A 72,089-nucleotide genomic window follows, 5' to 3' on the forward strand; every position below is an offset into this window, starting at 1 on the left:
AGCAGCTACGGATGAATGCTAGTGCCTCCCTTTTCCGTGGGTAAGAGACGCTAGCCCGAGGATGTACTGTGCTGATGACCGCTGTCATAAGTGATACCAATAGAGTCACTCATGAGGCAACTAAGTCAGATAATGAGGAAGGGTGGCTACTTCCTTTACTCTCCCATGGCTAGCATACATCGCTAACTAGTAACATATTTCACTAATCAGACTTCAGATGTATACAACCAATATTGTTCTTACTCTGACACATATCGTCAAGCGAGATGTACTGCCTGGTAATATATGTACACCCTTTGACACGGAAAATGGTAACTTTCTTGTAGTGTGAATTTGTCTAAATGTCGTTTCGTGTTAACGCGAAATTCACACGGGGTTATATTAAGCATCGAGATCCGAGGATTAAATTAAGCCGTAGCAGTAACGTATCTGTATTACACGAAACGACATATTCCCTACTAAGCTTTATGGCTTACCGATAGAGCTCTTTCTTCTCTTTACAAAGACCGGGCTTCGAATCTCTCTATGTAAAAGGCACGCGTGTAAACACAGAGCACACGATAATTCCCGAGCTATTCCGAAGTGGAACTTAGTCTCTGAACAGCGACCAATTTCCGTGTCAAAGGGTGTATAGATAGCTAAGGAATTACAATTTGGAGCGAGTCTTGACGGGAGTTTACCTTTATGTAGGCAAAAACTTCGCACGACCGTCCACAAGTAGCATATATACAGGACCTCTTGTTTACTGCACATGCGCAGTTTGTTGTAAGTGAAATTTATACAATAAGGGAGCTCGAAATTTTATTTTCGTAGCCTATCTGTATATATCATCCAGAGTCTGAATCAGAGATACCCCTCATTATAATGTAATTAAAATATGTTGTTTATGTATTTTTCAACGTAGATTCTATATAAAGTAACATTGCTTCAAATATAAGCGCTTTATATTGCTTATAACTAGACATAATTAATTTACTTGTATTTGAAATAACCGAAGAAATGAAATAATACGTGTGTTATACGTTAGGCCCTACGTTAGAAAATACGTAAATAACTTAATTTATATTACATTGAGAGGGATGTCCGCTAAGAAGATGCTTATATATCCAATGGTACTTTCTAAATTCCTGAAGCTATATAGTCAAATAATCAAAGAACTATGCATACAGAAATTTGAATATAAGAAATGAGTCAATTTTATTGTATTATTTACTAGTCAAATAACCAAAGATAAAATATAAAAAAATGTAACATAAGAAAGAAGTATATGAATGAGTTAATAATAAAATTAACTAACGCTTGAATGCATGATTTATGAAATTAGTAACTGTTACAGTGAAGAGATGAATGAATAAAGGAGGAAATGAGTGAATGAACGAATTAACAAGTTAGTGAATGTATGGAAAAATGACGTGAGCGATTGCGGTAAACTTAAGATTAACTCTCTAAAGAATAAATGAACACAGGAGTGACGAGTAAATGAATTAATAAATTAATGAATGGTCTAATGAATGATTAAATGAACGAACGAATGAATTAACTGAGAAACGAATTAATTAAGAAGAAAGCAAGTAAATTAGTACAAACAAACGAGTGATTGAATGAGTGAACGAAGAAATGGAGAACAAACGTATGAATAATTGGTGAATGATAGAAGAAACGAATTAATAAATGAATGAATCAATGAACAAAGGGATGGAAAAAAAATAAATACATCATAAAACAAATGAATGAATGAACAAACTAACAAAAGAATAAATACTTTAATGAAAAAATGAATAAATAAGCAATACATGGTTAAACACATTTTAAAGTTGAAAGTTCTTACGCAATTCCATGTTTTGGGTTGGGTCTTTAATGTCTACACCGCGTAGGATTCCTTTTCTAACAAACGATTGTGATATGTTTTGTCTCTTCTTCCCTTTTTCTCATTAACATTAGAGAAATAACGTGATGTCGTTTACGTAAGTTCGGGCTGCAGGACAGAAACAAGGTTCTCTGAGTGTTTTCCTTTGATCAGATCTCTCGGAAGTCAGTCCGGGATAGTCGTGAATGGGTTTCATATTCATGGCTTTTAACTATTAAATCGCACTGATGACATTGATTGCCTGACTCTAATTCCGCGCTCCTTATGAAAGGAATATTCACGACCTTCCTCTGTTATTCATCAACGAATTTCACATGGAATCACGATCCTGCAGCCCTTTGATATTCTCACGAATAATTTCCAAGCTAGCAGTAGTTTATTCCTATCTATGAAATGCTCTTTCTTCAAACATCACCCTATATTTAATACTGTACACCTGTGCTTTGTTTTTAAGTGGTTCTTCTGTATCTCTTTTATTGAAGCACTCTCCAACTCAAACCTAAGAGCTACAATTGTCTTAGAAGACACTGTTACTATAGTAATGATTCGATTTAATTTGAAATATTTCTGATGAGCTTCTGTTAACGATTCTACGTGACCTATTTAAAACCGGTCAGAGTTGAACAAAGAATAAGATCTTTTAACTCGTCTGTGAGATAAGATGAAAGTTGTCAGCTTTTATTTCATTTAAGAATAAATGTCTGATACGTTTCTTTCTCTAATAGAATCTCATTAAACTTAATATAAACTTTCTGCTAATTTATTACTTTCCAGAAGCTGCTGAAATACATGAATCACAACTTGTTCAAATGCTAGATTGCTAAAATGACGGCTATACAGTGGAATAAGAAACTGACTTCAGTGAAAAGTAAATTTCAAAGTAGACTTGTTTTCATACTTAATGTAGCACATCTACTTATATAAATACAAGCTGAATGTCACGCAAAACACCGACAGACGACGTTTCAACACCGACAACAAACCTGGGTAGCCTATGTACCTTTTGACCAATACTTGACAAGCACGCATCACGAGGCTTTCTGGTTGTGCGGCCAGCACGACAACACAATACAGAACATGTCAAGAGAAAAACATCCAATCCCGTGGACGGAAGGTAAATCTATTCCATTACCCAAGTCGGGAATCGAACCATGGACTCCTTGAATGGGAAGCGCGTACGCTACATGCTATACGCCTGGCTAAGGCGGCGGATTTTAAATCAGGCATCGCAAAACGTCACAGATTCATGACGCAATATAAATACTACCCGCTACACACGAAGTGAAGACGGGGGTAGAGAGCATAAGTCGCAGTAAGTTAGACAGCAGAGTTGGTTTGCATCGTCACTACTTTCCACGTTCATAAAAAAAATTAACAAGAGAAAGAAGGAATTAATGTATTTTTAGGATTATATTATTTTCATCTACATCCTTTTAGTTTTTGATTACAATATTTCCATTTGATAAGATCTCAAAATTAGGGTTGCATCATAAGTAGCCACTGCCAAATGTGCATGAAGATTGTTAAAAGTGTCCTTTTTTAACGTAGTGTGTTAAATTTTGACAAAAAAAAAATGTTTCACAAATACACGTAGAACCGAACACAGCTGCGATTGAGGCAGCAAATGAACTAAGACATAGATATTTAGAGGAGTCAATATTTTTAAATACATCTCAACCAACACAATCCTTATGGTTGGTTTTCACAAAGGTGTCATTTTGGAGATCAGCAACCTCAAATTGGACGAAGTTACGCAACAATAGACCAACCGGCAATTTGAAAAAAGTTGAGATATTTGCACAAATCTTTGTTGGCTGGATTATTTAATTCAGAGAAAATCAAGAATGCGAGATATGAATTTTGCTGCTATGTATAAGCAAAAGAGTCCACATCTGTGGAGTAACGGTTAGCATGCCTAGCCGCGAAACCAGGTGGCCCGGGTTCGATTCCCGGTTGGGGCAAGTTACCTGGTTGAGGTTTTTTCTGGGGTTTTCCCTTAACCCAATATGAGCAAATGCTGGGTAACTTTCGGTGTTGGACCCCGGACTCATTTCACCGGCATTATCACCTTCATCTCATTCAGACGCTAAATAACCTGAGCTGTTAATAAAGCGTCGTAAAATAACCTACTAAAATAAAAAAAAAATATAAGCAAAAGTCGTTTATTTAATAAAATTTATTAATTTATTTATTTTGTTTTGCAATATTAAATCAACTGCTGATTTGTTATTAAAAATCCGTTAGCCCTTTTTTAGTATCATGACCTAAATTGAAGATCAATTTAGTGAATACGAATATATTGATATAGGTGTACCGCAAGGAACAATTTTGAGACCTATTTTATTTCTAATATATGTTAATGATCTGCTAAATATAAATTTAGAAAAAAATTAATGGATCTATATATTCATATGCGGACGACACAGTAGTTATTTTCAGTGATTTTTCTTGGCAAGAAACATATAGAAATGCTAATATATGTGCTAATATTGTTAAAAAATGGCTTAATTCCAACTTCCTTTCTTTAAATATATCTAAATCAACTTTAGTTCCTTTTTCGTTAACAGCTGCCAATGTTCAAAATTTAAAATTTAGCGATGAATATAGACTAATAATACACAGTGAAAATTGTTTAGATCCCAAAAGTTGTAATGTCCACCATTGAAAGAAGCCACGTATGTCAAATATCTGGGTATCATTATTGATCAGAATTTAAAATGGCCTCATCACATTACTTATCTTTGTAAGAGGCTTCGTAAAACAATTTATAAATTCGTTAATCTTCGATGCTACTTACCCATTAGAGTTCTACGAAATGTTTGTTTGGCCATTATTCAGTCTATCATTCAATATGGTATAATTGTTTGGGGTGGAAGTACAAAAATTAATCTTAGTCCGTTAAATTTACTACAAAAACGAATGATTAAAATTTGTTTGAAGAAACGTTTCCATTATCCAATAAATTAATTTATTCTGAATTTAATGTATTTAATATTGAACAAATTTATAAGTATACGCTGTTAAAATTTTATCATAAAAATCGTAATAAGTTTGTATTACAGACACATAATTATGACACAAGACGAAATATTAATTTAACATTAGTAGAACCTAAATGTCTCACATCTGCTGGTCTAAAACATAGCATTAATTTTGAACCTCGGTTGTACAATGCTTTAACTAAATTACACCCAGAACTTCTAACATGTAACCCACTAACATATAACAAGAAAATTAAAAACGTGTTAATATCTTCGATTTGATTAAATAAATTTATAGCCTATATGTATGAATTAATCAACCTATATTATGTTTGTATTCTATAATTTTGAATATATATATATATATATATATATATATATATATATATATATATATATATATATATATATAGTCCTACTTTTTACGTGCGATATTATTCTTCTCTAGTGTTAATATTATATTATATAATTCCATTGCCGCTGTAATTTAAATTTTAGTTCCTATTTTATTTTACTTATTTATTTTTATTATTATTATTATTTTCTATATTTCTCTTATATTAATATTGTATTATATAATTTCTGTAACTGTAATTTTAATTCTATTTCCTATTTTATTTTATTTTATATTCTCTCACAGGCCTATTAATATTATATCTGAACTGCGACCGAACACAAGCGCTGCTCATTCCATCTCAAATTTTGTTAATACTACTGTATCTCCTGTTTTATATTGTTTGTATTATTTTATTTCTATTTCTCTTGTTTGTAATATAATTCTGTATATTTAAATTTAAATAAATAAAAAAAATAAAATAAATTTGTACTATTTTTGTAATAGTATGAAAGTATGAATGTTGCAATACTTCTTGCACAAAATATTTAATAAAAACCAAATTTATTTCAATGGTCAGTATCTCAAAAACATTTTTGGCGGTTGGTCTCTTATTGCGTAACTGCGTCCAATTGTAAATTTGGTCGTATCTTGAGAATGGGTGTGTTAAAGTGATTTTCAAATAGAGAGAAATCATTTCCATTTGTTTAAAATCACAAAACATTCTATCTTTAAATTCTGAAAGTAAATGTTTCCAGGATGTCGCAGTATTTGTTTATTTTTGAATCAGAAACATTTCAAAGTGACTTTAGACAAGAAAAATGATGGAATTCATTTTTTAGCAATTGCACTTTCCAAATATTTATCATCACGGAAAAAGATTTCATCGCGTCATACATGTCAACTATGTTTTGATCACGTCCTTGAAGTCGGCAATTTAGTTTGTTGAGCTGTTGAGAAATATCTGTTATGAACGCCAAATCACTATTCAGATAGTACTGAATAACAGAATGACCACTGCTGACAGTAAGGACAACGCTAGAGGAAGGGGTTCAGCGCGAAGAAGGATGTTGTGACGTAGTACTTATGTCACAGTTCAGGCGATGTTTCACGAAACACAATTTCGCGATGTTTGGATTAAAAAATAATAGTGTCATAATAAAGTAGGTCTACTGGCAAAATTATATTCATAACATTTGGAAGTAGGAGGAATTTACAGTGACTCCAAACGTTTTATTACATGTCATAATATCGATGGTGTTCGGGTAAAAGGGTATGTCATTTTTATGAAAATGGCGTTTTGTTCCCCAGGTGCTTACACAAGTTAAATTCTACAAGTGGATGTGCAGAAAACAAAAGCGTACCGTAAAACTGAGCAACTTTGCACCATAAGTGTAACTTTACAGCACCAACACTTTTTGAATTGTACATGTGATTTTATAGCTCTCCTAGAGAGTATTCCGTTTGTCAGGAGCTCTTTTCCAAGTCTGTGATTTGAGCTACCATTTGGTGCAAGTTAAGTTACCAATCGTTTATTTGTCTCTCATCTATGGAATGAGGTGTTGAAATGGTGATGAACGTTTTGTGTTGTGTTACTGAAACTTTCGAATCATATATTAGAAAGGTAAGTTTCTAACAAAAAATTATATTAATTTATGTACCTGTAAGTTTGGTTTGCATATTGCAAAACATTAAAATAATTATTCACAAGTGTGGGGTAAATAACCTTCTGTCAGACGGTTCACCATCTCTATTTCAACTCGAGTCAAGAAGGAATACAAAGAGGATATAATACAAAGATAACAGAGAAAAGATAATAGTGCAAAGAGAATGAAGTCAAAGAGAAGTAGGTATTTAATTTAGCCTTCTGGTGTCAATCCTCCACAACATGGATTAAATGAGTGAAATGCAGAAATGTTCAGTCACATTACTCTGAAGTACAACTTTGCACCGCGATCTTTTTAGTGACATTTAACAACAACTTACATTGTGTACCAGTGAACCACATTAATAATCAACTGCAGTATGCATTAGAATAAAATAGCTTTAGAATACGAATTTTTCAGTAGTTACTAATACTGCATAAGAAAGGAGCAAGAGACGAGATAAACAACTACAGGCCAATTAGCCTCCTGTCAAACCTGTACAAAACATTCATGAAAATCCTAACCATGAGGCTGTCGAAGACCCTGGCCGAGCAACAACCAGACGAACAGGACGGTTTCAGAGCAGGATATAGCACGAGTGATCATCTACAGTACAAGTGGTAAACTAAGTAATAGAAAAATCACAGGAATACCATATAACGTTATACCTAGCGTTCGTGGATTACACCAACGCATTCGATTCTGTGGACCCCTAAAGAAACAAGGGGTACATCAAAAATATATTAGTCTACTTGCGAAGCTCTACAACGACAGCAAGGCAAAAATAAGAACAGAGCGGGAATGAGAAAGTTTTCAATTGGGGACGGGAGTTAAACTGGAGGACCCCCCCTGTCACTAAAGCTCTTCATAAGCCTACTAGAAAACCAATTCCGGAAACTAATGTGGAGAAAAGAATGTGACATCAACATAAATGGAACAAACTTAATGCATCTGCGGTTTGCGGATGGCATCGTCGTCATTGGAAGATCAGCGAGGGAACTAGAAAAGATGCTAGAGGAATTGGAAAGAGTAAGTGCGGAAGCATGTTTGAAAATGAACCCAAAGAAGACACAATTAATGACCAACGACAGAAAAGAACCAATAAACGTAAACGGCACTCAGCTTGAATATGTCTCAGAATACATCTACCTAGGGCAAAATATATCTTCCCACATGCACAGCGACAAAGAAATTAAAAGGAGAATAGAACAAGCATGGAGAAAATTCTGGAGCTTGAAGTACATACTGACTGATACATTCCTAAAGACAAGCCTGAAAGTGGAGGTGTTCGAGAAATGTGTTCTTCCCATGCTGCTTTATGGCTGTCAAACATAGTCTTTGAACGAGAAACTGAGACAGATGGTAAAAGTATGCCAGAGGAAAATGGAGCGAAAAATAATGCAAGTGACGCCAAAAGACCGAATCGGCAATGTGGACCTCTGGAAGAACACGGGCATGAAAGACGCAGTACAGGTAGCAAACGAACTTAAATGGATGGGGGAGGCCACGTTGCTAGGATGCGTGACACCCAGTGGACATACAGAGTGACCATGTGGGACCCCAGGATAGGGAAGTGGAGTGCAGGAAGACAGAGAACCAGATGGGCGGATACATTCGCACAGAGAGCGGGGAAGCAGTGGACGAGGCGCGCAAGAAGCAGATCAACATGGAAAAAATTGTCGAAGGAAACATCAATCGGTGGAAAGTGAAATGTGTTCTGAAGTTCCAGCAGCAACACGAATGAATATGTGAATAGTGAAATGATGCAAAGTGCGTGGCAGAATCAGTGAATAGTGAAAGTGCTTCACACCCAACACGAGAGACGATGAACAAGAGAACAAGGTCGAACACTCTCCAGGCTAGCTCACCTAAAGAGTGAATCAGAGCTACCCTGCCTGTGTGCAGGAGACCTTAGCCCTCAAGGGATGTCATAGGCTAAATTCTAAATTCTATATTATTCCATTCCAGTAAACATGGCTCCATGTCTCATTTGAGGACTACAGGAGAGACATTAAGAAAAACAGAAGCAGAAGAAGAAGGCACTCTAAAAAGTCAGCAAAGAGGAAGAATATTGTAGCAATCAGTTCTCTGATAGTGAATCTGATATAGATGGGTGAAGAAACTGATGTTAGCATTGTGCCTTGTAAGTGTAAAAGCCGACTAAGTTCTGCAAAGAAAAGAGTGACAAGCTCTGAACCCAGAGAGTCAAACCGGGGATATTTAATGTTCTAGAGATTTCAAAATATTTAAAGTGATTAAAAACAGGAACTATATATGGTGATGAATAATTTCAAGGGAAAAATTGTTCCGGGGCCGGGTATCGATCCCGGGACCTCTGGTTGAACGTACCAGTGCCCTGCCAATTGAGCTACCCGGGAACTCCACCCGACACCGTCTCAACCTTTCCCTTTATATCCACACAACTCGCGTGGGCTGATGCAACGCCTGAGACCCACATCGAGTACACACAAACTCTGTGTGACTTGGAATTGTGGTTTTCTGTTAACGTACACAGTGACGTATATATTATGCAAATCCAGTCTTTCAGGTGAAGCTTCCTGTAAAGCAGATTTGAATAATTTCAAGGGAAAAATTGTTCCGGAGCCGGGTAGCTGGTACTTAGGAGTTCCCGGGTAGCTCAGTTGGGAGAGTGCTGGTACGTTCAACCAGAGGTCCCGGGATCGATACCCGGCCCCGGAACAATTTTTCCCTTGAAATTATTCAAATCTGCTTTACAGGAAGCTTCACCTGAAAGACTAGATTTGCATTATATATGGTGATGTAACAATGATCTAGTTGTATCATTATTGTTAGGATTCATTATTGTAAAATACTATTGTACTAATAAAACATGGTGTCTATAATGTGAAAGTTGAACTACAGTGTTGTAATTTTGCACCAGTTGAGTGTAGTAGGAAAAGATAGCAAAAAGAATCGTTTGGTGCAAAGATGTCATACATTGCTGTACATCAATTTTGAAAATATTTTCTTAATGTATTTATTGTTACAAAAATCTGAATTTAGAATAAATATTTAGGTCGTAATCATAGTATTGACACATTTTTTAAGAAACACAGAAATAATTTTTTGTCGAGTTATTCTAAGAAAACCTTAAAATGTGGTGCAAAGTTGTCCACTTTTACGGTAATTTAATATTGAAAACAAGTTCTTGTTTGCAAGGGTAGTGCGCTGGGTTACATCCAACTGCTGTCCCCAAAGTCAATAAAATAAACTCAGTGAAAACCTAAGTACTATAGGGATTATAACAATCCAAGCAGGTTTCAGTCGCCTAGTGACCATACCGGTTCCCTCACTGTTCCTTTTCCAGCAATAATTGACTATACATTATGTAGATATAAATAATTGAGAAAGAATTGTAAGCTGATTCACATGCAATTTGCAAGAAAGACACTTGCATGAAGTCGTTTGCAGGCTGTTTCGTTCTGGACTTTGATAACAGTGATGGCATTTATAGATTATTTTGTGTAATGAATTCATTCGTTTTACTTATGTGCAATTCTTATTGCCTAATGGGACTGTAACTGAATACATAATGATTCTTAAAAGTAGCTAGCGACCAGGATTATTTTATTGCTTGTTATGTGCGTATATTTAAATATCGAACATCTTTATAGTACTCTTACTGGACACGTAAAGAGACGTCAACACTTTTATGGCAGGGCAAGCTGGCTTGTAATCGGGAGCTATGTCACTCAAGACTTGACCACATCACGACTTGTTCAATTTAGCCTACAGTTATTTCGAAGGAAGTAACGTTATATTTCTTATTATACTAGAATTAATTTGTTACATAAGTAATGTGGAATTACCAACATTTGTTGTATGGCATCGAAATTCGGAATGTTTTTGGCACATTTTGACGCCGGAGACGTGGGTTCAAATCTCAGTGAGCACAAGTAAAATACGTTGTCGACAAAAAAAGGTTTTTCGTCTCGTACTTCCGTTTCTCCTGCCGAACATGAATGATTCCTTGATTATAACCCTCATTATCCTGTGTAATATAAGTCCACCTGTTAACTTTCCGGTGATTTAAATAAGTAACGGACGTTAATTGTAGGGGTAAGAAAAGTTCATGGGAATGAGAAGAATATGTATCTTTGTAATTCTTTATAATGCTTGTCTTCTGATAAGTATAATGTAACACTTTAATTAATTGAATATATATATATATATATATATATATATATATATATATATATATCAGTCTAATGACATCTAATTATTACAAAAACAAATATTGTAAGCAGTAGCGGCTCGCCGTTAAAAATAGGTGAAGTGCTGTTCACATATACAAATCCATGAACAGTTTTACCAATATAATGAGTAGGTCTACTATTCGTAAACTACGTACAATTTTAATAGTTCTAGAACACATGCAAACAGAAAAATTAATTTATTTCAGGACTCACCCAATTTCTTCCATATCAAGTCAATCCTCCTATCTTTTAAAGCAGCAAATCTGTCGATGATGTCTTCATAAAATGTTTGAGTTTAACTGAGGGTGGACAGCACTATCTCTATGCAAAGCTATGGGACTAATGAAGAAAGTCTCTCTTGTGATGTAGCATTACAAGTGAAATTTTCAAACTTTTCAAACAGAAAAGCTTCTTTCATCGGAAGAATTTTTTGAAGTTATTTTATACAACTTCTCTATTTTCTTAGCACTTTTTGAAACAAAGAATAAATGGAACTGTAGGTCGTCCAGAATTTAAAACCTCATTTTCATCCTCATATTTAAGATTACAAAACGGCATTTATAATAAATTGCAAACCGTGTCATTTTCGAGATACATATTTCGCACTCATTTATGAACATTTTCCAAGTACTGGTACCTAAGTATTTGTATAATAGCACTATAGTGATTACACATATAATATACGAGTACACTATGATGTAAGATTAACACACTATATACACTTACCACTAATATACTCCAAATATATGAATAATAAATGTGCACATTTACGCTCGCGTTAAACTTTTAATACAAGAGCTGGAACAAAACTGACAAGCTCATGAGAAGAAATAATATACGACGCGGAAAACAACTTTTAAATTTGCGAATATATGTTGAGTGTATTCCTGATAAAATAACATACAGCCAGCTAATTTACCGCTGTAGGAGTGGCTACTTGGAAACAAGGAATGAGGATACTATTCTCGAGTCAGGTTGTACTTACGTAAAATTCCACAGCCCTTAAACAATAGCCCTCGGCCTTGGAGACCAGCTTCAACCCTTCTCTATTGTTAGTACCATATCTGCAATCTGGTTACTCCACCTACAACAAGTCTGACAGTTATCCGTAACTGAAAGACTCAGAAACGCACTTCACTCATACAATCTTTCTTTAGTGTGTGACGTCACGTTACCATGGAAACTAAGTGCTGTATAAGAATGGGAGCCCAAATACATTTCACCTCTATAGTATTGTAAGTTCCAATAGATACCGCTCGGCGCTCGTAACAGTTGACATCATTCTATTCCACGGACGGTTACAGGTACTATTTAAACAACTAAACATTGTTCATAACGACTGAAAAGAAAACATTTTCTTTATTTTAAAAATCGGTAGTAACTGGAATTAATTATTAACACGAGATAAAATTGTGTTTTACACGTAAATAGGTGAAGTGACACTTCACCTACTTCACCTGAATAACCGCCCCTGATTATAAGATGTAATAACTTACTTTTATTCTAAATATATTACGCAAACGGTTTCGACTATTGGCATCATCAGGCTATAAATTAAATATCTAAATGTTTATGCATATCAATGTTTGATTACAATAATGATTGACAATAAAATATTACATGCGAAAGATTGATAATAAGATAAAAACTACTGAAACAATAGTTACATCGGCTATTATAATAATATACTTGGATACAGTACTAATATAAGTTGGACTCATGGTTATAAGTTAAAATTGATGAATATTTATAATATAATTTACAATTGTACATGATGTGAACAATATGATAACTATGATGTAACTATTCCTATGCAATTTTTATCTTATTGTCAATCTCTTGCATGTAATATTTTATTGTCAATCATTATTGTAACCAAACATTGACATACATAAACATTTAGATATTGTAACTTATAGCCTGATGATGCCAACAGCCGAAAATGTTTGCTTAAGATGATTAGAATAAAAGCAAGTTATTATATGTTATAATTTCGTTTTTGTAATAATTAGATAAGTCATTAGACTGATATACATATTTAATTAATTAAACAATATATGAGTTAACTTCAAGAACGAGTGTTGCACAACTGCGGAGTAAAGGTTAACACGTCTGATTGTGAAACGAGTGGGCCCGGGTTTAAATCCTGGTTGGGACAAGTTACCAAGTTGATGTTTTTTCGTTTTTTTTTGTCGGATTTTTTCCTCAACCCATTAAAATAAAACTTTGAAAACGTCAAATTTTAAAAGTGTTAAAATTGTATTTAAATTTAATGAAGGTAATGTACCATGAGTATTCATACGGTGCTGTTCCAGAGTGATATTCGCCTTCATCAGAGGCTAGCAATCTACTCTGTCAACTGTGGCGTTCATATTTTGCTTTGCTGCTCTCTGTCTTCTGTGCAAGGGGTTGTGAAGTGGTAGTGGGAATAATTGCGTGCTTCGTAGTTTTATGACGGAAAGTGTACTATGTGTGCATATATAGGACAAACTGGCAGATCGTTCCAAATAAGACATAACGAACATATTAATGCAATAATCAAACTACACAACACATCAAATTAAGCTACCACAATCACAATCTGATTGAAGTTGTGGCTGATACGTGCATCTATGATCAGGCAGTACATCTCACATGACGATATGTGCCAGAAGAAGAACAATAAATTGTTGCATACATCTTAAAGTCTGATTAAATAAAATATTATGTTACCCGTAGACAGCGGAGGGGGAAAGATGTGGCCAACCTATTCATTATCTCCTGGCTTAGTTTCCTCATGAATGGTGCCTCATTGGTGTCACTTGTGGGGTTCCAACCAGTTTTCAGTCTGTTGAGTAAACAACAGTCACAATAATATAGAAATGTAGGCTCTAGGAAGAGTTTCCTATATTGTACCGTTCCTATATTGTACCACTAGCGATTTGCAGGAAATTATTAGTGCTACTTGTCCCCTGGTGGCGTTTTTAGTTACTACTTCCTAGTTGAGCATGGTAGGAGAAAGAATCGGTATATTTGCAAGAATCCATTCAAAACTGTACCCATCGAAGTAATATTTTTGCATTTTCGTAAGGATTTCATGGCTAAAAGCTAATGATGTGAGTATAGCTACAGTATGCATTTTATCGATTTTAGTAGTAATTAGATAAAGGAATGCTGCCTCATGATTTTTGCATGCTTGTGTAGATGATGTGAAAAGTTTGGTTATATGGAAAATGGCGTAGTTGCCTATGTTCTACCACCAATAGGTGCCTAACTTGTACAGGTACAATATAGGAATCGGTCGCTAATATTTTTATTTAATTCATTATTATAGATGGCTGAAAAGAAGATTTACGGAAGTGAAATCAAGGTGACCTGGAGAGAATATAGCAGCTTTTATAAGTGGGATTGGGGACTTAACAGTGCTGCAGTTTGTATAACATACCAAAACCAACATTAAAGCGATAGTCCTTTCAAAAAATACTTATGCAAACGAGAATCTGAAAGTGATGGGCGGAGGTCTAGTTTTTACAAATTACATGGAAAATGATTTAGAAAACTATTTATTGCATTTAGAACAAATGTTCCTTGGCCTAACCATCGATGTTAGACGGTTCGCCTTTGATTTCGCTGAGAAGAACCAGTCGAATCAACTTAATACGATCAGTAAAATGGCAGGAATAAAATGGTTTTATAGCTTGTATGAAAACCGGAAGCTACATCACTAGCTGGATCAAAAAGTTTCTGTAAGGAAAATATATTCAAATTTTTCATTTTATACAAAAGTATTGTAGATGACAACCAACTAGAGGGGACAAAAATCTATAATGTGAACGAGTCGGGTTTCATGACAGTACAAAAAGATATGAAGAAAATTGTTGGACAGAAAGGTAAAAAGCAGATTGGTGACTTAAAAAGTGCGGAAAGAGGAGTGACCAGATTGCTTCATTCATCACAACTCAAAAAATTTCTTCCATTACTGCTATGAAAACCTAAAAATGGCCTCAACAGACAGTTGAATTGACTTCCTAGCCTTACAAAAATTAACTTGCAGCTAAAAAAGTTAAACATGACACGGAAATACAAAGAGCCACTGTTTTCATCAGAGTCCTCAACATCGACGACAAGCAAATCAAAGAAAATGAAGAAATCTGCAGAAGGCAGTCACAATCAGCTGAGGCCAATAAAATTATAATTTTCGGAAACAAGGACAATGATGGTTCTGTTACTTGTGTGAAACTTGCAAAATATATTATACCACACGAACACACCCTCACAGGAAACAAAACAAGAGGCGCCAAGACCAACAACGACCAGTTCTGAGGATGACCCATAAATAGGTCGAAACATGTAAACAAGGTACATTAGAATTTAACACAAGAAAGTCTTATCATACATATTCCGAAGTGATACATTGTTAAAAGTTGTGTAATCAAGATGTAAAATAGAAAACATGACACAGTGCACAAATTGCAGCTCCTGGGTTTATGATTCTTGTGCTGGTATCAAGAGAATTGCTAAAATATTACATTTGTTATTCGTGTTCCATGTCTTGTGAATAGGGCTAAGTGAAAGTGAAGGAAAATAACTAACTTCAACTTCATTCATGTGTTACATTTTCTAACATTAAACATAATTTCCATTCATTTTCGTGTTCCAACTGATAACACTTTACAATTATTTTTACGCTTGTATATATCTAAAGTAGAATAGTGATTAGTGAATAGAGATATATAAATCAGTTTTCATCATATTAATGCATTATCCTGCAACTATATATAGAAAATCTTTACTTAAGCAACGGTATAAATTAGGAACCCGGTGGTACAAATTAGGAAACTGGTTGTCCATATTGTACCAGTGACAAAGATTTACAAAGTTAAGTTTTTTAGTACATTAGAGTATAATAATATGGCTATTAGCCGATGGTTTTAAGAGAAAAGATATTTATTGTTGTTTAACTGCAGTCAGACTGAACCCGGGACTACTAACTTCTTCTCAAAAATGGATTTGGTGAAAAATGGTACAATATAGGAAACCCTTATGAAGATACTACACATCACACCGAAAATTCAACAATTGAACATATTAGAACGAAATAGACCTACATAAACAAACAATAGCGTAACCACAACACATACTGAAGACCCAATTATAATTTAATACATATATACTCGGACATATCTTCTCCTATTCTGCCTTTGATTCGTTCTTTAATATAAACCACTTCTCTTTCCAATCCACATCAATTTTCTTCAGGATCCCCATACGTTTATTCCAATCCACTCTGTAAAATACATTTTCCAGGTTCACAAATACTAAATACACTTCTCTATTCTTCCTGCAGGTTTTGTTGGGAAAGATAAGAGACAGCAATAAGATACGGAATGTTTGCGTGACTAAAACGAAGGCGGAAAAGAGGGAAGATTGGAGAATGCCAGGTTTGCAGTGAAAGATCTGCCCTTGCACAGAAAACTATGAATGAACACATACACTATTCGTTACAATACTACGTAACACGCAGTCATCTCCACTACCATCTAAACATCCCCCTTCCATAAAAGACAGAGAACAAAGGAGTCGGCCTGGTTGGCGTAGTTGGTACAGCGCTGGTATTCTATGCCCGAGGTTTCGAATTCGATCCCGGGCCAGGTCGATGGCATTTAGGCCCTAAGTGTGCTTAAATGCGACAGGCTTATGTCAGTAGATTTATTGGCATGTAAAAGAACTCCTGCGGGACAAAAATCCGGCACACCGGCGACGCTGATATAATCTCGGCTGTTGCGAGCGTCGTTAAAATAAGACATAACATTTAACAACAAAGGAAGAGATGAACTCCACAGCTGATGCAGTTAAGCCGTAAGTCGCTATTCGCTGACGAAGACGAACATCATCCTGAAACGTCACCGTATGGTTACCCAAAGACATTACCTTTTTAAAATTTAAATACAATTCTAATACTTAAAAAAATAAATTTTAAAGGTTTTATATTTTATAAATAAAATGCCAGAAGTCTTGTTATTATGTTATAATAATGACTAGGTAGAGTAATGAAAAATGTTATAGATTTAGCAAGGATCGAGTGGTATCAAGAGTATGAAGTAGGACGTATACGGTATACTTACTTATTTACTCACTTATCACTTTTAAGGAACCCGGAGGTTCATTGCCGCCCTCATATAAGCCCGGTCCCTATCCTGAGCAAGGTTAATCCAGTGTATACAATCAAATCCCACCTCCATCAAATCCATTTTTATATTATCCTTCTGTCTACGTCTTGGCCTTCCCAAAGGTTTTTTCCCTCCGGCCTCCCAACTAACAGTCTATATGTATTTCTGGATTCGCCCATACGAACTACATGCCCTGCTCATCTGAAACGTCTCGATTTAATGTTCCTAATTATGTCCGGTGAAGAATATAATGGTGCAGTTCTGCTTATACGGTATGCAATTGATAAATGTATTTTTATTTTCAGAGTTAAGAGGCGGTGCCAAAGGAACTGAAAATGAATAGGACCGCCATTAATTACGTAATTTCATACATCACAATGCAGTTTGTTGACAATTGAGTCGGTTTTTTTCTAGAAATTCCTTAAGTCAAGAAATACAAGTTTAGGGGAAACACAAAAATCTGTTTAAAAGATAAAGAGTTAAGAATTGGAGTATTTGAAAAGGGAAATGTTGGTAAAAACATAGCGAATATTCTGTATGGAAATGAATATTTTTAAATAGAATATGAATCAATATTCATGTTTGAAAATGTTAGACTTATGGGGTTTCTCAAAATCTGGTAAAGATTTAACAAAACAATCTCTTTATTTCATGAATTACCTAATTAAAAATTTGGTTCAAAAGTAATACAAATTTGATTCTCAAAACCAGTGTTTAGAAGGTGACTTCACAATTTTAGCTTCATGTGAACAAATTTTACTCTAACTTGTATGAAATGTCACTAAGAACATAAATAATAAAGTTCTACATAAAATAATCTAATCCAATAATATATCACAAAGTACATGCTAGTAAATCGATTGACATGAGCCTGTCGCATTTAAGCATACTTAAAAGCCAACGACCTGGGCCGGGATCGAATCCGCAACCTCGGGCACAGAAAGTTAGCATTCCTTTGACTTCTGTCAAAACATTATTCCAATAAATCCAAAATTCCGACACAAAATAAATAATTTACCAAACACAACAATTTGGACTATGGTTTTGTTTCTTCTGTGTCAGCCTTGTTACTTACTTATGGACCTTCTCCACGAAACCTAATTTTCAAGCGCACATGTCACAACAGAAATACTGTGTCCTTCGACTTATAGTATTTTTATACAAAATGGTATATCTATGCCTATATTAATTAGCAATAAACGCAATTTTGTTAAAATTTGACCGATTCAATTATTATTATTATTATTATTATTATTATTATTATTATTATTATTATTATTATTATTATTAAGTCTACCTCTCTTCTGGTTGGCGAGTTGGTATAGCGCTGGCCTTCTATGCCCAAGGTTGCGGGTTCGATCCCGGGCAAGGTCGATGGCATTTAAGTGTGCTTAAATGCGACAGGCTCATGTCAGTAGATTTACTGGCCTGTATAAGAACTCATGCGGGACAAAATTCCGGCACATCCGGCGACGCTGATATAACCTCTGCAGTTGCGAGCGTCGTTAAATAAAACATAACATTAACATTAAACATCTACCTCTCTTGTTATGCCACGACCAACGCTTATGAAATTATGTAAAATTTCGGCTTTTTACTTCTACAATGGGATCTTGAGGTCAGTTGAGAATTTTTTGTACACTGTCGTTCAAAGATATCTGAACTACGATTTTATGATCGTGTAAGCGAACTTTCTAACCACAGGATAAGTCAGAACTAAAGATATAAACAATTGACAAATTTTGAAAGAGTTTCGCTAGTTCTCAATAGGTGGCACCATTATTAGGACCATTAAAAATGTGTCTGGGAAAATGACTACGTAGATTAAGCATAAATTATTCTCAATAATGACAATATTAGCAGTTTCCAGCTAAACCCTGTGTTGTTTTACAATTAGTAGAGTGGTATGAAAAATTGAATTCCACAATGCGTATATGTTTATGTACGATTTGAGATATTGACTGTTATCTTCGCCATCTGTTCATGGAAATAATAGATAAAGAATCCACACTTACATAAAAAAATTATCGAACACTATCGAATGGTAGGGTCAGGTATCTTTCAACGTCAGTGTCATTCGAGAAACAAATGCTCGAGATGTAGGCTACGCTATAGTTTGTTGCACTCATAGGTTACCATACAGAATTCTTTACAATTTCGGTTAGAAATTGATGCATCGCCTTAATTTTTAATGATTATTTTCATCGTCACAGATTTGGCGTGTTCCGTTTCCGTATCCAGCTGCTGTCGCTACCTCGTGGCAAGTCTCTCTTCCTTCGCCACGAATCGTAATTTCTTCTCCCATAGCTCAGTGCTAGAGCGCGGGCTTATTAATCTGTGAATTCTGGTTCAAGCCCCGACGTTGGATGAAATGATGTTTGTGGTGGAAAGAACAAAGGATGAGAGGTTTTCCCAAGGTTGTCCTGTTTCCCAAAACAGTAACAAATATAATTTTCCCAACACTCTCCAAGTCATCGTACTCTTTCCTTCACTTCATGTAATTTCATATCATAAAAATGAAAGCTTCAGAGTGAAGTGTACGAGATCCGATGATGCCGAGTAATGACAAAGCAGATTAAGTCTTCTCTATGAAAGTTCGCGATTGTGGTTCATTGTACGGTGTTCCTTTGTTTTAGTACTGAACATTCTGGACCTTGAAATCAAGAAGGTTATTTTTTGTTGGGTTATTTTACGACGCTGTATCAGCATTTATATTATTTAGCGTCTGAATGAAATGAAGGTGATAATGCTGGTGAAATGAGTCCGGGGTCCAGCACCGAAAGTTACCCAGCATTTGCTCGTATTGGGTTGAGGGAAAACCCCGGAAAAAACCTCAACCAGGCAACTTGTCCCGACCGGGATTCGAACCCGGGCCACCTGGGTTTGCGGCCAGACGCGCTGACCGTTACTCCACAGGTGTGGACGAAATCAAGAAGGTATTGTCAATTTTTCTTAAAACTTAATCAGACTTTTATAGCTCTTACTTAACTTGTATTGCTACGATTAATGAATTTAACGGAAGTTAAAATTTGAAATAATAAACAGTTCAAATCTTTCATTTTCCCTATTATCTCTTGCTATAGTAGTAATTTGTATCTTATTTCTTATTTCAAATGCTACAAATTCGCCTTTTCTTATGGAACTTTCATACCGTGCAGTCTTGTTTGTAAGTAACACTGCCGGTTAGATACATAAACTATGATTAAGACAAATTGGCGAACGTCAAGTTCATTTCATCAATGTTCGTAATCTCTGACAGTCGTCAAGACGATGGTCAAATTTGAAGAAGGGATTTCGGCCCCTCAACTGAGTTGACTATTGTCAAATCGTTGAAGAGATATTGAAATGAAATGGAATGGAATTTACTGGAGGGGGTCACTATGGCTCAACACTTCGACCTCTTACGATCTATTGCACTAACCCTCAAGCTAGGCGAATTTCTAAACCTACACCAGCTGACTACACTAAGGTTCGCTGCGTACCCAGGTTTCGAGCAGATAACCCCCCTCGCCCATAAGCCAGCCTCTCCCTGTGTCGCCAGCCGACGATCGGGTAATGTTATGGAATGATGAAGAAATGGAGAAATGTTGACGGAATGATGTAGCCGTCGAATATGGTGACACGGGGGAACCCTGAGATAAACCCGAACTGCGACCTTTACCATCACAAGTGTCACTACATATTTTCCAATGAAAAATCCCAGACCTGGTCGGGACTCGAACCCGGGCCGCTTGCATGACAGGCTGAAAGTCTGCCCACTCAGGTACCGCAGGGATCTTCAAAAGATATTACTGAGTTCGTCATCTTGAATGCACTGAATATAAATAAATATGTTTTTATAACCTTTACAGAGTTTTCCTAAATGGAAAATAATTTTAAATCACATACGAAAGTAAAAGTAGGCCTAACATAATATTTTTTACATCATTTCCGACAAATATCTCGACAGAATTGTGAAGTCTTGAGATCTATTGAATTTTTTTTTGAATAGATAAGGTGATATAGGGTTAAATTGCATAAATAAATAATTATATCTGTATGAAGCACATAATTTCGGACTTTGTTTGTGTCTATTACGATGTGTTCTTTCTCTTATGACAAGAAAAACATTAATTATTTTGTTTTTGAAAAGAACATGTCACTTTTTTCCTTTTTACGTTAAAAAATCAATGAAAAACATACTTATTGTTCGTCAAATAACGATTGGCAATGTTTATGTCCAATGTATTTATATATGTATTTCTGTGTTACTAAAATGGTCTGAAAATTCATGTCTATTTCTGAGAATCTTGTAAAATTTAAGCGGATATAATTACAACCCGACTAGGATTTGAAAGCCGGTGGTGGAAATTGGAATTGACCTTCGACGTCACATAATACACGTGAAGTACTAGAATAGGCATAAACAGAAAAATTGTAATTACATTTAAAACCAAATAGCGCTCATTCGCACTTGACAGTGCTCTACTTTGAGTTTTGTCTCCGGACAAAGGTTAAGAACCCGAATCTATGCAACTTCATTCATTTGCGTTATTAAGTTCCGTTTGGCATTTCATAGCAGGTAATATTCTTCTATTACTTACATAGCAGTGCGGTTGTAGAATAATAATAAAATACCACTAACGAATACCTCCAAACATCATCGACAAGAGTGTCTTATTTGAACGTAGCAAGTTATAATTATACCGTGCCATAAAATTTTACAAAAAAAAAAAAAAAAAAAAAAAGGAAGACATTGTAACTCTTCAGAAAGCAATTTGGAGATTACACGTCTTGTTCAAAATAAGGAGATTAGTAGAAATAGGCAAAACTCCTTGTGCCGAAGTTGGTAATGTTAACGTTTTCCTTGGGCACGGTAATGTTTAGCTTCTTGTGAAAACGACTCGTCCCGAAGTTGGTAATGTTTAAGTTTTCCGTGAACACAACTCATTCATAAGTTGGTAATGTTTACATTTTCCTCGAACACGGTTCGTCCTGAAGTTGGTAATGTTTACATTTTCCTTGAACACGGTTCGTCCTGAAGTTGGTAATGTTTACATTGTCCGTGAACATGGTACGTTCAGAGTTTGGTAATGGTTACATTTTCCGTGAACATGGCTCATTCAGAATTTGGTAATGGTTACATTTTCCGTGAACACGGTTCGTCTCGAAGTTGGTAATGCTCGTTCGGGTCCTTGCATATCACTTCAGTTAAATTAACCATGTGCGACGTGAAGGGAGTAGTGAGCCGTCCGGACAAAATCGATCTTCGTAAGAATTTAAAATGTAATAAGCATCGCGGTGTAGTGAGTGATGAAAGTAGCGGTTTGTGAACAGGAATTTGGAACATATTTAAACACACTGGGTGAGTTTTCCCCTTGGATTATTACTGGATTGGCTTCTTGATTTGAACGTGATTCCAAGTTTTCGGATGTGTTAAATTCTGGGCGAGTCTGATGGCATGACCATAATAGACATTAGAGAGTAAAGAGAAAGATGATCACAATCACGAGTCCTATAACTAACGAACATTATAACAACAAAAGTAAATTATCTGGCTTTCAGGTAGCAGCTCCCTGTGAAGCAGGTTTGAATAATTTTAAGGACAAATTGTTTCGAGGCCGGGTATCGATCCCGGGACCCTTCGCTTAGCGCACGAATGCTCTCCCGACTGAGCTACCCCAGGAACTATACACGACACCCTCACAATTTGGCACACAATTTGTGTGCACTCAAAGTAGGGTTCTGGCGTCTTGTCAGCCCATTTGAGTTGTGTGGATATAAAAAGGAAAAATTGTGACGGTGTCGGTGTATAGTTCCTGGGGTAGCTCAGTCGGGAGAGCATTCGTGCACTAAACGAAGAGTCCCGGGATCGATACCCGGTCCTGGAACAATTTTTCCTTGAAATTATTCAACAAAAGTAAATTTACTGCCATTCGGAAAGCCATTAGAAAATATTGGTTTACAGTCACTGAAAATCATTAGATCCTGTTGATGAAACCTCTGGAAAAATGAATTTATATGTATAAGACGCAGAAATAACCCTGACAGTGCGGGAAACCGTGATTTCGATGCAACAATGGGTTGCTGTCACATGTCCGGGCATGCGCATCTCCCGCATGTTCTGTCTCGAGCTTCCCTGTATCATTACGTTTGAGTGGATGAGAGGAACAGACGTGTTTAGTGGCCAGTTGAATGCAATATAAAATGGTGCTCACGATAAAACAATGCGAAACACAATTCATGGAAAAGATGTGCGGAACTGTTTGCGCAAGAGTTTCAGACTGGACGTGTTTTGGCAAAACCTTCAGCAAAGGTTGCAATGCAAAACGTAGTGGCAAAATGGCGTGAAACGGGCTCTGTAGCAAATAAAAACCGTAACTATCTGAAAAGAGTTCGAACACCAGAAAACATTGCTCGAGTCAGTAAAGTCTCGTCAGTCTTAAACAGCCTTATAACTATAAATAATATATAAATATTACAGATTTCTTCACCTTTAATATTAGTTTTTATTGAAGCCTCAGTGTGTGTTTCGATTTGAAGATTGAATGCGATAGGTAATATAAATGATACACTTCTCTACCGCTCCAAGAAATGCACGAGAAGGATAGCGTTTCTTGAAAATCGATTATGTGTACGATCGGAATATGTTCCCGCCTTCAATTTATTAATGCAGAGTTCGAATACTACATTCAAGATCATTTCCTTTAATTTTGACATAGACAAATTTGTATGTTAATTTACAGTTTTGTAAATAAATTCTGATCATTCCTGGTTGGGGACGAGTGGTCTTCATATTTCTCGGTTTGTCAATATGGGGACGGGATCGAGATTCTATCCTCTTCATTTGTTTAAGAATGATTAATTTAGGGACGAGTGTGTCTCTACTGGCAATTTTACTGACGGCAAGCACGATCAGCAAGTTCGAAAGAATATTAAGAAACATCGCGAGAGACTTGGAAAGCGTTGAAAAATGAGAGGAAAATTATTACTCCTCGAAAGCAAAGGAGTGCATAAATATAATTTCTTTAGATGACTTTGATAAATATATTATTCGCAGAAAATTTATGAAATATTATTAGGAAAAGGAATAAATTGCCACTTTAAAAATTTTTCAGATTTGCAAAAAATGAAGCAAGTTTTCAGGATGGAAGAGAATATTTTGAAAAAAAATTTTGAAAAAGATGTAAAAATAAAAAAACCATTTTAACTGAAAAGTTCGATATTGTTGCTAGACAAGTGAAATAGCCTCATTGAGAACTATAGGAAATAATTAAAAAATCCTATTTTATGCGTAGCTACGCCATTTTTGGTGGGTATTGTCATATTTATTTTATATTTTATTTCATTCTAATGGAGGATTAAGTGATAATAATATAGGGCTAATATAATACCATGTTTTAGGTTATTTATGGATACTGCGTTATAATTGCAGATGTAATATAATAGGGGACTAGAAGTATTAGTGCATGAACTATGTTTGATTAGTTAATATTTTAGTTATTGAGAAACTTGAGCGTTATAATTGCAGATATAATATAATAGGAGACTAGAAATATTAGTGCATGAACTGTGTTTGATTAGTTAATATTTTAGTTATTGAGAAACTTGCGAGTTATAATTGCAGATATAATATTAGTAGTAGTATTTAGTAGTATTTATTTATTTAAAAGGAGAGGATGGTATCTTTTAAAATTTTTTTCCTATTTGGTGTAAATTATTAATTTTTTGTATGTAGAGAGCTCATAGCTGTGGCAACTCAACCAAGTAAAAATATTTTGAAAAAAAAAAAAAAATTATTTGGGGGCCCAAATTTGAAAAAAATATACCCAATGCAGGATTGTACTAAAGCCGATATATCTAAACCGTTTTTAAAGATAGATTCAAACAGTTTTTGCAATGTATTTGCAAAAGTATGTTCTACAAACTGTATGTAATATAATTTTGATATTAGTCCCTACGTTTGTAAAATAAGCAATTAAAATTTAGTAACAATTATCTGATTTCCTTTCTTGCAAACAAACGGACGTATTTTTAAAATGAAATCATTTAACAAAATTCTGTTACGGAGAAAAGTTTCTTAATAGTCTAAAGAATGTGTGTTCTAAACTTCATGCACGTATCTTTAATAGTTAAGAAATTATATTCATTTTATCTGGCAATGTAGCAAAAAAAATGAAGTTACTGGAAATCGATAAAAGCGGGAGTGTGATTTAAAAATCCATAGCGCAGGAAGTTTAAAAATGACGTCTCAACATCCGATAAGGGCACAAATACCCACAAAATGTTATGCAATGCGTTCCACACATATCAAAGGGTATTTTAAAGAAAAATAATTTTTTTGAAAATTCAATTTACCGGAAACAACAATAAAAGTGGGCGAGTGATTTAAAAATCCATAATGCAGAAAGTTTAAAAATGGCGATCCACACATATCACAGAGTATTTTAAATATATATTTTTTTTAATTTGGTCATTTTTCATCAAAAATACCATCCTCTCCCCTTAACCTGGCAGAGATAAGGCCATCAGGCCTTCTCTGCCCCTCTACCAGGGGATTACAACTATAATATGAAGAATAAAATTACAATTAATATTAAATTTACAATTAAAATTACAATTACAATAAAAATTAAAGTACGACAAGATTACCTGATTAATGAAAGCTAGACAATTTATCATAGAAGTTAAGAACAAAGAATAGTCTTGTATTTACTGTATTACAAATTAAACCTAGAACAATAAAATTCTATAGTGATCAAATTACCATATATTGAGATATTTTGTGATAGATTAAGAGAACTATTTACAAGGTACCATGTCTGAACGAGTCTCAATTACTGACCAAGTGCCTAGTAAGTTTGCGTTTGAATTCAATTTTATCTCGACAGTCCCTGATGCTAGCAGGTAAAGAATTCCAGAGTCTTGGCAGGGCTATTGTGAAAGAGGATGAGTATGAGGAGGTGCGATAGGATGGTATTGTTAGTATTGTTTCATGGCGAGAGAGTGTGTTCAGATTGTGGTGGGAAGAAAGGTAAGTGAAGCGAGATGACAGGTACGAAGGAATAGAAGAGTTCAAGATTTAGAAGAGAAGGAGAAGTGAATGTAAATTTCTCTTCTTATCTAGCTTAAGCCAACCTATTGTTTCCAGGGATGGAGTAATATGATCATATTTACGAATATTGCTTACAAAACGTACACAGAAATTATGAGCACGTTGAAGTTTCGTTTTGTTGTCGCTGGAAAGGTCAGTCAGTAAAATGTCGGCATGGTCCAAATGGGGAAATACAAGCGTCTGCACAAGGGACTTTTTTTAAGCAAGAACATTTATTCTTTTTAGCACATGGATAATAGAATATACATTTTTGCAGGTTTCTGTGATTTGCATGAAATATTAGTGCATGAACTATGTTTGATTAGTTAATATTTTAGTTATTGAGAAACTTGAGCGTTATAATTGCAGATATAATATAATAGGAGACTTGAAATATTAGTGCATGAACTATGTTCGATTTTGTAATATTTTAGTTATTGAGGAACTTGAGCATTAAATTTGCAGATATAATATTGTAACTTTTTATACTGAACAACAATGTAATTTTATTATCTCAACAATAACTCTTCACTTTCTGCAATTTAATTTCACTCCCGTCAACAATGGGATTTGCTCTCCGCACAGCAACACAGCGTTTGTTATTGCACTCCACAAACGACAATGACAATTTACTTGGACTATTACGAACAACAATTAACTGTTAATCTTAACTAATATTCACAAAACACTATTTACAACACAGAACTGTCAGTTCTCAGTTCACAGCTCGTTTGTCTTGGCTAGTTCTTCTAGCTCAGTCACTCGCGTTCACAGAATCTCGAACCCCAGACCTTCAGACACGATCCGCTGCACTTCGAACTCAGGTCCCCCAACTGCGGTCCACTGCACTCGAACTCCGGGCTTCAGGCTCCACAGTTACGGACACAACTCAAGTCGCGCTCTGGTCTCGAAGCTGGCTTCACTTCTACACAAGACTAACTTGCTTACTGTCCAAATCTGCCTGTACGAACACTGGCTTACTGAATGACTGAATGACTCGCGTTCACTTGCGAGTTGTATTTATAACTAAGCCATAGTTTCTGGAGAGTTCCCGGTCGGTCGACAGATGCCTAGAAGATAACGGATATCCAGACTTATCTGGATCTTTCTCCTCAGTCACCAGCTGCTTTACTTTCCCCTCTCTGCCGCGGAACAGCGTGTCGCAACCTCCTCTCTCCTCTCCACGCCGCGCACCGTCCCACAGTGCTCCGTGGAGTCCGTGTCGACTCACGCGCGACCTGCTCTCTTGCGGGACGCTGGTCGTGATTTCGAATCTCACGTCGCTGTCACATTGCTCCCTCCTTAGGGCTGCTCGTCCCGGGCAGTCCCTTGGTAGGCTGCTAATCGGTCCAGATGCACCACCATCATCTTCCCTCGGGGTTGTCGCTGGATGCGGTACACCACGTCATTGATCCGGGTCACCACGCGGTATGGTCCATCCTAGGCACGCTGTAGCTTTGGTGATTTTCCTTTGGTCGTGGTAGGTCAAATATAGCCACACCAGGTCGCCCTCCTGGAATCCTGCAGAGTTGGCTAATCTGTCGTAGCGCACTTTCATCCTGTCGCTGGCCATCTTGAGGTGCTCTCTGGCCAGTTGGTGGACTCCATTCAACTTCTCGGTGAGATCTGCCACATAGTCAGTTGCTGGCTGGTCGGCGCTGGGTGGCGTGCCAAACAGCAGATCACAGGGCAGGTGCAACTCTCTCCCGAATATCATGTTTGCCGGTGTCATCCTGTTGTATCGTGGACCGAAGCTCTGTAGGCCAAGAGGAACAGTGGAACTTTAGCATCCCAGTCTCGCTGATGGTTGGACACCACCTTCCGCACGTGCTCCTCCACGGTTTTGATGTATTGTTCCACCATGCCGCCGGACTGTGGGTGGTGGGGAGTGGTCCTGGTTTTATGCACCCCCAGACGCTCGGGCAATCCTCCCATCAGGTTGGATTCGAAGTTGCGCCCCTGATCGCTATGCAATTCCCGGGGCACCCCGAATCGGCAGATGAAGTTGTCAAGCAGCGCGTCGGCCATCGTCGAAGCCTCTTGGTTGGGAATCGCGTAAACTTCTGGCCATTTTGTGAAGTAATCCATGGCGACTAGCAGGTAGCGGTTCCCGCGATCCGTGACCAGAAACGGTCCAGCAACGTCGATGGCGTCCTCTCAAAAGGAGCTCCCACGTTGTACTGCTGCATGGCTCCCCTGCTGCGTGTCCTTGGTCCGCGACTGGCTGCACAGGTGTCGCATCTTCGGCACCATTGTTCCGTGTCGGTTCTCTGATGCAACCAGTAGAACTTCTGCCTTAACTTGTCCAGCGTCTTATTGGCTCCCAGGTGGCCTCCAGTCACTCCAGCATGAATCTCCTCCAGCTTGCTCCTGGGCAGGACAAGTTGTTCTATGAGAGTCCTTCCATCGGCCGACTCCCAAATCCTCTTCAGGATACCATCTTTGACAGTGAAGGATTCCCACTGGGCCCAGTAGCTCTTGTAAGTGGTGCTACGGTTGTGAATATCGGCCAACACTGGTCTCTGGCCGGACTCCACATCACGCAGTAGCTGTCCAATGTTTGGGTCCTCCAGCTGCTCCATCCTTAAGGCGGCGCTATCCCATCCTGGAGTCGGCTGGGCGGCAATTGCTCGGACTGCGTAGCCGCCATCCCGCTCTTCTACTTTCAGGCAGTGTTTGCAGCCATCAGGGCACGGGCGTCGTGATAGGGCATCAGCGTTGAAATGTTTCTTCCCTTGTCGGTGTTCAGAGGTGAAGTTGTACTCCTGCAGACGTTGAACCCAACGGGCGGTCTGCCCCTCCAGATTCTTGAAGCTGAATAGCCAGGTGAGTGCAGAAAGGTCTGTCCTCAGATGGAATTCCTGACCATACAAATATTTGTGGAAATGCTTCAGGGCTTCCACAATGGCAAGAAGTTCTCTACGTGTCACACAGTAGTTTCTCTCAGCCTTGGATAATGTTCGGATGAAGTAGGCAATCACCCTCTCTTGGCCGTCCTGTTCCTGAGTGAGTACTCCGCCGATGCCTACGTTGCTAGCGTCCGTGTCGAATGTGAACTTCCTTCCAGGGATGGGATATCCCAGTACAGGAACAGTGTAGAGCGCCTCTTTCAGCGACTGGAAGGATGACTCCGCTTCGTTCGTCCATTGGAATTGTCGTTTCTCCTTGGTCAGCTGGGTTAGAGGCTTAGCGATGTTGGCGTACCCAGCTACGAACCTTCTGTAATAAGTGCAGAGGCCGAGAAAGCGGCGCAACTCCTGCTTGTCCCTCGGTCTCGGCCACCCTCTGACAGCTTGTAGCTTCTCCGGGTCCGTGGCCACTCCGTTGGTCCCTACTACGTGCCCCAGTTAGCTGACCTTCTTCTGGAACAGATGACATTTCTTCTGGTTCAACTTCAGCCTGGCTTGTCGTAGTCTCTCGAACATTTTCCTCAGGTTCGACAGTTGTTCGCTGAATGTTTTGCCGACCACGATGACGTCATCAAGATACAACAAACAGGTGTCGTATGTCAGGCCTCTCATTACGGACTCCATTAGTCTCTGGAATGAAGCAGAGGCCGAACGGCATAACGGTGAACTGCCATAGTCCCTGGCCTGTAGAGAATGCCGTTTTCTCCTTGTCCTCCGGATGTAGCGCCACCTGCCAGTATCCTGAATTGAGATCCAACGTTGCGAACCACTCTGCTCCGGTCAGGGTGTCCAAGGTGTCGTCAATTCAAGGAAGGGGAAAGCAGTCCTTCTTGGTGACGTCAGTCTTCTGTAGTCCACGCAGAAACGCAGGTCCCCATTCTTCTTCTTCACCAGCACCACAGGTGATGACCAAGTGCTGTCGGATTCCTCGATGACCCCTCTTGCTTTCATGCCCTCCAGTTGGCTGTCAATCTCCCTCTGTTTAGCTAGAGAGACGCGTCGAGGAGGTTGTCTGATTGGGCGAGCATTTCCTGTGTCGATGCGGTGCTGAACTTTCTCCGTTCTCCCGTAGTCGTTTTCAGACAGACTGAACACGTCTTGAAAATCTGTCAGTAGATCGTGGACTTGTCTCCTGTCTGCTTTGCTTAAATTCTCCGCCAATTCTCGCTGCATTACAAACAATGCAAGTCAAATAGTACAAGAATGAAGATATGCTATTTTTTATATGTTATATTATTGGCTCTTTTTTTTACTTTTTTATTTTTTATTTAAATTCAACAAAACAATTACAATTAATTAAAGGTGATAACAAATAAGGTGAGAGTATACTTTTGTGTACATTACCAAACTCCTTATACTCACCACGCGCTAGTAGACATTTACATAGTTGTCAATTCAATTTTGAAACTAAAATAAAATTATTTTAAATAAACATAAAAAAGAAGCTTGTCAATTGATATTCATGAAAAAAGTATCACACTTTGCACTCATACTTTCAACTCACAACACACTAGTAATGATGTTTACTTGTTGTCTATCATTATTTTAAATACACTACACATTTGAATATAAACAAAATACCAAACAGTCACAGTAAAGTATTATTGTTGCCCTTCACTGCATCGCTGAAAAGTACAACCGTCACCTATTAGCGATAGAGGCAAGGGAATTACTTAAAAAGTACGCGCAGCACATACGCCTCACTTGGGTCCGTGGACACAATGGTGTAAGAGGAAATGAAAGAGCTGATGAGCTAGCGAAAGCAGCAGCATCCAGCAACGAAACTCCGACATACAGTTTACAACCAATATAAAATATCAAGGAACAAATACGACAACAGACTCATCAACACTGGAATACTGGATGGATGATATGCACAACCGGGTCACTAACAAGAGACACCTACTTCCCAACAATCCACGACCGACTCAAAAGCCATCACTTCAAACCGACTTTCGTAACAACGCAGTTTCTTTCTGGACATGGGAAATTTGGTATTTACTTCGACAGATTCAACATTCCAGCAGACATCGACTCTACATGCTCCTGCCGCGAAGACCTTCACAGTGTGAAACACCTTCTATTTGATTGTCCTATTATTGAAGCAAAGAGATTTCAAATAAAGACACATCTTCTGGACTGCAATACCGAATACAGGACTCCACTATGTGAAGTAATAAAAAAACCTTGTTGCTACAGACAATTTATAGACTTACTAGTTGACCTGGTTGGCGAGTTGGTATAGCGCTGGCCTTCTATGCCCAAGGTTGCGGGTTCGATCCCGGGCGAGGTCGATGGCATTTAAGTGTGCTTAAATGCGACAGGTTCATGTCAGTTGATTTACTGGCATGTAAAAGAACTCCTGCGGGACAAAATTCCGGCACATCTGACGACACTGATATAACCTCTGCAGTTGGGAGCGTCGTTAAATAAACCATAACATATAGACTTGCTAAACTTCATCTTTAAAAGACTTTAAATACACATTTCACCATTATCTGTGTCAAAATAAATAGTATAGATAAGTAGTTTACCCATAACAAAAACTAAAACTCTAGCATACCGCTTGGTGAATTAGAGTTCTTTTCCGCGGATATTTAATAATAATAGTAATAATAATAATAATAATAATAATAATACATCGTTGGGTACATAAATATAGGCAAAAGTCACGGTAAAGTATTATTGTACATCGTTGTGTACATAAGTATAGACAAAAGTCACAGTAAAGTATTATTGTACATCGTTGTGTACATAGGTAAAAAAGAAGATTGGGGGAGATTCGAACCTTGAGCTACTACTATCAACTTGTTCAATTGACCAATGCCGTAACGACTTACGCTACTGTGACTGTTATTTATCAGTTAATAACCAAGAAAAACAATTGGTGGTGTTCTCTTGTGAAAGCAACTTGCAACTTTAAAGACCACGCTATCGAGGAATTCAGAAGCGGTAAAGTAGACAGATATATGTTCTTAGAAAATGCAGCTACCACTATAATATTTTAAAATAATTTATTTATTTCATGACAATCACTTTCGTGTGTACTATGCCCATCGGGGCGCAACTAAGCCATGTCCATTCTGCTACCTGATTTCTTCGTGGCGCAACTGTGGCATGTTCATTCTGCTACCTGATTTCATCGGGGCGCAACTATGCCATGCCTAGGCCTCCCAATTTATCACGGGGCGCAACTATCCCATACCGCTTATATATAGACTCGTCCGGTACTTTATTTCTTTGTTCAGTACATGACGTCACTGCTTCTTGTTATACATAAAATGTGACATTTTTCCCATTTGTACCTCTAATAAAGATGTAATCACATCAATATCCAAATAAACCAGCAATGTACACCGACGAAATTTGAATGCATGCATTAACAATGAAAGGCGTTGACAGCATAAAATGGGGATAATATCAATGACTAAACAACAGTGCCCACCAGAGAGCTATTCTTGTCCATGCAGGAGGAACAATGGGTTTCAAATACGAGGCTTCTTTTACGTGAGAAAAAACCGAAGGCTTGCATAGCAGCCCAAAGCTTATTGTGCTTACACTCTTGTTCTGTGAATGATTTGTGTCGCCGAACGGTCGCTCTCTTGTTATTGTATAATTAAAAATCAAAGTCGCAAGATTATCAAGGTTAGATGAATAGTTAAAATTATCAGAAATGGTTAGAAGAGAAGCTAAATCCAAATATTCCACCAGAGAGAATTGCTGTTATGGATAAAGCAACATATCATACTGTTCAAATAAAGCCTTTACTACTGCAATTCGCAGAGCTCAAAATAATAATAATAGTCTTACTTATCACAAAATACATTCTGAATCACATTTATTGAGAATGAACTCTTGGAAATTATAAAACATAGTCAACCGAAACCTGCTTATAAAATAGATGGAATTATAAACTAGAAGGGGCTTACCGTATTGCGGATTATTTCATATCGCTGTGATTTAAAACACATAGAGCTTATTTGGAATTTACTAAAACTGACAATTTTCGTACCGGTGTAATTTTGTTTCAGTTAACCTCTTCCCTTACTATATATTTTACCAGTTTTGTGAAAAAGTGTCATATTTTTTTATTTTCGTAAAGAGGTCATTTAATATTGCAGAATCACTGTACATCACTAATTTTCTTACATACCTAAAAAATCACTATGAAATAGATATATATTCATATCTTAATTATTATCCCGAGTTATCTCGTGCACCTTGATTCCAGCTCTGGTAGTTGTCCCACTTTCATTTTCTCCTGAACTATTTACCAACTTGTTTTTTTTTATGGATTAATTTATGAGGTACAATAGCAGTGTTGTTATCAAGGCGTTAAATGTTGCTTGTCGTGTGATAGACTCGAAAGCAGGGTATTACGCACAGTGGCACATTGCATTCTGGACAGTAGTATCTGCTCTCCTATATGAGAGCGTTTTGGGAAGAATGGTGTAGCAGTCATTGAATATTTGTACCAGTACATCTGTTCTTCAGGTTTGTGAATGATGTTCTGCAGTATCACTATGCCCAAAAGTACATGTATTTCAGAGTCTGTAGTAGGCCGCCACGAATTATTTTCAGCATTCTGTGAACACTTATTAGCATGCCGAATCGTCTCCTCAAATATAATGTTGATGAGGTCATTATCAAAGAATAATTAAAAAAATTGAGAATTATCATTATCAGAAACAATGTTAAAATTTCAGGGAATGGGGACCTCGGAAGTGCAGACGAAATGGTGCCAGATGTCTTCTATTCAAACCACTGTCGAAAAGACGCGACATCAACTGATCTGAATTTGTTTGTTGGTCTATAACTTCGTCTTCTGATACCGATGTTTCATTTCCTAATCTTCTACAGAAATATATTCCTATCAAAAGTTTCGGAATCACTAACTTGATCCATCTTTACACAAAACAGCACAAAAAACACTAAACACAAACAGAAACCGCCAAAACTAACTAGCATCTACTCACTACTGTGTGTGAATGCCGTTGCTTACGAGATTATACAAGCTGGCGCATAGCATGATCGAGAGCGTGGTGGGAATATAATGGTGTAGCAGACGGTTGACTCAAACTCGTTTCTTACTGCGAATGTCGTCACTTGGGAAGCAGCAGCGGCGCGCTAATTCGCACCGCAGTGCTCGAGGAACAAAACAAACAGCTGTTGTGTGTACGTGCACGGGGTTCATTCTTTGTTTATATATATTATATTGAATGTTATTCTTGTATCAGTAATGCTATTAATGTGACACATTTTTAAATCGATGAGGTACTTGGAATAACGCACATCACACAGTGACATTTGAGCATTACCACAGTGTATTTAGCAAAACTACGTCTATGGGCCGGTTTCACCAACCTTCAGTAAATCAGTTCAAATAAAACATTAACTACTGAACATTAAAATATTTAACGATTCACTAAAATGCGAGCTGCTCACCAACCAAATTTTCTTAACTTTTAATGAACAGTAAATAATGGCTCATTAAGGATAAATAAATGCGATCTATGAATTTTTCATAACTATATCAGAACTCTTTATACGAAACCACAGTCTACTATATTGCAAATCGTGTATAGTATTAGAAAACAGTTTTGTTATGTCTCTTGCTAGTGGAAATGTTGAAATTTTGGCCGCGATTTACATGAGTACGTTTATATGCGCTGTCTCCCTAGAATTCAAGCCGAGCACCTATTATATGCCTCGTAATGCTTATTACGTCTCGGCTCTTTGGTGGAGCAGTCATTAGTATGCTGGCTTGCCAACCGTGGGACCCGAGTTCGACTCTCGGTGAGAATCTTTTTTTATTAACGTAACTAATTTTTATACATGCTATCTTTCTTTATTTTCTATTTTTTTTTGTAGTGAAACGAATTATTTCGCAACTCTGGCTCCACTAGGAGAATTAAGAAAACTCTTGGGAGATCAATTTTCTTCCCGAAATACAACAAAAATAAACAAACAAATTAAAGAAAAATAAAAAAATACACATGTGAATCTTATACTTTGTCCACATGCCACTGGCGTCTATCACTGCCTGGCATCTTCGGGACATTGAGTCCATCAGATCGCGGAAATAGTTATGGTCCTCAGCGAAATCTTCCCAGGTAGCCAGAACTTGATCCCACAACTGATATGGATTTTGAGGTGGGTTGTCTCGATATTTGTCAATCCTCCTCTTTTTCATACCTTTACGTGAACCGTCTTTGAACATTTATGGCGGTGTGCGCGGGGGGGGGGGGTTATCCTGCTGGAAATGAAATTTCCTTTGGAAAGAAAATGATATATAAATTCCATGAATCCAGTTCTTTTGCTTCTGTTTTAAAGCCAGTGCAAACATATCTTATCGCTAGCTATAATACAATTCTAATAAATGAAAGTTAATATACCAATTAAGTTTTGTTATGTTTGAATGCATATTATGTATTAATTTACTAATATTTCTTAGGTATAGTTATAATAACCACTTTCATGTGTTAAAATAAAACTCATTTGTACGTTACTGAGTTGACTAGTTTCAGCTTTGTTTCAGCTGTTTTTATGACATTCTAACCCAGGCCTGCAGAACTCGTAAGGAGGGGAAATATGACGTCAGCCTCACTCCACTTCTATTGGGGATGATCGATTTCCCCGTAGGGTTATTTACCTTCTCTTGTCGTCAAAAGTCCATCAGTGGCGGCATGTAATTTTCAAAAAGGATTGTAATAAACTCATTGTTTTTATAATGCGTTATCTCGTTTCAAGGTTTACAATTATGCTAGATTTCCTGTTGGTAGTTTCTTTGAGATTTCTTTGCACCTAACCTGTTTTAGATTTTCGAAAACTCTCCTCCTATCATCACCGACGGAAACATAAATTTATAGCTTTTAAGTAATGAACCTTGAAAGTCACTATTAATTTCAATTCAAAATGAACACAACGAGTGACGTCCTTAATTTTACAGTATATAAATAAATAATCAATATACAGTTCGTAATAATGAACTTACCCGAAAGTTTGTGCATTCTATAATTCTTAATATGGACTTTGTTGAAATGTAGTTTAATATTGAAATGACGAGTGGAAATAAATTGGATGGGACACAGTAAACAAGCAATTCTTTCGTCTTCAACAACAAACTAATCATATTCCCATTTCCTTTGGAAGTAGTATTCCTACACGGGTTTAGATTTTGCCATGTTCCAGTTCTCTTTAAACTGCAGTATGCGTATTATTTGTTTACTTATTTTCTTATTTACTTACTTATTTAGGCCTACTTATTTACTTATGTATGTACTGTTTTATCCATCCATCCATCCATCCATCCATCCATCCATCCATCCATCCATCCATCCATCCATCCATCCATCCATCCATCCATCCATCCATCCATCCATCCATCTATCTATCTATCTATCTATCTATCTATCTATCTATCTATCTATCTATCTATCTATCTATCTATCTATCTATCTATCTATCTATCTATCTATCTATCTATCTATCTATCTATCTATCTATCTATCTATCTATCTATCTATCTATCTATCTATCTATCTATCTATCTATCTATCTATCTATCTATCTATCTATCTATCTATCTATCTATCTATCTGTCTGTCTATCTATTTATTTATTTGGCTGGAGTGCGTTACAATGTTCAATGACAGCATTGAAATCCGGTCATATAGCTATCACTCACTTATCAACGTACAATTTATTTATCGTCATATTACTAGTAAAACCAGTTAAGACCAGTAATACAAGTAATACAAGTTTTGTAAAAACAGGAATTAAAACTTTATTAATGCACGAAAAATCATAATAAATTCTACAAATAAAGTAATTGGTTTGTTACCTGCAAGCAGCATTTCGGACTTATTTCATTTTAATAAAATACAGAGCACGGAAAGACATGTCGGGGACTGTACTTAACTTATTTTACACAAAAAGTGGATTTAATCGGCTTTACTAGTAATAGGACGATATAAGCTATGCACAGGGAGACGTTTTTACATTATATGCACACATACATTTTAACATTTATTTTACATGTCTTTTAATTAATTTATTTCCCTCATTCATTTTTCTCTTATTTTCTAAAGGTATGTTTCTAAAAATTTTATTATATTTTCATTTGTAATTCTTGATAGCGTATTGTATACCTGCCGCCGCGAATGAATGTCAATGCAGCCGAGCTTAACTAGAACGTCATGACCGCGCTGGTAGAAAGGTGGGTACGGTAAGAAAGGGGAGTATAGCAGTCGCTCTCAAGAGCTACAGTTCTGCAGGCCTGTTCTAACCTATGATCAATTTCTTCTAAAATTTTTAGTACCACGATCTTCGTGATGCGGTATCTTTCGTGAATTTTTGTGTCATTCAAATTTTCAAAATGATCGTTACTTAAATGGTTAACATTATTTTCATCTGACTCTTAATTTTCGAGCAGTTCCCGATATAGGCCTAACAATTCTGCATCGAAACGTTCCGCATTTATATTGCAACTAATGAACCATTAAAAATGTAAAATTCGTAAATTTCTATCACTAAATTTAATGATAGTTTTATTGGTTCGTTAGGCTAAAGATGGTTGGTGAGATATAAAATTGATTTAATGAACCAGTAAATAAATTAAAAAATCATTAAAATCTTAGTGAGGAAGTTGGTGAAACCGGCCCATTTGTCATAAACTGAATGTGTAATGTAAATTTAATTTTAGTAGGTAGCTTTATAGTTATTTTTAGCTCACAAATTATACTGCTGTTTCAATAATTCAATTATTTACTGTTAAATAATTATAATATGTAGGTTTATTGTAGACGAACTGAAGAATTGTTAGATCTGAATTTTGGTGAACTTGTTTATTATTTTTTAAATTTAGATTCAGATTTTTTTTTCGACGCGTGTTGTTATTTTAAATTCCGAATGGGGTGACTGTGTCCACCTCTTGTGCTTAAAATTGTTTTATGTTTTAAACATACAGAATTAATAAAAGTTAGCATATTTAATTAATGACAAGTAATATAAAATGCCATATTTGGTTCTGATTTCTTGGTATTCATAATCAATTAACCTACTCCACTTCCAAAACCTTACGGAGTTGAGCTGAGCTAAGCTAGCAAGCTGCGAGAGAGTTCGCAATGCTTCCCGCGTGACGTCATCACTTAGTACGAGATCGGGCGAGACTGCGCACTGCTTCACCATTATATTCCCATCACGATCGAGAGTAGGTCTCTGAGAGTCATGACAATTTCTGCCGCTAGGTTCGCCTCGCTGTGCTAAGAAATGATGAATAGTTCCATTACTAAGCATTGTGTATCGTGAAAATAGTTTGATTAATTGTGCATTATTGATCGAGAACGAAAATTATAAATATGCCAAACATATTACAGTCTTATTTGAGATTTATTGATTACTTTTTAAATATCAGTAATCAGATTTTCAGTGTCATTTAATGGAATTTACAATCTTGTTTCCCGAAAGTCTGAATTTGTTGAATTAAAAATTTTTGCTTCCAAACTACATTGTTCATATGGTTCATTTACTTTGGCAAGTTGATTGTTTTCAGTTCCGTGTTTTTCCTTCAGATTTTGTTCCCTCTAATTTGTTATACAGTAATTGCTGAAAGTGAACTACCGGTTTCTGCTACTTTCAGATATTATTATTATTATTATTATTATTATTATTATTATTATTATTATTATCATCATCATCATCATCATCAAAATCTAATTAATATAGTTCTTAGCTTGTCTTGCCTTAAGGCAATCAGTAGCGTTATTCGAGGAAAAGAGTATGATTTACCATCATCATTTATAGTGGCGAAATATTCCACGACAATGGTTAATTATTACTGCTGAATATTGACACATATACGATTTTCATTATTTAGGATACAACATACGCAGCAATGCGACTTTAATGTTGAGCATGCCGAGTTTAGTGTAACGTACTCCCCTCATCCTCCAAGCCAAATCAAATATTATTACGACATTACGAGTAATAAATAAATAAATAAATAAATAAATAAATAAATAAATAAATAAATAAATAAATAAATAAATAAATAAATAAATAAATAATTACTACAATTATTCGTTGTGATAAAGTACAATTATCACTGCATGTTGTACCGAAAATTTTACTTTAACTTATGTTTTCATTAAATTGACATGTCATGAGTGATGACAGAAAACAGCTCAGTGGAGCGAGATTCAGACATTACTAAAAATGAAATGGGGATCGGGGAGAGCAGATGCGCATGTGCCCATGGGCGGCAAATTCTAAAAAATATTGTCCCTGAGATTCCTGAGATATGTATTTGTTTATGTTTTGGGAAATGGTCAAAATCGAAAACCATTTATAATCACATGTATTGCAGTGTAACTTCCTTATTAATTTAATTCTAACACCTAAAAACTGTTTAAACACACTAAAATATCAAAGCATTTGCCATTACTACCCACTACTGGATTAATCTTGCACAGGATAGGGACCGATGGTGGCGGGCTTATGTGGGGGCGGCAATGAACCTGCGGGTTCCTTAAAAGCCATTTGTAAGTAACAGATTAATCAGCAGGCATATTAGATATTTATTTCACCGCTGCAAGTTGTGCAAGAAAAATCGCACATTTGTACTAATCATGTATTGTGACTGCTGTTTGCTTTAGTAAAAATCATGACACTTCAACGTCAATATATTTTAAAAAAAGAAAGGGATAAGTTAGGCCTACTTACAAATGATTAAATTATGAAGTCAGGGAAATGGAAGTTAATACAATACCTTAATTCATTGGAATAATAATAATAATAATAATAATAATAATAATAATAATAATAATAATAATAAATACGTAAAAAGAGTAGACTACAGTGTTCATGTAAAATATATTAAGTTTCTTTCATTGTTTCCGAAAAGGTACGGTGTATGAATTGAACAACAGAAAGGTAGTAGGCCTACCTTAGTTTATAATATGTAATATCTTTTAATATCAAGAATGACAGCCTTTTATTGTAATATAATTGAGACGTAGAAGTTTGGAAATTACGTCTATTATCTATAAAATATTGTACGAAGCATTTAATAAGCAATGGTGAGTCCTATAAATGTCCCAAATGTCAATGTCATTTAAGTGTTCTGCTATGAATATTTAGGATGGAACAGCGCTCCGAGCGGCGGAATTGGTATTACGAGGGAACCACTTCAGACCCGTATTTCAAGCGCTATGCGCCAGCTTGTATAATCTCGTAAGCAACGGTGAATGCTATATGAGCATATGTAGAATTCCACTCGAAAGAAGGAAGTACAAAAAAACACCACCAGATATAGCAATATCACTAACTTCTGTAGCCATCTAGTGAGGAAAAGGTTAATGAAATAATGGAAACGTATATATTCGGGATATAATCCTTAGCAGCGAAAATGGGACTCAAACGAGTTAACTCGGGTTAATAAATTTTGGCACAAGTTAGCAACCCGAGTTAACTCGGGTTAATCAGGGAAGTGGTTAATATGTAGACTAGCCCTGAACTGATAGCAATTTCTTTAGATGAAATCACTAAAAACGATCTGTTAAAAGCTTTGGTCCTTAAGAGCATGAAATGGATTGAATAACAATACTGGTACAGAGAAGGGTTATTGGACGAAGCCATCGAAAAATATATTAATTAATAATGTTTGCCGTGATGATAATGATAATGAATATGAAACATGATGAAATTTATCAAGACAGAGACACGGCGGATGAAATTGAATCAGACGCTAGCGAACGAGGTATCTATCTCTTGTATGAAATACCTTCCTGTTCCGTACTTTGAAATTGATTTCAAGGAGAATAATGCTGTTTTGATTAATAAAAGACTGTAGATTTATTAGGCGTCACTGGTGCGTTTTTCCCCGCTACATCCTGGGGCTGCCTACCGATTTATCTGACCGCCCTATCGTTCAGCGGTATTCAAATTCTGGTCGGGTTATAAACCCTTAACATATTAATGCCTTATTCATTTTATCCCCATATTAGTACAATATAGTAACGTTGGCAATTGTCATCGTTCTCACTAGATTCGAGAACAATGATATGAAGCTCGTATACTATAAGAAGGTTTTCCGCTTATCATAAAGTATCCTAGAGATCAAGAAGATAATACCGTTGTCCGTTTGTGGAAGCGCAACCACTTCATGAGCGATCCCTTATTGGTGTTACGGTGTTCCAATCTGTCTTCTGACAGTTGACTAAGTAACAACAATTCCTGTAAAAAAATGTTTGAATTATTATGTCAATATCACAATAATCTACTTTTAACGTGCTTGAGTTCTGAAAGCTGTTCATCTTTCTAACATAATTTGCAAATTTAAGAATATATTTTCGCTTATTATGAAATAGTGAGTTAAAAAACTATTAACTTGAGGTTATGTCTAACACAGCGGTGGCCAAAACTCGAATGGCTGTGATTACACGCGAGAGGCAGTCTAAGAAGTAAGGAGACGGGGAAGAGGTACAGGACATGAAAACTACAACCAGTGGTGGTTCATGCACTAACATTGAGTTCTCCATCAACCCCGCGAATAAAAATCGCAAGCTTTGCTGTATCAGTAATGTTACTACTGTCATCAAGAGCCAATAAAAATATATACCGGTACAAATTTTCTTACTTTTTTTAAATATTCCTCATGAACACAATCAGAAATTTCCTAAATTCTCTTCTCGATATTTAGTCGAGAAATGCGCAGTTTTTCAAAATTAATTAACAACTTTCATTGGACAAATTATTTCAGCCACCTTTATGAAACTCTTTTCCGTTGGAAGGCTTAAGAGAACGAGCTATTTCGTTCGCCACTAGATAGCTGGCTTCCTTACATTTATTTATGTCATCTTTCTCTTCATGACGATGATTTAAGGCTGATTTCAGTTCTTGGAGTTTAATAGCTCGTTTCATTACTACACTAGCACGTAATATTCAATCAGTTTCCCTATAATAATAATAATAATAATAATAATAATAATAATAATAATAATAATAATAATAATAATAATATTATTATTATTATTATTAAATCAATAACTTGTAAATAACTGATAATAGTCATCAAAAGGTTAAAAAAGAAATTAAAATGGACATATAGCGTAGTAATTATTTTATCCTTCAAGGGAAGATGTAGGGCTACATATTCAGGCACGTAGCCTGTATAAGAATTATGGTAACACTTGCTAATAAATAATAATAATAATAATAATAATAATAATAATAATAATAATAATAATAATAATAATAATAATAATAATAATACCTGTTTGGCCTGTATAATGCCCTGTAATGTCACTTCTATAATGCTACTACAAATTGAACCGTTGAGCAAAGAACATATTACATTTTGTCCGACAGAACAGCGAATAAATGCCTCTTCCCACTGTACGAGGGTTTGTAGAGCGACACTATACCGACACTGCTTACCTTCAATACGTGAGCGGGACAGAGAGCACTGTACAGAAAACATCCCTTACCAGTATGAATGTCTTTGATTACACGATGTAATCACGACATCCAGTTTGGTCACAGCTGGTCTAACACCTTGAAATATTCCTAAATGATCCGTTTTACTAATGCCGTGACAAACATGCCAGCAGACTGCAAATGCGGCCCGTGCAGTTCTTTCTTCGACCCCTGCTCACCATCTAGTTCAACTCCCGAGACACAGTGTGCACTGTTACCTGTTAGTGTTTGCAGACGAAGGAAACAAATCATCGCTATTAGTACAAGCACGACAAAGGTTTTCAGTACTGACAAGTACTGTCGAGTACGATTCAGTTACAAAGTGTGTTTCAAAATGCCGAAACGAACAGACAGTCTCTTCAGCAAATTGGTTATTGTTATATCAAGATATGGTGAGCACTTGGAGTTTATTAATCACGATACCGTTTTATGTAAACTTTGCTAAACTTCAATTTTATGCAAACGAACATATAGTGTTACACAGCATGTAAACACGGAAAAACACAAGAGCGTTCTTAAAAGAATGCAACAAAATCAAGAGTTAGGGACCGAACATCACTAATAGTTTTAGTCAGATAGGCCTATGTGTGAGACATTTACATCTGCCAACATCCTTCTAAACAAACTGCTAAACGGAAAATTACGAAAATGTTTAGTAAATATACGCGATGGGCAATCCCAAATTCCTCAACTTTGTGAAAATATTACGTACATGAAAGTTATGATAAACGCATTCATCATATCAAAGAAAATATTAACGAGAACAATATATTTATATTAGTAGATGCAACGGATTCCAGAGGGCGACGTGTGGCAAAGTGATCGTTGGAGCTATGGATGTAGACAACCCTAAAAAACCCTACATAGCCTACTTATGTGTCAGGAACTAGATCAAGTGAATTCCTCTACAATTGTTTCGTTATTTGACAGTGACTTGCAATTACAACAAAGTACTAATATTCGTTAGTGATACGGCGTCTTACACGGTCAAGGGAGGATACGAGGTTCAAACCAAACACAGAAAAATGATTCACGTTACTTGCCTCGCACACATCTGTCACAGAATTTCGGAAGAAATACAATCTCGTTTTCCAGACGTTGACCGGCTGATTTCCAATGTAAACAAACTGTTTGTAAAGTCACTTTCTCGTGACGACAATAAAAATAATAGTGTATTGTGGGGGGGGGTATCTTTGCAAGTAAGTCCTTTAAATGACCTCTTTAAATCTGGTGGTGAATGTAATTCACATATTCTTTTTTTTTTTTAATGCAGTTCTCCGTAAGTTGATATTTTTCAAAACTTAAGTGCATTTTTCTCTGAAATCACTTAATGAATTTACATGAACCTTTTACAGTGTTTTCTGCAGCAATTTTTATTTTACTCTGAATAATAAAAGCCTAAAACTATTGAACTAAACTTTTGTATGGAAATTGTTTAATCCCACAGGCATCACTATCCACTCCCCTTAAAAACAATGTTCTGTTGTCCTTTTGCTCCCAGTATATTTCGCGATGGGATTACTGGTTGGCAAAGTGCAGTTATCATTGCGACAACTTCGCTAATCTTCAGGAAGTGATCAAATCCTGTAACAGTGACGACGCAGCTTCAATAAGTTGGTGACGAAATCTTCTGAGTGACACAGTCATGGAAAGTAAGTTAAAAAAGAATAAATCAAATTATGGATTCCTACCTTCTTGCTTAGAAAAATAGAAATGCCTAGAAAAATAAGGGGAAAATTAGTCAGTCAAATTGCACGTATGGGAAGTATTGTACATGTACTCAATAGTGTGCAAGATGTAACAGGGAAACTTGTACAAAACAAAATTAAAAAAACACTGAACAAAAACTATGAACACAGAGCTCTGCGTAACATTTTAATGTGCATTATTTGGACTCGATTTAGATAAAATACTAAATTATGTGAGCATGAACTATATTTCTACCGAATGAATAGTAGTACCGTAGCTCTAAACGTCAACTAACCAGTACAAGACACATGTTACAGCCGGGTAGTAACCAAACTTGTCTTTGTGCCAATGGTCTATCGCCATAGAGCAAGGAATACAGTAAGGAAATAATATAAAAAGACACTAATTATAATTATCAGTAGAATTCGTAAATTTCAGTCTAAAATAACTTACTCATAAGTATAAAAGTAACCAATAAAATACATAGACTAGTCACAGAACTTAATAATATAGCCTACATTTTCAGTTTATCAAAAGAAATACTCCTTCTGTATTCAGAAATCTATTTGTACGTGGAAGATATTCGTTCTTCGTCACAAGACATGACTGGATCAAATCTGAAATACGATATGCACTATTTCTTACTACATCACATCTTTGTGAATCTCACAATGCATCTCGTATGTGGCATATCATATTCAGCCCATAGGTGTAATTCTTTTCAAGAACACTTTTCATATTTGTTTTAATGACTATTGGGACTTCTGCGGATTGGTAGACCTATATAAACTTGAACAATATTTGTTTTCCACATATTTTTCTTCTTCAGTCATTTCCACATTTCTGGACTGCAGTAGAATGTTGGAAGGGATATTGCAAAATACCACCATTACATATAGCCTATATCGAAAAAGAATTATGTATACTTGACCTAGGTTTTGAAGAAGATGATTTCTCTTCATTGCTGTATTTCCAATATAAAGAGAGATATTCCATGTGTTTTTCATAGCACAGTGTTACTGAGCTACTGTTCGTTTTATAGATTATATTTCAATATTACATAATATCGAGTAAAAGTTTATTCACTTGTTACTTGTTTACCAGCAAATTCTGGAAGAATTGCACTCAATTTCGTGTGAGTGAGGATTCAGCTTCTGTCATAATGAAGACAATGAAGACCGGTTTATTAATAAACTGCATAGCTCCACTGCGAACTTTAGTACGTAATCAAATTGCTTCTCACTGTGCATATTATTGTAATGTAGTGACTAAAGTCAACCACCCATAGTTGCGGATATACTGTGAGTTGTATATATGAACAGAGTATAGTATGCTAGTGAAATAGATCTATATATCTGGCTGCATTCAATCTGAAACAATGTTTTGGTATGAAAGATCTACGTCTTGTTACAACGCTATAAAAATTTAATCAAATTATGACTGGAACTATTTATGCATCTGTAGTTTAAATATTAGCAAATTTATAGGCCTAATGATTTTTCCAACGTTCACTTAAAAGTCCCCTTAAACGCTGAGTACGTGACCTAAGAGATAGTCATAGTGACGATCGTCAAATATTTGTAACGTCTATTCTTGAACTCCCTTCTACTCGCTACTCGCATTGGCCAGCTAATAGAAATTGAATTCGTCACTCATCTTTCCCGGGGCCACAAGGCAAGTGGAATCACCGGCGTAGCTCAGTCGAAATACTATGCACTTGTTTGCTGATCCGAAATTGCGTAAAAAATGTTCTTGTAATTTGCTTTGTAAGTTCTGTATAATTCTCCGCAAAAAAGCAGGATCAATGATTAATTTAATTGATTGTGTTTTATTTTAACTCCATAATGCTGTGTGGCCTATTACGATATCTCCTACAGGAAGTAGTCTGGTGCCATCGGATCAGTGGATTTTGGCAGCCAGTTGATGTCTTCAAATGTTGATGACAGTGGGAAAATGGAAGGAGAAACATTTAAGAGCTATGCGAAAACGCTTTCTTGCAAGAGAATTTGGGGATAAGAAAAACTGAATATGCGAGCTCCAAGCCTATGGTCACTCGTCTCACTCCGAGTTTCAGCGTTCCATTCAGGAACATTATAGAAAATGGACGTAACCTAATAGCTGCCACATGTTGGGGGAGGGAGAAGCATGACAGAGTGAAAAACAAGAGTCGCCGAAGATGTTGAAAGCCTGCACATCGAGTAGACCCCGCAGTACTCCCAAGAATAGGGATTTGAGCTTTTGCACTGTACTAGTGACGCTCACGTAAACTCGCCCAGACTACCGAAGGCAATATACGAAAACCAATACTCAGATTTGAAAGGTTTTAGTTTGGCAAAATGCCGAAACTTTTGTGGAGAGGGGGATGTAGACCCATGGTCCAGTTGTTTTAGGGTTTATCCCGACATTTGTCTTACCGTCTTGGGAAAACCACGGAAAACCAGACAGGATTTACCACAATTTAGGAGACTAGCCAATTGACTCTGAGGTGGATAGGTGTGTTGGTGTATGGGTGGATAGTAGAATGGGCGAATGAGTGGGTGGTGAATGGGTGGATGTGTAGATAAAATTCTTTCAAGACAACGCATTAATGTTTTGCAAAAAATTACGAGAACATTAAATATTGCCTAATTAGAAATAGGCAAACATTATTAAGGGATTCAAACATTCGCATATAGGGCTTATATGTATAAATATGTAAACATAACCAACTTATAAGAGAATGTTTCCTTTTTTCGGAAAACAATGTAGAAATCAGTGTAAACAACAAAGGATTACCTCAGATTTCTTGCTATTTCGTTAGGTTGTTGTCTTTGCTGGACACTTGCACTCTTTCCCCCTGAAGTACAAGTGACCCTAAAGGTCAGATTATGTTGTGCCATTGTTTTTTATATCTGCAAACATAACCATAAAAGCATTATAATGCAGGGGCAGCGAGTTATACGAGGCAATTGTAAACCTGCGCATACTTTCTGTAGCCCCGCAGCTATAATTCTTGTAGAGGTACCGGTAACTGAATTTTCTTTCCTCCTGTACCCTTGAAATTTATTCTTCCGCCCCACCTTGAGCAGCTAATTTTAAATTCTAACAGCGAAGTGAGCCTTAGATAAGGCCTGGTGGAATCAGTGTTAGGTTGCTCGAGGTCGCGTGTTAGCCTGATTAATCCAGGTGTTCAGTGCTACTTCCAGTAACGTAACAGTAAGGAATACGATGTACGTTTCAACCTGCAACTTTGATCTGAAACTTTTATTTACTCTCCCACAAACAAAAAGAGACCGATGACTATAGGTTCAAGTAAACCAAAAAGCGGAACGATATATATATATATATATATATATATATATATATATATATATATATATATATATATGTACATAGTGTTTCAAAAATACGGGGCATAATTTCAGGTATGTATTTCCCACATGTAAACAATCAACATAGCTCATTACAACATGTGTCCGGAAATGCTTCATTTCCGAATTATGGCCTTCACAACATTGAAATTCACCGGAACGTTTTTCTTTCCGCAGGTCGTTGTCATTACAGAAGATGTTCAAAATGTCCACCTCCTGCTTGAACACAGACCTCACATCGATGTCTCATTGACCTACGAACACGATCCCAAACTCCAGGAGTATTGCGTATGTCCTCAGAACATGCCTCAATTCGATTCCGAAGGGATTCCAAATCAGGCACCGGAGACGAATAAACCAATGATTTTAAATGGCCCCACAAGAAGAAATCGAGAGGGTTCAGATTAGGTGAGCGTGGAGGCCAAGCAATTGGGCCACCTCCACCTATCCATCGATCAGGAAACCTTCGATCCAAGTGCCGGCGAGCCGTACGATTGAAGGGTGCAGGAGCGCCATCATGCAAGAAATGAATGTGTTGACGATTGATCATTGGAGTGTCTTCTAAAACATGAGGTATGGTGTTTTCCAGGAAGTTTGTGTACGCCTGCCCCGTAAGTCTGTTTACAAGTACATGGGGTCCAACTAATCGATCACCAATGATACCGGCCCACATGTTGAGGGAGAACCGCACGTGGTGATGAGATGAAACAGTTGCACGTGGGTTTTTCATACGCCCATACATGCTGATTGTGGAAATTTGTTATGCCATCTCGTGTGAACTGTGCTTCATCTATAAATAATACTAAGTTCGGATTTACACCACACTGCTGCAAGTACCACTGACAGAACCAAACTCGTGCAGGGTAATCTGCTGGTCACAGGGCCTGTACACGTTTCAAATGATAAGGATACAATTGATACTCTTTCAACAGTCTCCAGACAGTCGTATGAGGAACATTGACTTGCAACGCTACCCTTCGTGTGCTGATAGAAGGAGTCATGTTCACAGCCTCCAGAATCTCCTCCTGAACTTCTGGAGTTGTAGATCTTGGTCGTCCCCTTCCCAAACCAGGAGAGTTAAATTTTCCATACTCGCACAGACGGTAATGGAGAAGTACAAATGTCTTCCGATCTGGACATTTTCGCTGTGGGTACCTCTCCTGGTACAAACGACATGCCAGGGCAGCATTGCCGTCCGCCTTACCGTACATGAAGTGTATCTCTGCCAACTCTTGATTTGAATACATGTCGCACAGTGTAACGCCTGCACAACACTGAATATAACCTTCGCCTCGGAATGAACTGTCAGAGTGCCCTCTTAATGTCTCCTTTGACGGCAACGACCTGCGGAAAGAAAAACGTTCCGGTGAATTTCAATGTTGTGAAGGCCATAACTCGGAAATGAAGCATTTCCGGATACATGTTGTAATGAACTATTTTGATTGTCTACATGTGGGAAATACATACCTGAAATTATGCCCCTTATTTTTGAAACAGCCTGTATATATCGTAAAATTTAGTAGTAGGCGTACCGCTTTTTGGTTTACTTGAACCTATAGCCATCGGTCTCTTTTTGTTTGCATATATTCATTCATAGTATTCTGCCCAAGGGCAGGTCTTTCACTGCAAATCCAGCATTCTTCAGTCTTTCCTATTTTCTGCCGTCCTCTTTGTCTCCGCATATGATGTATATGTTTTAATGTCGTTTACCAACTGATATCTTCTTCTACTCCGAACTCTTCTCCCGTTCACAATTCTTTCCACTGCATCCTTCAGGAGCCACTTTATTCTCAACTAGTGACCCAACCAATTCCTTTTTCTCTTTCTGATCAGTTTCAGCATCATTCTTTCTTCATCCACTCTTTCCAACAAAGCTTCGTTTCTTACTCTGTCTGTCTATTTTACACGCTCTATCCTTCTCCATATCCACATTTCAAATGCTTCTATTCGTTTCTCTTCACTTCGTCGTAATGTCCACGTTTCTGCCTCATACAATGCCACACTCCACACAAAGCACTTCACTAGTCTCTTCCTTAGTTCTTTCTCTAGGGGTCCGCAGAAAATGCTCATTTTTCTATTAAAAGCTTCCTTTGCCATTGCTGTCCTCCTTTTGACTTCCTGGCAGCAGCTCACGTTAGTGCTTATAGTACACCCCAAGTGTTTGAAGCTGTCCACTTGCTCTACTGCCTCATTTAGAATTCGCAAGTTTAGCTTCTTTACTTTTCTTCCTACGACTATGGTCTTCGTCTTGTTGGCATTTATCTTCATTCCATACTGCTCACAGCTGTCATTTAGCTCCAGTAGCATATCCCTTACTATCATCTCCTCTTCTGCTAACAACGCCATATCATCAGCAATTCTTATACAATTATTCTTCCTCCTCCTACTATCACTCCTCCCATGTTCTGAAAACAGTTCTTCACTATATCCTCCAAGTAGATATTGAACAGGGTAGGTGATAAAGGGTATCTTTGTTGTACTCTTATCCCTATTTCACTTCCTTCAAACATTTATTCTCCTGTCCTGACTTTGACTCATTATTTCATATAAAGGTTACACAACAGTATCCTCTCTTTCCAATCCACATCAATTTTCTTTAGGTTCCCATCAGTTTATTCCAATCTACTCTGTCAAATGCCTTTTTTATGTCCATAGGCTATACACTTCTTTATTCTTCTCTAGGTATCTTTCGTCGATTGTTCGTAGAAGTCCAATTGCATCTCTCGTACGTTTTCTCTTCCTGAAGTCAAATTGCTCTTCTTCCAACTTGTCTTCCATCTTAGAATATAAACGTCTATTCAATATTCGCAGAAAAATCTTCGCTGAGTGCGATATTAGGCTGATAGTCCTGAACTCGTTACATTTCATGGCATTATTTTTCTTCAGTATTGGAAACAACTCTGTCTCTGTAAAATCTTCAGGCCAGTCGCCTTTCTCATATATTTCGTTGCATAATGATGGAATTTTCTTCTTGTCTTCACCCAAACATTTCACTAATTCAATAGGGATTCCACCAACTCCTGTTGCTTTCCCATTCTTCATTTTCTTAAGTACTATTTCAACTTCTTCCCTTAAAATAGAAAATCCGTTTTCGTCTTCTGATAGGCTTCTTCGTCTTCTATAGCCAAGTCATCTGGACGATTCCCTGTCTCATATAACTCTTCTACATATTTCGTCCATCTGCTTAGTATTACTTGCTTGTCTGTTATTTCATTTTCGATTTCGCCCTCTATGAACCACATGGATTTGCTTTTCTTCTTTGTGAAATCCAAACGTTTTACTTTGCGGTAGCCTACATTAAATCATATCTTCCTTTTTTCTCTAGATCCTCTGTTTCTTTATATGTCTCTTTCATCTATCTTCCTTCGTCTTATCACTTTGTCTTCTCAGTTCGTTTTTAACTTTCCTGTAGTTTCTTCTACCTTCTTGTGTGTTGATGTTTTTCCATCTTCTCCAACATTTTCCCTGTGACCCAAGATTTCTTAATTTTTCCACCTGTGTATCCTATTGTTTCTTCTGCTGTTGTCTGTATACATCTTTTTAGACGAGTCCAGTACTCATTACTATTCTCAGGCTTGGATTCTAATGTAGCGACTTTTTCTTGAACATTTTCTTCAAATTTTCTTCTTTCCTTTTCATTCTTCAATTTTTCTATGTTCAATTTCCTCGTCACTTCTCTTCCTCTTATCTTTTTCAGACGAATACCTACTTCGCCTATCAGGAGGACATGATCTGAGTTAATATCAGGTCCTGGTAAAGTCTTCGCAATTTTTAAGCAATTTCGGAATCTTTCCTGTACCAGTATGTAATCTATATGATATCTACTTTCGTCCCTTGGGCATGTCCATGTGTATCTTCTTCGTTTATGTTATTGGAATAATGTATTTCCAACAATTATTGAATTTCTTTTAAAGAAATTCACCAAAGATTCTCCTCTGTCATTTCTTCTTCCCAATGCGTATTTTACAACTGTTCTTCCCACTTGACCTTCTGCTACAACTGCGTTCCAGTCGCCCAATAGGATTACGCATGCTCCTTTCTTCTCCTTCTCAACTATCTCTTCTATCTTGTCATAGCTTTCTTCCACTTCCTCCTCAGCTAATCCACTGTGTAACATATAAACTTACACTAGCACTAAGTCCATTTTATTCTCTTGTAGACTCACCGTTGTCACCCAGTCATCTACATAACGCACTGATATCATTTTATCTTTCACACGTGGTCTCAGTAATACACCAACACCATGACTTCCTTTGCACTCACAAATTGAATAAAACAACCTAAATTCATCACCCACCAACTCACCATTATTTTCCCACCTCATTTCTAATATTCCCATCACATCCACTCTGTTTCTTCTCATTTCTTCCTTCAAGTTTTCCAACTTACTTGATTGCAGAAGAATCCTTACATTCTACATTCCAATCCTCAACCTTCTTTTCTTCTCTCTGTTGGATTGCTTCATAATATGTCCTTCATCATAGATTAATTAAGACGATATGTACTTTAGTTGATATTTAAATAAATTAAGGTTATATGTACTTAATTAAGACTATATGTATTTAAGTTGATTTGTAATTAATTAAGGTGATATGTAATTACTTAAATTGGTAATAGTTGGGTGAAATAGAAGTACTTATAACTTAGGTTTACTTTTGCTTATTGTTAGGCGTTATTATAGAATAGCTTCTGTTAATAATCCTAGGTTTATTGCAGCTATTTATTTATAGTTAGAAATAAATTTAGGTTTATTTTATTTTATTTTATTTCTTTTATTTTTCTTTTATTGCTGTAATTATTGTATAATTGCAATGGTATTATTGTATATTATATATCACTGCCACCGGGTGTATACCCAATTGTAGTGTTAATACATACATACATACATACATAGGCCTACATACATACACACTTACATACATACATACAATAATAATAATAATAATAATAATAATAATAATATAATAACAATAATAATACTTGCTTACTTACTCACAAATGGCTTTTAAGGAACCCGGAGATTCATTGCCGCCCTCACATAAGCCCGCCATCGGGCCCTGTCCTGTGCAAGATTAATCCACTCTCTATCATCATATCCCACCACTCTCAAATCCATTTTAATCTTATCCTCCCATCTATTTCTCGGCCTCCCTAAAGGTCTTTTTCCCTCCATTCTTCGAACTGACACTATATCCATTTCTGGATTCTCCTATATGTGCTACATGTCCTGCCCATCTCAAACGTCTGGATTTAATGTAATGTATTATTATTATTATTATTGTTATTATTATTATTATTATTATTATTATTATTATTATTATTGGGCGAATCCAGAAATGCATATAGAGTGTTAGTTGGGAGACCGGAGGGAAAAAGACCTTTGGGGAGGCCGAGACGTAGACGGCAGGATAATATTAAAATGGATTTGAAGGAGGTGGGATATGATGGTAGGGACTGGTTTAATCTTGGTCAGGATAGAAACCGATGGCGGGGTTATTAAGGGCGGCAATGAACCTCCGGGTTCCTTAAAAGCCATTTGTGAGTAAGTAAGTAAGTATTATTATTGTTATTATATTTTTATTATTATTATTATTATTATTATTATTATTATTATTATTATTATTTCTATTTAATACGTGTTTCGAGGTTTTCCACAGTATCATTGCCGATCATCCTCGAGTCGCCTCGATAGATAGATACATAGATAGATAGATAGATAGATAGATAGATAGATAGATAGATAGATAGATAGATAGATAGATAGATAGATGGATGGATGGATGGATGGATGGATGGATGGATGGATGGATGGATGGATGGATGGATGGATGGATGGATGGATGGATGGATGGATAGATAGATAGATAGATAGATAGATAGATAGATAGATAGATAGATAGATAGATAGATAGATAGATAGATAGATAGGTAGGTAGGTAGGTAGGTAGGTAGGTAGGTAGATAGGTAGATAGATAGATAGATAGATAGATAGATAGATAGATAGATAGATAGATAGATAGATAGATAGATAGATAGATAGATAGATAGATAGATAGATAGATAGATAGATAGATAGATAGATAGATAGATAGATAGATAGATAGATAGATAGATAGATAGATAGATAGATAGATAGATAGATAGATAGATAGATAGATAGATAGATGTAGAAATGGAGAGATGGAAGATATGTATTGATGGATACATGGAAAGATATGGAGAGATGGGAACATGGATAAATGGAAATATAGAGAGATGGATATGTAGGGAGTTGCAGAGAGATGGATAGATAAAGAAATATGGAGAAATGGAGTGATGGATAGATGGAGTGATATGGAGAGAAGGATAGATGAATAGCTGGAGAGATGGATAAATGGAAAAATATAGAGCTGGCGAGATGGATAAATGAAGAGAGAAGTTCCATGATGAACTAAATTTGCCAGCTATTGACGAATTCATCGTCTAGTTTCTAGGAACCCGTACGCAGCAGCTTGTGCAAATCCCAACTCGCTCATATCTGGTCTCGATCTAATGAGGCTAGGGAACAGAGGAAGCATAAGCACGGTCCGCTAAGTATTCTTATGAAACAGGAAAATAGGGAGACTGGCGTTTAGTAGGTGTTCATACTGATCACCAACCTTATTCTTGCCGTTGAAACAGCCTGGAATAATGATTAACCAATTCTAATTCCTCCCCATCTAATTTGTGTTGAACTCGGCTCTGGCAACCCAGAATACAGCATTGGGAACTGCGAAGGCAGCAAGTTGCGAGGTATGTGGCCAACAGGACTGAAACTCACATAGGCCTGTATATATATATTGCTCACAATAACCCCATATTCTTTGCGAGGACGCGAGAATACGAGCATTTTGCGTCTCATCGTTGCATTTTAACACATTGTTTCTTTTTTAACTTGGCCTGAATATTAACTGCAACTGGGCATTTTATTAACTTACAACTGTAGCTCTAAATTTTAGTGTGACAGTTTCATTAACGAACACTAAAATACTGGCCAGTGCTAAGATAACAGAACTATTAAGACACGTCATGACAATAGAACAAAAGAATCAATTTAATTATTGTACAGTATAGACAGCTAGAATTCTAGGAAAATTAAGAAGAGTTGAAAATTATAAACTTAAATATTATCACTAAAAATATGAAATAAAATAAATTTGAAATTCTAGGAGCAACTGGCAACTCCGACATTGGTACATTGCTTGGAAATATGAAATGTAAATAAAAAATTAGAGTCGAAAGCAGCAGAAATACCATTTCTAAGACCTTTTGTAGGCTATAAATTGTTCTGCAACACATATGATAATTAAATAAGCACAATTTAAATATCAGAAGTGTAGGCTAATTTTCTCATATTATAGACCAGAGGACGGCGGACTTATACAAGTACAACACGCCGCACCGTGAACTTAACCTGAGCTATGGTATGGATGTTGATGATATTATGAAATAATGATGACGAAATGAGTCAGATGTCTAACATCGGAAGTTACCCAACAAATCCGCTTCAGTTGGATGAGGGAAAACCCCGAAAAGAATCCCAACTAGGTAACTTGTCTCAATCAGGATTTGAACTCGGGCCCGCTCGTTTCACGGGCAATCACGCTAACCGTTACTCCACAGCGGTGGAGCAGTCTTCTCTTACTCCATCTTGAATGTGGAGGACAGATAAAGCTTTCGTTTTATACCCCTTTACCAATACATAACAATCTTGCCTGGCCCTGTTATAGATCGAAAGATGAAGTAGTTATAAGTTAACAAAAATGGAAAGAAAACTTAGGATCTACTAAAAATTGGTATTTGGTTATAAACCTATGAGAAAACATGGAGTGATCTAATCCTATCGAATATAATCCGAGAAAATGGTGATGCTACTGCTGATGATGATAGTGATTGATGATGGTGATCATGATGTGACGGGGAGGAGGACGAGGATAGAACAAGAGAAAAGATATTAAATTCAAAACTGAGCTTAAGAGAAAACTAACCGAACTCTATTCAAAACTTCGTCAGCAAAAAATGGAAAAAATTCAGAATATCGTGTTTCGCAATCCTAGAACAGAAATTTGGGAAAATTTGCTTCGACGTGTCACACGGAAGGAACAACAGATATAACAGACTTTTCCATCCAATCACATAGAATTTTAAAGTATCTTTCTTAAATTAATAATGAAAATGGAGCAATAATTTATACAATTAATAAATTTTCATTGTCACCGACTAGGTATTGAAGTAATACATTTTCAGATTTAATTTGAATTATATTATACTACTACTACTACTACTACTACTACTACTACTACTACTACTACTACTACTACTACTACTAGCCTATTACTACTACTATTACTCCTTACTAGTAGTAGTAGTGGTGATATTGGTGGTACTACTAATAGTAGTAGTGACGGTACTAGTAGCAGTAGTGGTGATACTGGTAATAATAGTGTGGTCGTTATAATAATAATGTTGTTAGTGGTACTGGTGGTAGTGTGGTGGTGGTACTAATAGCAGTAAAGGTGGTACTAATACTGTAGTAGTAGTGTTGGTATAGTGGTGGTGGTAGTAGTAGTTGTGTTACTAGTAGTGTTGATACTACTAGTATTAGTAGTAGTAGTAATATTAGTAGTAGTAGTAATATTAGTAGTAGTGATACTAATAGTAGTGGTGGCAATGGTGAGACTAGTAGTAGTGGTAGTGGTAGTCTACAGATGGTAGTAGTAGTGTTGGTACTAGTAGTAGTGGTGATGTTAGTGGTGGTACTAGTAGTAGCAATGTTGATAGTGGTGGCACTAGTAATAGTAGTGGTGGTAGTGGTGATACTAGTAGTAGTAGTGGTGGTATAGTAGTAGTGTTGGTGGTAGTGGTACTTTTGGTGGTAAAAGTCGACGTTTATTAGTGGAAGTAGCAGCAGCTTCTGCTGATGGTGATTGTACTGTTGTTGGCTATAATAGATTTACAGAAAGGAGTAGGATCAGGTGGGAAATATCCACTTTCTTAATTCTATTGTAGAGTTGAGCCATAAAGAAATACTTTAAATCAGCTCTTACAAATATTCAGATGAGACAATTCACGTTCAGCAAAATTATTAATTGATGCGATTCCAAGCCAGCAATCCAAGCTTTACGTGAAAAAGTGTGAAGATTCTGACTTGGTATTGCGGGTAATGGCACTGCAGACTACTCGTGCCTGGTAAAGAAAGGCTCACACATTCCAATGCAAAAAAACATTGAAACCATTCTTCCATAACATGAAACTCCAAATACAAGTAAAATTAACAAATATTAATACCAATTTGTCTTCTAACTGGTCATGACTCGTGGCTGCATGTCAAAACATGTAGCTCTATTGTCACCGAAATGCATTTTATGCTAGAATGGTGAAGATATGGACGAGTCTCATCTGGCATAAGAGTCCCGTACTCTATCAAATTACTGGAGAGGTAGACTGCTAATAACATCAAATGAACAAGTGTTGGCGTTTTTGGTAGCAGTTTTTGTAGAAATTATTTCGTTGTAGTTGCTGTTATGGTAATAGCAGTAGTGGCAAAAGCAGCAGTTGTATTTGTAAGTTGTATTTGTTTCTATAATAACTGAACATTCCATAATTGTGCAAATAAATTATTATGCCGTTGACTACAATAAATCCAACTGTAGACACCGAAGAGCTTTTATACTCAGAAGCTTTGACACAGTGTAACATGTGTTGAGTATTGCTACTATTTGTGTCCTTTCTCCCATAGACAACGTTTGAAGTTATTATTATTATTATTATTATTATTATTATTATTATTATTATTAGGTAATGTTATTATAAGAAATTGTAGTTCATTATTATGCAACAGATTGTTCAGAAATTAGGGCTACATGTAGCGGAACTCCTTGGTCATACAGTTGGGAGTATGGTATCCCTTACGTCAGTGGTTTCCAAACTTCAGACATCCGCGCCTCCTTTCCCCCAGGAAGAAAACATGGTTAGCATTTCATCTTCCTTTAAAATCCATCAACCTCAGCCGGTTTGAACCTGCGAACCTTACATTCAACATCCACTAAATTACCGAGAGCAAATCTTCGAAAAGAATTCAGTGCTTCAGTCGCAATGGATTTTTTATTTATACGCTTTACACTTTCTATTAGTCCCCCTTTATGGGAGGGACACGAGCTGACGATTACACGTCCACGTAGGGCGCTTTGGTGGGCCTATTATACTCTATGGAATGGCCTAAGGTCCCCCGCGCTACAGATTCCCCTGCGGGCCGCCTCCGAACCTTCCTACGGCCTGCAGAATTCCCTTTACCTTTCCACGTAGGCAACAGCGCGGTCCCCCAACCCCAGGGGAGAGGCTACGGTATACTACAACGAGCAAATATTGACCACATACCACGGGATCTGACGACCCGCAGACGACTAACATCGGAGCAAGCCTAAAATATAGTAAAGAAACGGAGATGATGAAAAAGGAGAAGTGTAATAAAATTATGATGGCGAAAAGTGTCTGGAGTCCAAAGTCGAAAGCTACCCAGCAATTCTCCTTCAAATTGATTGAGCGAAAATGTCGGAACAAACATCAACCAAGTAACTTGTAACCAGAATTTGAACCCGGGCCCACTAGTTCACGGTCAGTCATGCTAACAGTTACTCCACAGCGCACAGTGGGTCGAAACGCAAATCTAGCAAGACAAGATTAATAACTTATATTCTATCTACAGATTTTCACGAAATTTTATGCAGGAGTTACAGGTAGCGTATATTTTTTGTGTACAAACTCTCGTTACGTTTGTATAAGAGGTACTACCCCTTTTAGGCAGTGGTTTTAGACAAAATTAATAACTTGTCTCCTACCAAACATATTTTCATGAAACTTTGCACAGGAGCTACAGCATATACTTTTTATGTAAAAACTCTCATTAGGCCTATGTTTGTGTAAGAGGAATCACTCTTTCATAGTGGTGGGTTTAGATAAAGTTAGTTACTTTTCTCTTATCTATCAGATTTTCATGGAAATTTATACAGAAGTTGAAGGAAGCACATATTGTTTGTGTTGGAGTAACTATCCTTTAGAGGGGTTGGTTTTAGAGAAAATTAATAACTTTTCTCCTTCGCCACAAATTTTCATGAAACTTTGTACAAAAGTTACAGGTAATATAAATTTTCTGTGTACCAGATCTCATTACGTTTTTGTAGGAGGAACTACCCTTTATAGGGGTGGTTTTATACAGGTTTAACAACTATAGTCCTGCCTAACATATTTTCTTAAAAACTTGTATAGGAATTACAAGTAGCATGGTTTGATTTTCATTTATACTAACTTCTCTTCCCCTCAATTCGATAGTTTCCTTTCAAACAATAAATTTAACTGGCTTAGTTCTTGTTGCGAGCGTGCAGAGACAAGAGGTTTAATTTCCCTTTTTCTAGGTCTACTACCACTTTCACGAAATAGCTTCCTGGGTTTTCCTAGAGAAGAGGTGGATGGGATAGATACAGCTGCTGTTTTTCTAGAGAGTATTGCATCATGAACTGATTTAGAAAACATTTTTTCAATCCGTAAGAATACTTAATACGAAAAGTTTCATTACTTCTATGAATCTGCTCCCAATGAGAGATAAAATTATCTATAAAATATTTCAGATTCTTTTCTAAGTAGCTATATTTCTACACTTTCATAACATTCCTGTATTTCTATTTTTATTTTCATGTAGTTAGTAAGCGTTTTCTTTTCAGAAGCTTCGAGTCCAGTTCTTCAAATAGCTGTAACCGCGCCATAACCAACCTCTGAAATGTAAAATAAGTTGCAACAATGTGCAAATAATTTTATAGTTACCGTAAACTAGAGATCTTACATATTAGTATAACTTAGATCGTGACGTGACGTGACGCAGTAATGATGTTAAAAGTCTCGTCAAAGACATTAATTGTGAAATAATTGTTAAGTTTCTTACAGAAGTACTGCTATTAAAATTATTGAGTATCTATTTTAAATATTACTGAAACTGGTTCAAATATAAATTTTCAAACTTTCAGCTACATGCTCTATATCAAAACATCAAACTAAACACTCAGATAACATAGCCTAAAGATAACCACAAACTTCCGCCCTTTAAACGACTGCAAGACGGTGTAATGTGTAAACAGCGCGTGCGGAGGTACCTCAGATTGGTGTCTGTGCTGTGTTGTCAATATTGCACTGAGATGCCTTTCTAGGACAGGGAATTTGGGAATATTTACTTGTGAATAATATACACGGAATAAATCATTAGGTTTGATGATGAGGAAAAATACTTTTGTGCAGCCCGATTCGTAATTTGACCCACTGTGCAGCGGTGAACTCGCCTTATACTTTATGAAGCTACAATAAAACTCTAAGGACATCAAATGAGGAGAATATTTCGCTCATTTGCTGCAACAGTGACACATCTAAAAAAATTGCCATTTTTGAGTTAATGATACATGAAGAACCGTTTTGACATGTTCCTTTTGCACCAAGCGTGGTATAACTGTGCTTTCATAACTTGCCGCGAGGGAGCATGCTGTGTCACTCCCCCAAGGCAGTGTCATATCTCCCACTCTGTATAACATCAATGTGGCAGATATTCCCCTCCCTAATAATCCGTTAGTAGGAATGGCACAATATGCAGACGACGTCGCATATTGGGCTACACACCCCCGACTCCCCTCCGCTAGGAAGTTACTAAACGCAACATTCAGGCAGTATCTAAATTAGACCAATACATGGCGGATCACAGTCAACACAGACAAAACACAGATATGCGTCTTCCGCCCAAAACTCCGCACTCGTGTCCTCCACAACAACCCAATCACAATAGCCAACACTCAACTCCCACTCCAGCGAAATCTCACATATCTAGGAATACCCCTCACCTCCAAACTCTCCTGGACCGAAGTAGCTAAAGAAACCTGGAGGAAATATAACGCAGCCACCAGAGCAATAAGCTACCTAAGTGGCATCAATCGACCTGGCTGTATAACCGAAACACTCCTCCACCTATACAAAGCTTTGGTTCGATCCCTATGCATACATCCCTCCATTTTCCTCACACAAGCCCCTCCAACGACCCAATCAAAATTCGAAGCCCGCGAAAGAAGAATTCTCCGCCAAACTCCCACCTGCACATACGCACCAGAAACAACACAGTTTACACTACGACAAAAACAAAGCCACTCTTCACACATCTAAACAACATAAACAGGAAATACACACATTCGGCAGTAAAACGCGTATATACACAACACATCTTCGCAAATACACCGAACACAAATAACAGAACAACACTGGAGAAACTCCTCTACAATTACCACCAGCCCCAACCACCAAACTAAAACACACAAATAAAACCGCAAACACGTGTTGGAAATTTGAATACTGTCTGAGAGAACACACGACAGCAACAGAGAGGCAGATCAATAAAATAACTCTACCCCATGAAAGTCTCCATAACCATTCAGACGCTTCTGCCACCGGAAGGGGAAACTTTAAAATCTCAACAAAAAAATATGTATGTACGTAAATATGTATGCATGCATGCACAGTGTTCTGCCCAAGAGCAGGTCTTAAACTGCAAACCCAGTATTTCTCATTCTTCCCAAAATCTTTCTTTCCTCTTAATTTCCCCATAATAATACATTAACGTTTTCTATCAGGTGATATCTTTTACCCCGAACTCTTCTCCCGTTCACCATTCCTGATATGTACCATGTGTATATTATATTAATACTAACTAGTCCCCTACAAATATAGCAAATCAACAAATTAGGCCTACACAAAATAAAAGGAATCAGTCCCTGCACTCACACACCTACTGGCACTTATGCCACAAATAGTTTCATATGTGTAAATATATTTATATGGTTATTTATGTACAATGGCTGGAGAGGGCATCCTGCGCGTATAAGACCCTAAATCGGCATCTGGCTCAAAGCCAGAAATATCAATAAACAACAACTCTTTCATTTACGCAATTGGGCAACAAGGCTGCCAACAACAATGTCACATTTCAGTTGTGTATAGTTGTGTATAAATATCGTTTGTTTCAAAGAACACTGACCTATTTCTACTTGTGACAATATTAACGTAAAGGTAAGACTTGCACTCACTTTGTCTTTTTTCGTCAATAATGTTTTACTTTGACTTACTATATGATATTATTCAGGGAAATATTTATATGGAACGTCTTAGTTACATTTTTAATATGACATTCTTGTAGCAAATCTACTCCATGATTATTGCATCATTTCGTGTTATGTCGTTATTACGAATAACATTTAGCTCATTTATGGCCACCAGTTCGACGCTATGTGACAATGTGACTTTCTTGCATGAAATATGTACATCGGTTGTAAAATTCACCTTCCATCATTTTACACTTATGCCATTCTTGTTGCTAACCCTCTAATACTAAACATCAATAAGTGACAAGCCTACACAGCTTAATTATGTTATTTTATACTTGCCCCGCTAATCAGTATACGTCAGTATATTTCGTCTGTCGCTTTGGGCTCGTATCACACTAGGATGCCACGGCAGGTCTGCTGGCAGCCCTGCTAGCATTTGTAGTGTCTGCCGCCTCAGATGCCAACCAAGATGCCACACTTTCAAAATGGATGTTGAAGTGTTAATACTTATTGCCTGTAATCGTCGTCGTCGTTCAAGTAAAAAGAAAGGGAAAAGGTAGTGGGTGCATCCTTAAGTTTATCAATTATGTGAGAATGTCAGTGACATCTTTTGATGAGCTGTTGGACATAATATGTAGAGATGATTTGGAAAGAAGGAATACAGTCTGATTGTCAGCCTTGCTCTAAAAAATTAAAAGTATGTACAGTACAGTGTGTTTTTGTCATTTTCTTTAATAATTTCGTATTTGCCGGTTACAACCTTGTTCTGGGCGGCTATTCAATTTATTGTTATGGAAAAACATGTCACATTATTGATTTTTTTATTGTGACTGTTACACCTAGAGAGCGGAATTTTTAGATTTTTAAAAGTTAATTTTAGTTTTTGGAATAGGTGAAATATGTTTCTCTTTAGGTTTTATGTCCAACCTGAGAAAGGTGCCGCAAAATATGGTCGATTGTTAAAGCTTTATGCCTAGTCTACAGTTAAAGTAAAAAGAAATTGTATTAAGGCAAACTGTGCCAGAGAACTATATGTTTTCAGGGACCGAACCAATTATCAAAATGTTTGATTCGGGATAGTGGATTCGGGAAGCAGTCCATTAGGTATAGTGGATTCGGGAAAATGGATAGAAACAGGCCGCATAGGTACATGTGTATATATACCAGGTATTTCAGACCACCCGAATCATCCTTTTTTCTAGAAAACTATATGATACTGGTTGTTCATAAAAAATTTTGATAACCAAAACCTATGTAAACAATCGATTGGTGACAGTAGGCCTACCATTTCCCGTAACAAACCGGAAGAAGAGGTACCTGTGGTCAGCTTCGAAATTTCAAATGAGAACATGGGTCACTGAAGGTGTCATTGGAATCTAAAAAGTAACAACTTTTACTGAAACTTTTTTTTCTAACTTTTATGTTTACTCACAAAGCAACAAAAGTGGTGTTTTCTGAGAAATGTATGTTGTTTATGTACGTACACTCTTCATAGTAAGTGTTCAAAATGTCCGTCACCCTGTGCTAAACAATGTCCTGATCTCCTCCCAACATCCCTGATTGCATGGAGACCTTCAGCACAGCAGATATACATGCAGGCTTCTATAATTATTTGTTTCATATCTTCTCCAGTTGTTGGATGCACTTGGTAGAAAATGTCTTTAATTCTCCCCCACCAGAACAAGTCATTTGAAGCGAAGTCAGGAGATCGGGCAGGCCAGGCTACTGGTCCTCCTCGTCCAATCCACCGTAGGGGAATAACCGGTAAATAACTCGCCGAGCCCTACGTGAAAAGTGAGCCGGACAGCCGCTCTGCTGAAACAACATTGTTAATCGAAGCGCAAAGGGAACTTCATGAAGCAACTGGTGCAAAATGTTCCGGAGGAAGCGTGCGTTCTACCATTCAAGCTCTTCTCAAAAAAGCATGGTCCTATGACTCGGTGTCTGTGGAGGCCACACCATGTATTGAGACTCCATACGTGTTGGTAATTCATTTCACGTAGCCAGTGTGAATTAACCGGAGACCAGTAATCGGAATTGTAGAGATTCACCTGACCATTACTTTTGAAAGTTGCCTCATCAGTTCACAGAATTCTGAGCTCGAAATCACGGTCCATATTTAGAAATCAGGTGCAGAAATCAACACGAGTCTGGAAGTCATGTCCCTCAAGTTCCTAATGGAGATGAATATGGTATGAATGAAATTTGTTGTCTTTGAGAATTTTAAACACTGTATTATGGTGCAATCCTGAGTCACGGACAGTCCTTCCTGTGGGGGAGAATTAAAGACGTGATCTATCAAGTGCGTCCAACAACTAGAGAAGACATGAAACAAAGAATTATAGAAGCCACACTATGTGTGTTTTTCGGCTGTGCTGAAGTTCTCCGTGCAATCACGGATGTTAGGAGAAGATCAGAACATTATTTAGCACAGGATGGCGGATATTTTGAACACTTACTATGAAGAGTGTACGTACATTAACAATGTATAAATTTCTCAGAAATTACTATTTTTGTTGATTTGTGAATAAACAATAAAAGTTAGAAAAAAAGGTTTCAGTAAAAGTTGTTTCTTTTTAAAGGTAGTATTCAATGGCACCTTCAATGACCCATGTTTTCATTTGAAATTTCGAAGTTGACTACAGGTACCCCTACTTCCGGTTTGTTACGGGAAATGATACTGCCACCAATCGCGATTCTGTACATAGGTTTTGGTTATCAATTTTTTTATGAACAACCAGTATCATATAGTTTTCGAGAAAAAAGACTGGTACGAATGGTTTTAAACACCCGGTATATGACTCACATGATTATGATTCGGTAAAATATTGAAGTAATTTTGAGTTTAGAAGGAAAAAAATAGGCGAAAACTTAGAAATCCGGTTCCTATTGATAATATAAATGTTTAAAAACTCTCACAAGGGAAGGGTTTCGGCTCGAATTTCGTATCCAAAATTTGTATACAGGCCCATCTTTACATCTCTGTAAAGCTCCCAAAAGCATTCGTTTGTGTAATGTATGGTTTGTCTGTTAGAGTCTGTTAGAGCACTGTACAAGTTGAGAGGTTGGTAGAGCACTGCACAAGATAAGGGGATGGGACACCTTACCCGTAAGCCTAGCCTAGCCTAGAAGGTAGTGAGAGTGGTAAAATGTTTAAAGCCCCTTTAAGAACATTTTTCTCCAACGTTCTGTCTGAAAATATTGCAGCTAATCAAAAGTGTATACTGTTGTGTGAGTCATTGAATGCGCACAAGGACGCAACCTTAATATATGAATCATTCCAAGACTAGGACATGGAATGTATGATCATTCCATCTAAATAACTATCATGAATATCTATTTCCTTAGACCATACAAAATATATGCTCGGAGGATAACAGATTACATAAGGACTCTTGCTGAGAATCCAGAACTTAACTAGGGAAATCGAGTGTTTATAATGAAAATGCACTCTTCTATTCATTTATAACCAGTTGTTTGCTACAGTATACCGCCCGATGGTTCAGTATTCCTGGCAGTCAGCTGGTTACGTGAATCGTGAACAAGTCTCGGACTTCAAAAATGTAATTCATGTTGTATTTGATTTTTCAGCACTGGAGTGTGGTTCAGAAGATTGTTCAGGTGTTGCTTCTGTATGTTGTGCTTATTGCTCTGCTCCATGCTGTTTCATGCATTTTATAGAGAATCCTTACGTACATTTTTAAAGAAGTATATTGACCAATACCAACCAAACGGAGAGTTACACAAATTAATGCTTTTACGGTCTTCATCACCATTGTGAGGTAAGCTTTTGTACAAAATTTTAACCAAAAATTCCTGTTCGAGCCGAAACCCTTCCCTTGTCAGTATTGTAGAATAAAGTAAATCAATTTGGAAAGTTCGTTTTTCTCTGCACTCGTCAAGTTCTTCCCTCCAAAAATATCCACTGCTTCTTCCCAGCATTTCTTTTTCAACTAGAGATTGCTATAGTCATCAGATGATGAATCCCATGTCGCTTGTCTGTTTTGTATCTCTATAATGAACTTTTCCATATCAAAATTGTCCATTTTGCACGGCACTAGTGATGCGATTGTAATGACTGGCAGCTCTGCTGGGATCGGAATGTGAGACTCCTTATCTAATCTCATGGTTTGGTTTCCTGACTGCAGCTATTCCAGACTGGCAGAGATGCCAAGTGTGAGATGCGCCATTAGTTTCTATGTTTTGTTATTGGCAGCCATGCCAGCAGAGCTGCCGTGCATCCTAGTGTGATACGAAACTCGAACTGCGTGTTCAGAAATGTTTTGGCTAACATGGGCGTGAGTGATAACACACGGAGCTCCTCGTCTCTTAACGCCGACATAATTATCAATCCAATGATTGAATTTCTGTGTAAGTGCTGCTTTTTGTGCCAACCTTGCTATTTTTTTAACTCTTGTGTGTTCTTCGTACGAGCTTCTGAGTTGGTCATTACTGCAGATAAAGGTTCAATATGTTAATATTATAATTTGATTAACGGGAAACATAAGACTCTTGATCTCAGTATAAGGGAAGGAATCAAAGAACACATTGATTCTATCCCAAAGATAGAAAGCCATTACCTACGTGCGAAAACATCAAGGCTCTTCATTGATGGAAGCAAATCAATTGCCGACATTCAAAAGGACTATGTAGCCAGTTGTAAAGAAAAGAGTGTTATAGAGTGTTTACACAGGATTGCAATATTACGTTTTTCCATAGGCGGAGAGAGACCGGTTTCTATTAAGTGTTTGGCGTAACTAGATATTTTGCGATTGCATTTGAAGTCAGTGACGCACACACACTCACTATTAACTTATCCCAATTCATAATATGTCATATACTATTCAATTTCATTCCACTGTGCTTCCTCCATCCTTATTTATTACATTAATTTCATGATTATAGTTACATTTTTTCGTCGCTTGTATTTTCAGACATTAATGACAGAATTCTTTTTGCAGTTATCTTTGTTCTTTGTAGACATTTTTGTAAAAAGTATTCATATTTAATTTTCTCCCCATTGCTAGATAAACAGTAGTTACTTACAGTTACTTCCCACATTTATACAATTGTCGCGTAAAATATATAATTTACCCATAACCAACCTAGTCATGATAGAAAACAATTTTTTAACACGTTTTTATTAAATATGCATAATTTTCTAATAAATTGTATATGTAACCTTTAATTACTTTTAATCATTTATTTTTATTGAGGGTTGTTTTAAATTTCAAATTTGTTTATTGCTATATGTTTAACATGGATTTACTTACTTTTACATAGGTATCTACTTATTAGTCCGACGATGCCCATAATAAGGGCGAAAACGTTCACTAATATGCATTAGCAAAAATAACCTTTTTGATATTTTGCTACAATAAATAAATCAAAGACTGAACAATCAAGACTTCACGTTTTTGTATTATCATTAAATGTTTTTAACTTCACAGTCTACGGCTTGAAACTGAATACACGTAAATGCTTCGAATGGGATGAGGGGAATGGCCATCGTTGTGTCAATGAGTTGAGTTCCTGTGTGTTTCAGTATTTGAAAAATATATCAGTCTCAAAGAAGGATGCAGACATCGTACGTACTTTATTCAGATAACTATGCTGGCCAGAAAAACAAATAAATTCATGCTTGCTGTCCATTTATATGCCGTACACTACCTGGGAATAAGATCAATCACCCATAAGTTTCTCATTAAGGGGCACACGCAGAATGAGGATGATTCTACTCATTCATTGATAGAGCGACAGATGAAACGTATTCTCAAGAGGGACGAATGTATACTCCAGAAGCCTTTATTTCCTCCATTCGTTCAGCCCTTCCTTGTGAATGAACTTTGTTATGATGATTTTTATGACATTAAGGCCATGGCCAATGACCTCGGACCCATGAACATAACTACCCTGAAATTGCCCGAAACTAAAGCTGTGAAAGTTGTAAGAAGATCACAAACATCAGTTTTGTATAAATATTCATATGCTGAGGAATTCAAGGAGGCAACAGTCAGGAAAAAAGGAAAAGTGAGGAAACCAAAATCCAATTCAAGCCAGCTTTCTATTCCAGGCCAGGGATTTCAGAAAAGAAAAAAGAAGGCTTGATTCACAAGAACCTTGTACCAAATACTGTAAGTCATTCTATGAAAATCTATAATGATGGCAGGTTCATAAGACTGAACTGAAATGTGCTAACAATTTGTACAAATATTTATTTTGATTCAAAGCATTTGTAATGTGTTTTCATTTTTCTTTTGCTACTTAAAACACTATATTTAATTTTGAAATAAAGTTTTCTATCGATATCTTGAATCACATTCCCTAAATCTGCCTTTTAGAAGCTGATGGAAACTGAATATTATGCCACAAATTAAAACATTGAAAACAAAATCACTGACTGCAAATCTGGCTTTCAGGTAGTAGTTCCCTGTAAAGGAGGTTTGAATAATTTCAATGAAAAATTGTTCCGGGGCCGGGTATCGATCTCGGCACAAAAGCTCTACCGACTGAGCTATCCCAGGAACTATACACGACACCGTCACAATTTTTCCCTTACATCCACACAACTCAACGCCAGAACCCAACTTTGAGTGCACACAAATTCTGTGTGACTTAAATTGTGGCTTCCTGTTAACGTACCTCCAGTAACAAATATATCATGCAAATCTGGCTTTCAGGTAGTAGCTCCCTGTAAAGCAGGTTTGAATAATTTCAAGGAAAAATTGTTCCGGAGCCGGGTATCAATCCCGGGACCCTTCGCGTAGCGCACACGGTGACGATATCGTGTACATTTCTTGGGGTAGCTCAGTCAGTAGAGCATTCGTGTGATAAGCGAAGGGTCCCGGGATCGATACCCGGCCCCGGAACAATTTTTCCTTGAAATTATTCAAAATCACTGATTGTTTAACATTTTTTTCTAGCAAGATTGTCGCTTTTCTACATATGATATACCCCGATAACAGTTATTGTAACAAGACAGTCATAATTCAGAATGGTGATTGTTTTTGGGTTATGGTTTATTCCATCATACATAATAATCATGAGTTAACACGTATTCCGTATTGCTGTATGATGTTCTTTCCCATAATTAAATTAGCAAGTTATTTTTAATCAGTGGTACCAAATAATTACGAACTGAAAGTTTAAAATGCTCCTCCTGAAAAAAAGACAGTTTCTGAGATGTGTCAATGTTGCAGCCAATGAGGGATTTGTATTAGAGCTTTCGGATAGGTTTACCTGTCCATGTGATAGGGAAGATTCCATTTATCCTACGTATTCCCTAACAATAATAATACATTGCGTCCGTTCTTCTACTTCTAAGCTAATCTCAAGTCTATTAACAAACTATAATTTATTTATACAATGGCTGGCACTTCACTTTGCGTCATTCACCAAAACGTCCCTATCTATGAGTGACTCGCCGAAGCTGTAGCTTTCTGCCGCCTTAGGAATTTAAAATATGTAAAGGTAAAAGGTATCCCCGTAACATGCCATTAAGGCACTTGAGGGGCATGGAGGTAGAGCCCCATGCTTTCCATGACCTCGGCACTGGAATGAGGTGGTGTGGTCGGCACCACGCTCTGACCGCCTTTTACCCCCGGGAAAGACCCGGTCCTCAATTTTATAGGGGGCTGAGTGAACCTCTGAAAGTTTGGCAACGAGAAAAAGTCCTGTCACCACTTGGGATCGAACCCCGGACCTTCCAGTCCGTAGCCAGCTGCACTATCACCTGAGTTATCCGGCCGCCATTTAATATGTGCTTGTAATAATTCTTAGTCCCGTGCCATAGCGTCGTGGTCTAAGACATCATGCAGACTTGCGTTACGGAATGCGAACTGGTTCAAATTCTTCATGCCGAGGAAATTTCTCATGAAATTTCGGCCAGTGTATGGGATCGGTGTCCATCCAGTATCTTGATGCACTTGGGAAGCTACGATAGGTAGCGAAATCCGGTTAAAGAAGCCAGCTATAACGGCTGGGATGATCTCGTGCTAACCACACGACGCCTCCGTTCTGGTTGGATGATCGTTCACCCTTGCTGTGGCTGATCGTTCTGAACGGGAGAGAAAATAATATTGAATTGTTTAGAAAAGACTTGGATTAGAATTATTTCACTTGTGGGGAGATGTAGTTTGAAATACGCTGTTATATGTAATTAATCACTGATGTCAAAATTTTTTAGCTATCCACCAGAAATGTGGTATAAGTATTTACAATGACTGACTTTATTATGGTACGTAATTACAATATCTTAGCTTATCAGAAAACCTAATTACGACTCATCTAACCTAACCTGATATCACAAAATATAAGGAATATTTTCTTATATTATATTCTTATATTAAAGATATTGTTCTGAACTTTTGTACACATTATTATTATATGTAACAAATCCCTGTATACAGTATTTTAAAACTGCAATTGGTTTTTTTCAAAATAAATTTTCAGAAATGTAGTAGTATTTTTTTTAATATCATTGCTTTACAAAATACAGTTATTTAAATATTCACCTAAAAACAAAATTTCTGCAAGGAAATTTGCATTTTGCAATAATAAAGGAGTGTGCAACATTCTATTACTTTATCTCAAATATTTTCTCAGAAAACGTTCCTTCTTTATTGAAAATTGGATACTGCGGATAACAAGCCGTAAAGTTTGAATATGCACCCCACATGATTAATTATTTTTTGTGACCCACAACAACAGGTGGCATTGTTTATACCGCACGAAGGAATTGATAAATTAATTATTCTAAATCCTGAAGAAAAATCATTTTTACAATTATTTTCTAGTCCCGTTCCCTCGCCAATCTTTTTTCTAGAACTACTCTGTGGCTCTTCTTGGTTATTAATAAACCCATTTAGACTAACATTTAGGCCGTAAAATTTTTTGGAGAGATTCCCAACACTATGTAATATTTTTAGACTAGATTTTATAAAATGTGATTTTTGGTCAGTTTGGACCTAGGCCTATATCTCCCCTTATGACAAAAATAATATAGACCTATCTTGGACAGTTGACTAAAGATACTTCATATAAACTTCACAACGTTTTGAAGATTGGATCTTAATTTTCAGTTATATTTCATAGTTTTAGGCACTATTAACAATTACACTGAAAAATATGCTTATTTTCCTTCGCCTTGATTTTCACCTAGTTACAACGGTAGATTGTGAAGTCTCTATATTTTCACTAGAAGTGGAGAACGCTCAACCTCTTGTTAAAGATTATTTAGTCTATGTGTCATGTGTTCGTGTGTGAAGTTCAGATGACGTGCTACTTGATAGTTACCTAAATTAACAAATCCTGTCTAAAATAAATGGATTGCCTGATTCAAAAGAAGAAGTAGAAAATATTTAACGTTACAGAATATTTGTAGAGTTTTCTTTTTCACTAAATGATTTCAGTTCTATTGCTTATGAAATTATTATTAGCAAAAAATTTTTTAAAGTTTCATCGTCGTATCCGATGTAGTAGGCTTAGTAGTAACTGCGGCGGCGCGGCGGTGTTGGAAACACTTTTTAGTGAACGGCTTCTTCTGTGAAGTGTTCTCTTTGGAGACTTTTTAATCATTCACATGTCGATTTTCTGCTGAGCACAGCATATTAATGACATCAATATAATTTTCGTAACATAAGACATTCTGGAAACCAGTTTGTGAGCTGAGCTACATATAAGAAGTGCGGATCATGGTTAAAGTGGCTTCAATTCCGAATCGTGACTCCTGCAACAAAGGACTCGTGTCTGCTGCAACTGTTACCTTACTCGCAGTGCATCGTCCCACTCCTCAGCGCAGGTGCTGGGCTTCCCATCCCACAGCCGTCACAATCTGTTTACTTGAGGAGATGAGAGCAGCAATGTGGAGTGCGGTCATTTTATTTTCATATTGTATTCGCGGTACTTATAGGGGAGAGTCGGGTAGTATCGGACAGCGGGTAGTATCGGACAGTGCGTTTCTTTCATCTACCACCATATGGTAGTACCAGAATGACATGGTTACGTTTCTCTAGGCGACATCACAGAAACGTAACCATGTCAATCAGGTACTATCATCGTGTAGTAGATGAAAGAAACTCACTGTCCGATATTACCCGATGTCCGATACTACCCGACTCTCCCCTATATTTACTGTCATTGTTGTTAATTTGTTCATGTATTCATGGTTTTTCCCCAGTCAGTCCATTCCACAAATTCTATATATGTTAAATTTCTGATCTTGCTTTCTATCCACGTGCTGATACGTACTGTAGG

The sequence above is a fragment of the Periplaneta americana genome, chromosome 2, assembly GCF_040183065.1.
Source record: "Periplaneta americana isolate PAMFEO1 chromosome 2, P.americana_PAMFEO1_priV1, whole genome shotgun sequence".
In the NCBI taxonomy this organism is placed as follows: domain Eukaryota; kingdom Metazoa; phylum Arthropoda; class Insecta; order Blattodea; family Blattidae; genus Periplaneta; species Periplaneta americana.